This window comes from Oncorhynchus clarkii, unplaced genomic scaffold (assembly GCF_045791955.1).
Source record: "Oncorhynchus clarkii lewisi isolate Uvic-CL-2024 unplaced genomic scaffold, UVic_Ocla_1.0 unplaced_contig_12719_pilon_pilon, whole genome shotgun sequence".
NCBI classification, from domain to species: domain Eukaryota; kingdom Metazoa; phylum Chordata; class Actinopteri; order Salmoniformes; family Salmonidae; genus Oncorhynchus; species Oncorhynchus clarkii.
Window position 1 is genome coordinate 397634 of NW_027261034.1, and position 72089 is coordinate 469722.

At 41.8% G+C, this 72089-nt stretch overlaps 2 protein-coding genes across 7 annotated transcripts; both read right to left on the bottom strand.

Annotated features, from left to right (window-relative positions):
* Positions 1-6852: 6852 nt before the first annotated feature.
* On the bottom strand, positions 6853-33016 carry LOC139403881 (inactive serine protease PAMR1-like). Of its 5 annotated transcripts, none has more exons than XM_071147065.1 (13): positions 32998-33016; positions 32608-32744; positions 19807-19986; positions 18920-19045; positions 15001-15115; positions 14524-14741; positions 14201-14308; positions 13440-13640; positions 12663-12890; positions 12126-12192; positions 10094-10356; positions 9198-9514; positions 6853-7745 (listed from the first exon to the last, which is right to left on the bottom strand). In XM_071147065.1, the coding sequence occupies exons 2-13, from the start codon at positions 32738-32740 to the stop codon at positions 7173-7175; spliced, it is 2529 nt and encodes an 842-aa protein (XP_071003166.1). In that variant the 5' UTR covers positions 32741-32744; positions 32998-33016; the 3' UTR covers positions 6853-7172. The 5 variants fall into 5 exon arrangements, with proteins under 5 accessions (XP_071003166.1, XP_071003164.1, XP_071003165.1 ...); XM_071147063.1 differs by having other exon boundaries at positions 12663-12950; positions 32998-33014; XM_071147064.1 differs by having other exon boundaries at positions 12663-12950; positions 32608-33000.
* A 24585-nt stretch (positions 33017-57601) lies between these two features.
* Positions 57602-61112, bottom strand: LOC139403882 (GDP-fucose transporter 1-like). 2 transcript variants are annotated; one of them, XM_071147068.1, is made up of 3 exons: positions 60992-61112; positions 60003-60511; positions 57602-59722 (listed from the first exon to the last, which is right to left on the bottom strand). In XM_071147068.1, the coding sequence occupies exons 2-3, from the start codon at positions 60478-60480 to the stop codon at positions 59151-59153; spliced, it is 1050 nt and encodes a 349-aa protein (XP_071003169.1). In that variant the 5' UTR covers positions 60481-60511; positions 60992-61112; the 3' UTR covers positions 57602-59150. The 2 variants fall into 2 exon arrangements, with proteins under 2 accessions (XP_071003169.1, XP_071003171.1); XM_071147070.1 differs by lacking the exon at positions 60992-61112 and having other exon boundaries at positions 60003-60623.
* Between the last annotated feature and the right edge of the window lie 10977 nt (positions 61113-72089).

Here is a 72089-nt window from a genome sequence, read left to right on the forward strand (position 1 = left end):
CTACACCCACAATAACATCTGCTAAACACGTGTATGTGACCAATACATTTTGAGTTGGAAACTGTACGTTAGCATCACCACTAGCATATGCTACCGCTGGTTGGCATTGGAGCTAGTCTGAACAAGCTGCGAAGCTAAGGTTTAAAAAGGCTTCTGAAGTTTGTAATTTCCACTTAGAAATGTCAGTCTTGATTTACCCAGACAAAAAATGCCTCAACGCCTACATAAATGCCCATTCATTAAAATCATCATAATAATTTACATTTCCTGTGGCTGCAGGATTATTTTCCTGCTGTAACACACTGGCTCAAGTTAAGATCCTGCATCTGTACTAACTAGCCTCTGTTACAGGGAAACTATAGTAGCTACTAGCCTAATAGATTGCTCCACTAGTTAGCTACTTTGGTGTGAGGCTTAGTGTGAAGTGTGGTTGGTAATCAGTATTTGAACTAGTTTGCAAAATGTTGTTTTTTTGTTTCAAGAATAAAACTACTTCAAGAGCAAAACCTTGTCTCACAGTAACTTCAAAATGAATTGATGAATCATCTTAACTGTATCCATGTTCTTCTGCACTAATGTCTCCTTTACTGTAGGAGCCAGACTAAAGTGTTCCCTAAACCAGAGCCCCTTCCTCCCAACCTGCTCAACCCACCACCCACTTCACTCCTTCTACATCAATGCATCAATAAAACACATATCCATCAATAGTTCTGTAACGGCAATGACAAACAAATGAGTTGCAATGATCACAATTGTATGTTATTATTGTTGTTACTACTTTTAGCTACTATTATCATTATCATAAGTCACAGCTGTAGTAGTAGTAGTAGTAGTAGTAGTAGTAGTAGTAGTATTAGTATTAGTATTAGTAGTAGTAGTAGTGGTGGTAGTGGTAGTAGTAGTAGTAGTAGTGGTAGTAGTGGTAGAAGTAGTATTAGAAGTAGTAGTAGTAGTATTGGAAGTAGTAGTAGAACTTTTATTATTATTACTATTAGTAGTACTAGTGGTAGTAGTAGCATAAGTATTATTATTATTATTAGTAGTAGTAGTAGTGGTAGTAGTAGTAGTAGTGGTAGAATAAGTATTAGTAGAAGTAGTATTAGTAGTAGAAGTAGTAGTATTAGTAGTGCTAGTAGTAGTAGTAGCAATAGTAGTGGTGGAAGTATTAGTAGTAGTGGTAGAAGTAGTAGTAGCGCTGGTGGTAGTAGTAGTAGTTTTAGTAGTAGTAGTGGAAGTATTATTACTAGTAGTAGTAGTAGAAGTAGTATTAGAATAATAATAATTATTATTAGTAGTAGTGGTAGTAGTAGCAGAAGTAGTATGATTAGAAGTAGTAGTAGTAGTATTAGTATAAGTAGTAGTAGTAGTAGTATTAGTGGTAGTAGTAGAAATAGTATTAGTAGTAGTGGTTGTAGTATTATTATTATTATTACTATTGTTATTAGTAGTATTACCAATAGTAGTAGAAGTAGTAATATTTTTTATTTATCCGTTATTTTACCAGGTAAGTTGACTGAGAACACGTTCTCATTTGCAGCAACAACCTGGGGAATAGTTACAGGGGAGAGGAGGGGGATGATTGAGCCAATTGTAAACTGGGGATGGGCCAGATTGGGAATTTAGCCAGGACACCGGGGTTAACACCCCTACTCTTACAATAAGTGCCATGGGGTCTTTAATGACCTCAGAGAGTCAGGACACCCGTTTAACGTCCCATCCGAAAGACGGCACCCTACACAGGGCAATGTCCCCAATCACTGCCCTGGGAAATTGGGATATTTTTAGACCAGAGGAAAGAGTGCCTCCTACTAGCCCTCCAACACCACTTCCAGCAGCATCTGGTCTCCCATCCAGGGACTGACAAGGACAAACCCTGCTTGTGGAAGTATTAGTGGTAGTGATGGTGGTAGTAGTAGTGGTAGTGGTAGTATTTGTAGCAGTGGTAGTAGTAGTGGTTGTGGTAGTATTAGTAGTAGTGGTAGTAGTAGTAGTGGTAGTAGTACTGGTAGTGGTGGTAGTGGTAGTAGTAGTAGAAGTATTGTTATTGTTAGTAGTAGTAGTAGTAGTGGTAGTAGTAGTATAAGTATTATTATTATTATTATTGTTAGTAGTAGTAGTAGTAGTGGTAGAAGTAGTATTAGTAGTAGTAGTAGTAGTAGTAGTAGTAGTAGTAGTGGTAGAAGTAGTATTAGTCTAAATATTAGTCTAAATAGTAGTAGTAGTAGTAGTGGTGGTAGTAGTAGTAGTAGTGGTAGTAGCGGTAGAAGTAGTATTAGCAGCAGTAGTAGTAGTAGTAGTAGTATTAGAAGTATTAGAAGTATTATTATTATTATTAGTAGTAGTAGTGGTAGTAGTAGTAGTAGTAGTAGTGGTAGTAGTAGTAGTAGTAGTAGTGGTAGTAGTGGTAGAAGTAGTATTAGCAGCAGTAGTATTAGTAGTAGTATTAGAAGTATTATTAGTATTATTAGTAGTAGTATTAGAAGTATTATTAGTATTATTAGTAGTAGTAGTAGTAGTAGTGGTAGTAGTAGTAGTAGTAGTAGCATAAGTATTATTATTATTATTAGTAGTGGTAGTAGTGGTAGAAGTAGTATTAGTAGAAGTAGTAGTATTAGTATTAGTAGTAGAAGTAGTAGTAATAGTAGTAATAGTAGTGATGGTAGTAGTAGTAGTAGTAGAAATAGTATTACTATTAGTAGTAGTAGTAGTAGTAGTGGAGGTGGTGGTAGAAGTAGTATTAGTAGAATAAGTATTATTAGTATTAGTAGAGGTGGTAGTAGTAGTAGTAGAAGTAGTAATTGTAGTAGTTGTAGTTGTAGTAGTAGAAATATAAATAGTATTACTATTAGTAGTAGTAGTAATGGTGGTAGTAATGGTGGTAGTAGTAGTAGTGGTAGTAGTAGTATTAGAAGTAGTAATTGTAGTAGTAGTAGTAGTAGTAGTAGTAGTACTAGTAGTGATGGTAGTAGTAGTAGTAGTAGTAGAAATAGTATTGCTAGTAGTAGTAGTAGTAGTAGTGGTGGTGGTGGTAGTGGTAGAAGTAGTATTAGTAGAAGAAGTAGTATTATTATTAGTAGAGGTGGTAGTAGTAGTAGTAGAAGTAGTAATTGTAGTAGTTGTAGTTGTAGTAGTAGTATAAATAGTATTACTAGTAGTAGTAGTAGTAATGGTGGTAGTAGTAGTAGTAGTAGTACTAGCAGAAGTATTATTACAAGTAGTAATAGTAGAAGTAGTATTAGTAGAAGTAGTGGTGGTAGTAGTAATGGTAGTAGTACTGGTAGTGGTGGTGGTGGTAGTGGTGGTGGTAGCAGTAGTGGTGGTGGTAGTATTAGTAGTTGTGGTGTTGGTAGTAGTAGTAGTGGTAGTATTAGTGGTAGTGGTAGTATTAGTAGTAGTGGTGGTGGTAGTTGTAGTGGTAATGGTAGTATTGGCAGTGGTAGTAGTGATATTGGCAGTGGTAGTAGTGGTTGGGGTGGTAGTGGTGGTATTAGTAGTAGTGGTTGTAGTAGTGGTAGTAGTACTGGTAGTGGTGGTGGTGGTGGTGGTAGTGGTAGTATTCGTAGTAGTGGTAGTAGTGGTAGTGGTGGTGGTGGTGGTAGTATTTGTAGCGGTTGTGGTAGTGGTAAAAATAAAAGCTATGCATGAAGCCTCTTTAGTCATAAGAGTCCCACCTAGTCGACAGCTATTTAGTACACCTCATGAGCTGTCCGAATCACTTAAGAGTTACCAGCAAGTGTCTTGATCATAGAAAAATGCAGCAAGTCAGTGGTTCCTGCCCCACATGCAACTGCTCTGGAGTTGTTAAAATAATGTTTTGATATTTCTATATGATCAACCCATAAATGATCTGGACCTACATTAAACAGAATCTATCAATAATCTAGACCTACATGAAACAGTATCTATAAATAATCTAGACCTACATGAAACAGTACCTATAAATAATCTAGAACTACATGTAACAGCATCTATAAATAATCTAGACCTACATGAAACAGTATCTATAAATAATCTAGACCTACATGAAACAGTATCTATAAATAATCTAGACCTACATGCAACAGTATCTATAAATAATCTAGACCTACATGTAACAGTATCTATTTTAACATAATCCTAAAACCTACTCTGAGGTGGGAGTTTTATAGTCTTAAAAAGGGTTTAACAGGATTCCAAGGACCTTTTGTGAGATGCTTTGTAGATACTGTTCCAGGTATTGAAACTTTCACTCCGACATTGGCCATGAATTCTCTGAAATTGAAATCCTCTCAAATCTGTGTTCAATGATGCAAGTGAGTAGTTTCATTCAAGTGCAGCATCAGGTCTTTCCCCACAGTTTCTACTCTTACTATTCTGTTAGTACAGGAAAGCCTTGCACCTCCCTCTATCCTGCTCAGACAAACACACAGACAAACCCTTCAGGTGTTAGTATGCAGGTGTGTATGTGTGATAGAATGGGGGGGGAGGGAGGTTGTACTCCAAGCTAAGAAGCAATGGATAACCAGGCTTCCATCCCCATCACATTTACAGACAACCTGGATCCTCCAAGTGAACGTCTAGATTCGATCACCTGACATCCCATTATTCTCTGTTAAAGATACACTTAGTTGTCATTATAACGAGAGCGTTACTTAACCGCGAGGCCACTAAACTGGTATGGTGTCTTCTTGAGTATCACAATTCAATCACAATTGTTCATTAGTGTAACTGCCTTCTCCACTTGAACAGGATGTTGTATAGTTACGATGCGAGTCATTGATTTAGAGAACAGTAACAGAAGCTTCAGGATGCCATTCCAACCACTTCTCAAATACATTCCGTTTTATGGCAAACCATCATTTGGGTTCCACACTAACCGTGGTAGTGACTGTTGCTATGGTAGCATGCATGGGAAGAATCTCAATTGCTATTCCTTGACTCCTCGCGTCCTCTCTCTTCGCCTCCTTCTCAAAACGCCTCTGACCTTCTCCTCCAACGGTTCTTGAGAAGGAGGCGAGGAGAGAGGACGCGAGGAGTCAAGGAAATCCAACTGAGAATCTGCCATTGTGTAATTCCATTGGCTCTAAGGGTGTCGTCTTGTTCTGAGGAGCTGGGGGAAAGCTGAGGTGTCTGTCTGTCTGACAAACAGAGGATAAGGACGACAAATCCTCTAAGTGATTCTCAATGACTGACAGAACATGTTTGACTGTCTACAGTGAGGCTCACACACGCCAACACAGACACGCAGGTACACACAACACACAATCACCTTCGCAGTCATTTTAATGTACACAGTACAGTATAGTACAGTACAGTATAGTACAGTACAGTACAGTACAGCATAGTATAGTGCGTAGACCTACTGTACTGTACATAGGGAGTGACATACGGACAGACAAAACAGAACAGTACAGTACATGCATACAACTATACATACAACTATGCATACAACTATACATACAACTATACATACAACTATACATACACACATACGTTCAACAAAAAAGTATTTATTATTCTATTATTTAAATTATCCAAAATGTACAAAAAGCTTGTATTTATTAACCCCGGATGAAACAAGGCTATGATATGGTTATGATATGGTTATGATATGGATATGATATGATTATGATATGGTTATGATATGATTATGATATGGTTATGATATGATTATGATATGATTATGATATGGTTATGATATGATGATATGGATATGATATAATTATGATATGATTATGATATGGTTATTTTATGTTTCTGATATAATTATGATATGACAATGATATGATTATGATATGGTTGTTATATGGTTATGATATAATTATAATATTGGTTATTTTATTGTGATTTTATGGTTATTATATAATTATGATATGGTTATTTTATGATTATATGATTATGATATGCTTATGTTATGGTTATTATATTGTGATTTTATGGTTATGATATTATTTTATGGTGATTTTTTGGTTATATGGTTAGGATATGGTAATTTTATGGTTATGATATGGTTAAGATATGGTTATGATATGGTTATGTTATGGTTATTATATGGTGATTTTATGGAAGAACTGGGACATTTTCAGATTGCAGAAATTGTGTACATATCCTTGCGACATGGGGCTGTGCATTATCATGCTGAAACATGAGGTGATGGCGGCGGATGAATGGCACGACAATGGGCCTCAGGATCTCATCACAGTATATTTTGTTAATATGTTGTGAATGTATTATAATGTTCTAAAAAATGTTTAGCTGCCTTAATTTTGCTGGATCCCAGGAAGAGTAGCTGCTGTCTTGTTGGTATCTAATGGGGATCCATAATAAATACAAATACGGAATCTCTATGTACTCAAATTGCCATCGATACAATGCAATTGTGTTCATTGTCTGTAGTTTATGCCTGACCATACCATAACCCCACTGCCACCATGGGGCACTTTGTTCACAATGTTGACATCAGCAAACCGTTCACACGACAACATACATGTGGTCTGCGGTTGGGAGGCCGGTTGGATGTACAACCAAATTCTCTAAAACAACGTCCTAGGCAGTTTATGGTAGAGAAATTAACATTAAATTATCAGGCAACAGCTATTGTGGACATTCCTGCAGTCAGCATACCAATTGCACTCTCCCTCAAAACTTGAGACATTTGTGGCACTGTAACCAAACTGCACATTTTAAAGTGACCTTTTATTTTCCCCAACATAAGGTGCACCTGTGTAATGATCATGCTGTTTAATCAGCTTCTTGATATGCCACACCTGTCAGGTGGATGGATTATCTTGGCAAAGGAGAAATGCTCACTAACAGGGATGTAAACACATTTGTGGACAACATTTGAGAGAAATAAGCTTTTTGGAACATATGGAACATTTCTGGGATCTTTTATTTCAGCTCATGAAACATGGAACCAACACTTTACATGTTGCGTTTATATTTTTGTTCAGTGTACATAACAGTAATTAGTGGTAAATATACATCATAGTAAATAGTGCCAGGGATGACTGTCCTCCCCACATCTCGTCTTAGGAAGTTTCCAATTGGCTCAGCCGAATACACTGCCAAGCACTTAGCCCTGTTATCTGTTTCAGGGAACTGGCAACAGTGAGTAAGTGAGTTGTTAGAAAAATAACACAGGCTGTCAATGATGGTGACAGAGTGGCTGAGACTGGAGTCAAATCAGAGATCTACTTCATGTTTTTCTGTATCCAGTCTTTGAAGTTGTTTATCCGGGTATGGACTGTGTAAAGCCCTGGGCCACAGTTCCATTTCTCATAACCAAAACTTTCTAATGCCAGAAGCTCCCAGACAACACTATCATCCCCCTGTCCCCCCGAAGGACCCGATGATGGCTTAGTGGCAGGAGATGGTATGATTGTAATGCCTGCACTGACAGTGGGACAAGGCTTGGTGGGATTGAGAGGGTGGCGCATTGCACACAGCATATTGTCAGTGATGGTGACAGGGGCCCCGCTCTGAGCAAACTGCCTCTCGCACTGAACGACATCCCCCAGCTCGACTACTCCAGTCTGGGCTGTCTCGGCGTCTAGGCTGTGTTTGGAACTGGACCTTGAGTCAGATGCAAGGAGCCAGCCTGTGGCATAGCCCTGTGTGGCGGTCACCTCCCCGCCTTGCATTTTGGGGAGACACACGGGCAGCACACGCTCACTGATCTTGGCCTTGTCCCGTAGCTTCAGAACGGCCAGGTCCGAGTCCAGTGTCACAGGATCAAAGCTGGGATGGACCAGGACAGAGGAAACCTGTTGGATCAGAGGAGACATGAGACAGATGGACCAAAATGAATGCCGTGCGGAGAGTTTGAGCAGTGGCAGCTTGCTTGGCTCAGTCTAAACACATAAGTGTCCCAGCATGCAACTTGGCCGGACCTAAGCACAGCTTACTGACTTGCCATGTGCATTGAGATTTGGTCGGTGAGGTTGGCAACAATAGTCTTACAATCTGTTCTCCGGAGGGAAGTGTTTGTGCATAACGCAAGGTGGTCTAATTGTTTAGGACAAACCCCCAACCTTAGTTTCCTACATCTCCCATTGACATGACAATATATGATTTATACCAGTGTGTCATACAGATGTAGGAGCTTAATTGGATCATCCTGTTTCAGAAGAACAGTGCTGGAAATGTAAAACCTGTAGTGTATTTGAGGTTTAGAAAGGCTTCTGAAGTTTGTAATTTACACTTTGAAACGACAGACTTGATTAGCCTTATGCAAAATGTATCAACCCCAACAAACATGTCCATTAATTATAATCCATATAATAATTCACATTTCCTGGTGCTGCAAGATTATTTTCCTGCTGTAGCAAACTGGCTCAAATTAAGATCCTACACCTGTAGGTGTTTCTCAGTTCAGGATTTGAAGTGACTATATTGCCCCACATTTTAGCACCTTATGGGCCTACTTGAGGCTCCATTTACCTAATGATTTTACAATGCTGACAGAAATGTGTTTCAGTGAAATCTGATGATATCCAAATATTACATATGATATGTAATATCATATGTATTTACTGATGATATCCAAATACTATAATTTGTTGGAAATGATTATGTGGAGGACACAGGATCTTTTAATGTTTTTTTTACAGTTATACCACAACAAGATTTAGAGGAATAATCTGATATGATATGGAAATCAAGACAATTAGACTGCACCTTTAAAATGGGCCTGTCATAAATCACCTTGGCATGTTTTGGTAGGCATTAAAGGAGCAATCTACAGTTCCTTCATCCACGTATTAATTAATGATAAATACCCATTGGTACCCATTCTTATATACATTATTTTAGAATATAACTTAGTTCAATTGTCGTACCCCGTCTGAACTCAACATATACGTTTATTTTGCTCCACTGTTTGTAAACAACGTAAATGTAAACAAACACTGTATAGCCTCAAAATACGGCTACAATATAATGTTCTATATCATTATGGATGGTCAGTCCTTGCAATCCGTAGCTCTGTCTAAGACTTTGAGAGTGGTGACATTTCTCCAGCCACATTCCACTGCTTTTTACCAAAAACAGTGGTGGTGTGTCTGCTTTGTTATTGTTTCAACTGCAGATTGGACCTTGTAGACGTTGTCAAGACCGTATTATAACGGCTTCACAACTGTATTCACAGACTTCAAGAGAGACTTTTACCCCCCTGTGTAGATAGAGCATCCCCCTAGCTTAGCATCACTCACACCCACCTGCAGTTGTTTCAGTGTCCTCATCTGGCCCGGGCTGTGTATTCCCATCACCACTTTAATGTTGGCTGGATCTACCCACTGCGGCTTGCCCACTCCTGCCACCACCAGGCAGTGAGCTGCCACCAGCACACTGAGCTGGGTGACTAGTGCTCCACTGCACGCCAGCTGCCAGGGAGAGGAGGCCTCCTCTGGTGCCGTCTGTAGGCCAGAGCCAGCTCTGCGGATGATGTGGGAGCGGAGGTAGATGGCTGCATGCCAGGGCCATCCAATCTCAGTGAGGTTCTGAGGGCTGAAGGCTGCTGGGAGTTGACCACACACTGTTACAGAAAGAGAGAGGAGTAGGTGTCAGAGATGGGAGCGGAAATAGGTTGTTTCTGACTATGTTTCTAACACCATGTACACCTATGGAGGCAGGTAGCCTAGCGGTTAAGAGTGTTTGGTCAGTAACCGAAAGGTCGCTGGTTCGAATCCCCGAGCCAACTAGGTAAAATATCTGTCAAATGTGCCCTTGAGCAAAGCACTTAACCGGAGCATCTGCAAACCGACGTAAATGCATTAGGGACACTTGAACAGTGATTTAAAATGTTTCATTAATGTGTACTGAATTGTATTGGGGTAGCCTAGTGGTTAGAGCGTTGGGCTAGTAACCGAAAGGTTGCAAGTTCATATCCCCGAGCTGACAAGGTGGGGGTTGCTGTCGTTCTGCCCCTGAACAGGCAGTTAACCCACTGTTCCTAGGCCGTCATTGTAAATTAGAATTTGTTCTTAACTGACTTGCCTAGTTAAATAAAGGTCAAATAAAGTGGGACCATATTTGTAAAACCAAATCTGTTCATTCCCTCAAGACATTGGCTGACTTTCTTTGCATCTGTTCTTTAAGTCGGCGCTGCCCTCACCTGGCGAGCAGGAGACATGATGCCCGCTCCACCTGCCAGTCTTCAGACAGGTGCGCCGGGGGCTACCGTAGTGTTGGTAGAGAGAGGAGGCACACTCATACTCTATGCTAGTGTACAGCTGGTGGAAACCACGGGGGATTTCCCTCAGGACAGGGTCTTGGGTGCTGGGGAGGTTCCCTGAGGAGGGTGGGTCCATGCCAGGGGGGTGACTGTCATAGACCGTATGCCTGGATGAGGTGTGAAGCCTGTGGACTGGACTTTTCCTGTAGTAGGGGACAAAGAAGGTGTCTGAGTACAAGGAGAAAAGCTTAACAATGGGCATGTTTAAAAGAGATGTAGAATAAATGTTTAAAGTTATTGTCTGTAAAACACGTGTCAAACTCATTCCAAGGAGGGCAGAGTGTCTGTGGGTTTTCGCTCCACCCTTGTACTTGATTGATGAATTAAGGTCACTAATTAATAAGGATCTCCCCTCACCAGGATGTCTAGATCTTAATTGAAAGGAAAAAAACTAAAACCTGTAGACATTTGGCCCTCTGCGGAATGAGTTTGAAACCACTGCTGTAAGATAAAACCTAATCCACTCAAAAACTAGAAGTGTATAAATTCAGTCAAGGTGCCGGTTTTGTACAGATTGACATACAAACAGTCAGAATGAGACGTATGGAAGTGTTAGTACGGCTCATACCTGGGTGTACGGGTCATACCTGGATGTACTGGGTCATACCTGGGTGTACGGGTCATACCTGGGTGTACGGGTCATACCTGGGTGTACGGGTCATACCTGGGTGTACGGGTCATACCTGGGTGTAAGGGTCATACCTGGGTGTACGGGTCATACCTGGGTGTACGGGTCATACCTGGGTGTAAGGGTCATACCTGGGTGTACGGGTCATACCTGGGTGTACGGGTCATACCTGGATGTAAGGGTCATACCTGGGTGTACGGGTCATACCTGGGTGTACGGGTCATACCTGGGTGTACGGGTCATACCTGGGTGTAAGGGTCATACCTGGATGTACGGGTCATACCTGGGTGTACGGGTCATACCTGGGTGTACGGGTCATACCTGGGTGTACGGGTCATACCTGGGTGTACGGGTTCATACCTGGGTGTACGGGGTCATACCTGGGTGTACGGCTCATACCTGGATTTACGGGTCATACCTGGGTGTACAGGGTCATACCTGGGTGTACGGGTCATACCTGGATGTACTGGGTCATACCTGGGTGTACGGGTCATACCTGGGTGTACGGGTCATACCTGGGTGTACGGGTCATACCTGGATGTACGGGTCATACCTGGGTGTACGGGTCATACCTGGGTGTACGGGTCATACCTGGGTGTAAGGGTCATACCTGGGTGTACGGGTCATACCTAGGTGTACGGGTCATACCTGGGTGTAAGGGTCATACCTGGGTGTACGGGTCATACCTGGGTGTACGGGTCATACCTGGATGTAAGGGTCATACCTGGGTGTACGGGTCATACCTGGGTGTACGGGTCATACATGGGTGTAAGGGTCATACCTGGATGTACGGGTCATACCTGGGTGTACGGGTCATACCTGGGTGTACGGGTTATACCTGGGTGTACGGGTCATACCTGGGTGTACGGGTTCATACCTGGGTGTACGGGGTCATACCTGGGTGTACGGCTCATACCTGGATTTACGGGTCATACCTGGGTGTACAGGGTCATACCTGGGTGTACGGGGTCATACCTGGGTGTACGGGGTCATACCTGGGTGTACGGGGTCATACCTGGATGTGCGGGGTCATACCTGGGTGTACGGCTCATACCTGGGTGTACGGGTCATACCTGGGTGTACGGGTCATACCTGGATGTACGGGTCATACCTGGATGTACGGGTCATACCTGGGTGTACGGGTCATACCTGGATGTACGGGTCATACCTGGATGTACGGGGTCATACCTGGATGTACGGGTCATACCTGGATGTACGGGGTCATACCTGGATGTACGGGTCATACCCGGATGTACGGGTCATACCCGGATGTACGGGTCATACCTGGATGGGGCCTTTGGCTTCACAACTTTGTGTCTCACCAGCTCAGATACCTTAGGCTCTCGACAGGCTGTGGACACAGAGGAAGAGCCCTTAACCACGTAATCAACAGTATTGTCCAGTAACCTAAACAGCAGCACTAAAGCACTATACAGTCTGATGTTATTTAAGCAATAAGGCCCAAGGGGGTGTGATATATCGCCAATATACCACGCTTAAGGGCTGTTCTTATGCACAACGCAACAAAGAGTGCCTGGACACAGCCCTTAGCCGTGATATATTGGCCATATATCACAAACCCCAGAGGTGCCTTATTGCTATTATAAACTGGTTACCAACGTAATTAGAGCAGTAAAAATGTATGTTTTGTTATACCCGTGGTACACTGTCTGATATACCACGGCTTTCAGACAATTAGCATTCAGGGCTGGAACCACGACTGTCAACCAATCAGCATTCAGGGCTGGAACAAGTCAGTTTATAAATGTGGATAAACATGTGCAGGTGTTTTATCTAAATGGCTGTTTGCTGTCAGTATACCTCTCACACACAGTGGTTGCCGGCCACTCCACGAGCCATCTGGGAGACAGGTGCTCCGGGAGCCGCCACTCAGGATGTAGGAGGGGTTACAGAAGTAGTCCACTGTGTCAGGACCTCCTCCAGAGCCCCGGACCAGCTGGAGGTAGCCATGGTGCAGCCTGGCTGGAGGAGGACACACCCCGAGCCCTCTGACTGGGTCTGCACCCCTCTGACTGGGTTGAACGGGCTCTGACTGGGTCTGCACCCCTCTGACTGGGTCTGCACCCCTCTGACTGGGTCGAATGGGCTCTGAGAGACACAAAGAGATGGAGGAGAGTCATGTTTTGAGAAATGGGCTGGTCATTCAATGGTCTACCATGACTATGGTGTGTATGTTCATTCCTTGTGTACTGTCTTCTTGTTTTTCTTGTGTACTCTCTTCTTGTTTTTCTTGTGTACTCTCTTCTTGTTTTCCTTGTGTACTCTCTTCTTGTTTCCCTTGAGTACTCTCTTCTTGTTTTCCTTGTGTACTCTCTTCTTGTTTCCCTTGTGTACTCTCTTCTTGTTTCCCTTGTGTACTCTCTTCTTGTTTTCCTTGTGTACTCTCTTCTTGTTTCCCTTGTGTACTCTCTTCTTGTTTCCCTTGTGTACTCTCTTCTTGTTTTCCTTGTGTACTCTCTTCTTGTGCATCATCTAATGCAATGCACCTGTTCCATCAGTACTCAGGTCTGCAACATTCCTGTCTGTGGAGGGGATCAATAAAGTTGATCCATTCATTTACATGATCTTTAACTTTACCTTTATCTACCTTCCCACAGATGGGCACCGTGCCACTCCAGGTGGCGTTGGGCAGGCAGGTCCTCTGGGGGCTGCCAGTCAGTGTGTAGGGTAGGTGGCACAGGTACTGAACAGCCAGGAGCTCATCCTCCGGACCGTACACAGAGAGGAGCTCCCCGTTCACGGGCCTCGCTGGCAACACACACACCTGACTCCTAGCAACTGGAAGGCAGAGAGAGAGAGAGAGAGAGAGAGAGAGAGAGAGAGAGACTAAGTATTGTCTTTGTAGAAATATTATATCAACCATCCCCAGTTTGGTCTGGACTCGTGAAATGACCCGTAACCTTTTCCTGCAGTCAGTGACCAATAGCGCCCCCTTTTGGCCTCATGGGTGGAATGTTATATTTTAAATAAAAGATTTACAAAAAATGTAACTGATGAAAATCTAGTGTTTCTATGTCAAACAGTTTTGTTATATGTCAGTCTCCTGTGCATATAAAGTGTAATATTGTGATGCAAACTCAGAATTTAACTCCATATCTGACATTGTCTTCTTTTTCTAAGCCCATAACCATGTGTGTGAGGTGAATACTTCTGTTTCAATGTAGATTTGTTTAAGACTACCAAGAAACACTCTGTGTGACCCTGATATAACCCACCGCAGTAAAACGTTTTCCTCCCAGGAAGCAGTAGAGCTAGGTTTTATAATACCTGAATGATAATGAATAACTCACTTTGTTTGGGGAGGAAATTAGGTTATGGCTACCAGACGGATCACTAACCATTCTCACACAGTTGACCTGTGTAGCCTGGCAGACATGCACAGTGAAAAGACTGTACTGGGTTCAGCAAACAGGTTCCATGGTGCTGACAAGGGGAGGGGCTGCACGCTGCAAGGGAGCCGCAAATACAAAACAAACAGACAATTAGACAAATATTTCATGAATAATAGGCTGAGCAACAGACAGGCTGACTGACAGACCTGCCTGGCTGATAGATTGAAATAATTTTAAATCATCTTGGCCAAAATGTAACCATATGCACCACATGCAACATCTATGCTAAAGTCTTGTTGATAATGGCAATAAAACCTGCCTGTAGCTACCTGAGCTCTGCTGAAAAGCGGCAAAGAAGCCATCAAAGTTGTTGTAGCCATCTGAGACAAACAGGACGTGCAGCCTGCTTCCAGAGGTTCTGATTGGTGGAGGCAGCTCATTCCCACAAAACCGGCCAATGACGGGGGAGCTCAGGCTGTCACCATCTCGCAGCTCCACGTAGTCATAGTGACAGTTGTGGTCAGGCTCCAGACTAAGCATGGAGAACCTGGGCGGAACCAAACAAGGTCTTTGTTATCATCATGTTTGGCTGTTAAGTAGGGTAAGATATTAATCTATATAGTGTCCATATTAGGATATCATCTTACTACCCTTAAAAAAAAAAAAAATCAGTACGGATCCATGAAAGGTGCGACTGGATTGTGACAGACAACTTCCTCATAGAATACCATTCAACTTCATGAAAGCCAATGAGAGATTCAAAGAATTTGACAGTATAGTACAGTACAATCAATTCAGGGACCCACCTGAGCTCCACGTTCTCCCCTTTCTCTACCTGCACCCTCCACTCACAGTGCGCATTGATGGGGTAACTCTCCAGCATGATGTGGCCCTGGGCTCTACGAATCACCCCTCCACATGCTAGGGACAAGAACACATACTCTGAGCTCCCATAATGCAACACAAAACAACTATAGATTAGAACATAGATGTTTGTAGCAAGTCATTCAAGTCGATGTGTAATGAACAGTGTTGGGGGGAAGCTCCTCTGAAAATATAGTTTACCAAGCAACCAATTACATCACATCGGCAGAAGTTGAGCTACACTGAAGTTATAAACACAGCTTTCTTAACTGAAGTTATAAACACAGCTTTCTTAACTGAAGTTATAAACACAGCTTTCTTAACTGAAGTCATAAACACAGCTTTCTTAACTGAAGTTATAAACACAGCTTTCTTAACTGAAGTTATAAACACAGCTTTCTTAAATGAAGTCATAAACACAGTGTTCTTAACTGAAGTCATAAACACAGCTTTCTTAACTGAAGTCATAAACACAGCTTTCTTAACTGAAGTCATAAACACAGCTTTCTTAACTGAAGTTATAAACACAGCTTTTTTAACTGAAGTTATAAACACAGCTTTCTTAACTGAAGTCATAAACACAGCTTTCTTAACTGAAGTCATAAACACAGCTTTCTTAACTGAAGTCATAAACACAGCTTTCTTAACTGAAGTTATAAACACAGCTTTCTTAACTGAAGTTATAAACACAGCTTTCTTAACTGAAGTCATAAACACAGCTTTCTTAACTGAAGTTATAAACACAGCTTTCTTAACTGAAGTCATAAACACAGCTTTCTTAACTGAAGTTATAAACACAGCTTTCTTAACTGAAGTCATAAACACAGCTTTCTTAACTGAAGTTATAAACACAGCTTTCTTAACTGAAGTTATAAACACAGCTTTCTTAACTGAAGCTACTTTTGATTTGATTTGATATATAAATATAAAATGTCATAGAATACATATTGCAAGAACAGATCACACTAGAGTCAGAAGATAACATAGTTTTTAATTTAGCCTATTAACAATACAAACTATGTTTCAAGTGAGAATTAGACAGGTCTGGTGAATTAGACAGGTCTGATGGATTAGACAGAGCTGATGGATTAGACAGGTCTGGTGAATTAGACAGGTCTGGTGAATTAGACAGGTCTGGTGAATTAGACAGGTCTGATGGATTAGACAGAGCTGATGGATTAGACAGGTCTGATGAATTAGACAGGTCTGGTGAATTAGACAGGTCTGGTGAATTAGACAGGTCTGATGGATTAGACAGAGCTGATGGATTAGACAGAGCTGATGGATTAGACAGGTCTGATGAATTAGACAGGTCTGATGAACTACACAGGTCTGATGAATTAGACAGGTCTGATGAATTAGACAGGTCTGATGAACTAGACATGTCTGATGGATTAGAGAGGTCTGATGGACTAGACAGGTCTGATGAATTAAACAGGTCTGATGAATTAGATAGGTCTGATGAATTAGACAGGTCTGATGAACTACACAGGTCTGATGAATTAAACAGGTCTGATGAATTAGACAGGTCTGATGAACTAGACAGGTCTGATGAATTAGACAGGTCTGATGAATTAAACAGGTCTGATGAATTAGATAGGTCTGATGAATTAGACAGGTCTGATGAACTACACAGGTCTGATGAATTAAACAGGTCTGATGGATTAGAGAGGTCTGATGAATTAAACAGGTCTGATGAATTAGACAGGTCTGATGGATTAAACAGGTCTGATGGATTAGACAGGTCTGATGAATTAGACAGGTCTGATGAATAAAACAGGTCTGGTGAATTAGACAGGTCTGATGGATTAGACAGAGCTGATGGATTAGACAGAGCTGATGGATTAGACAGGTCTGGTGAATTAGACAGGTCTGGTGAATTAGACAGGTCTGGTGAATTAGACAGGTCTGATGGATTAGACAGGTCTGATGGATTAGACAGGTCTGATGAATTAGACAATTCTGATGAATTAAACAGGTCTGATGAATTAGACAGGTCTGATGGATTAGACAGGTCTGATGAATTAGACAGGTCTGATGGATTAGACAGGTCTGATGGATTAGACAGGTCTGATGAATAAAACAGGTCTGGTGAATTAGACAGGTCTGATGTATTAGACAGAGTTGATGGATTAGACAGAGTTGATGGATTAGACAGAGCTGATGGATTAGACAAAGTTGATGGATTAGACAGAGTTGATGGATTAGACAGAGCTGATGGATTAGACAGGTCTGGTGAATTAGACAGGTCTGGTGAATTAGACAGGTCTGATGAATTAGACAGGTCTGATGGATTAGACAGAGTTGATGGATTAGACAGAGTTGATGGATTAGACAGAGTTGATGGATTAGACAGGTCTGATGGATTAGACAGAGTTGATGGATTAGACAGAGCTGATGGATTAGACAAAGTTGATGGATTAGACAGAGCTGATGGATTAGACAGAGCTGATGGATTAGACAGGTCTGATGAACTAGACATGTCTGATGGATTAGAGAGGTCTGATGAACTAGACATGTCTGATGGATTAGAGAGGTCTGATGAATTAAACAGGTCTGATGAATTAGACAGGTCTGATGAATTAGACAGGTCTGATGAACTAGACATGTCTGATGGATTAGAGAGGTCTGATGAATTAACACACAGGTCTGATGAATTAGACAGGTCTGATGGATTAGACAGGTCTGATGAATTAGACAGGTCTGATGGACTAGACAGGTCTGATGGATTAGACAGGTCTGATGGATTAGACAGGTCTGATGAATAAAACAGGTCTGGTGAATTAGACAGGTCTGATGGATTAGACAGAGCTGATGGATTAGACAGAGTTGATGGATTAGACAGGTCTGGTGAATTAGGCAGGTCTGGTGAATTAGACAGGTCTGGTGAATTAGACAGGTCTGATGGATTAGACAGGTCTGATGGATTAGACAGGTCTGATGAATTAGACAGTTCTGATGAATTAAACAGGTCTGATGAATTAGACAGGTCTGATGGATTAGACAGGTCTGATGAATTAGACAGGTCTGATGGATTAGACAGGTCTGATGGATTAGACAGGTCTGATGAATTAGACAGGTCTGATGAATAAAACAGGTCTGATGAATAAAACAGGTCTGGTGAATTAGACAGGTCTGATGGATTAGACAGAGTTGATGGATTAGACAGAGTTGATGGATTAGACAAAGTTGATGGATTAGACAGGTCTGGTGAATTAGACAGGTCTGGTGAATTAGACAGGTCTGGTGAATTAGACAGGTCTGGTGAATTAGACAGGTCTGATGGATTAGACAGGTCTGGTGAATTAGACAGGTCTGGTGAATTAGACAGGTCTGGTGAATTAGACAGGTCTGATGAATTAGACAGGTCTGATGGATTAGACAGAGTTGATGGATTAGACAGAGTTGATGGATTAGACAGAGTTGATGGATTAGACAGAGCTGATGGATTAGACAGGTCTGGTGAATTAGACAGGTCTGATGAATTAGACAGGTCTGGTGAATTAGACAGGTCTGGTGAATTAGACAGGTCTGGTGAATTAGACAGGTCTCGTGAATTAGACAGGTAGGATGCCAAAAAAAACAAGGAAATGATTGCCTAGTTCACATATTTTATTTTAGCAAAAAAAGTAGTGTGTAGTTCCAGTAGTTAGATACACCACTATATGACTAAAAAGTAGTGTGTCGTTCCAGTAGTTAGATACACCACTAACGTTAAATGGCTAAAAAGTAATTAACAACTGAAATGTTACCAACATTTCAATGTAGTTCACTACTCCCCAACACTGGCAATGAAACAAGTGAAAAACTCCCAAGGACTGTAATTTAGAAAATGCTCTACCCCTGAAACAGCTGACTCACTCTTGCAGTCTCCACCTGCCCAGCCCTGACGACAGTCCGTACAGAATCTCCCTCGGATGAAGAAATCATCCTTGGCCTCCCACGTCCCATTGTGACAGGTTTTACAGTTCTCAAACAGACTGCAGCCTGAGGGAAGAGGATAAACAGGGGAGCCAGGAGATCAGGTCAGTGTTCTGCAAGCAGCTAAATGACATGTAATTTCAACCAATGTTTTATCACGTTCAATGTTTTGGTTAATTTAAACGTTTATAAATCTGTAAGAAAAAGTGAATCCTTGTAATTACATCTTAACGTTAAAGCGTTATCAACATGTGAAGAATAAGAAGACAAAAGTCAGTGTACAAACAGTTGTATTGGGTAAGAAAGCTGGAAGGGAGTAAGAGGGAAGCAGTATAGGGCACAGATTAAATAGAAGGAGACAGATGTCTCACAGGATGTAGAAATCTGAAGCGTCCGTTTAGAGCTTCTTCTCACCACCAAATTTGGTGATGGGAGGAAGTCCAGGCGCGGAACGTGGGAGAAAATTGAGTTAAATTAAACTTGGTGTCAATACAGTTCTCTTCCCAAATTACAATCTGTTATGAACAGAGTGGACTAAGTTTTATATACTTGACCCTTTACCAAAGTTCCCAAAAATGGTTTTGTTTACAAGGAATGCAACGGCGAATTGAATTATTGCACGTGAACACTTCACAAAGAAGGTGTTACCTAGCAGAAATATGCAAATATATGCTAAAACAGGATCTCGCTAGGTCGTGCTTGGTTCTGCCCACCTCCATGCCTGTTCTGCCCAATATGCTTAATTTGCTCCCACTGGAAATGACAACAATGAGATGTTTTGGGGTTAGTTATCAGTATCTTTGGTAGAGGTCTGATAGGTTGTTTACCAGGGTGGATGATGCAGGGGTCACACTGGTCCAGTTGGTTGCGGCAGCAGGGGACGGAGTAGCCCACCCGTGCCCCCTGGGAAGGACATCTACACTGGATCAGCTGGTACTCACAACAGTCCCTACACATGTGGTTCCACTCTGAGCTGGGACACTTGTCATCCACCACACCTCTGGAATCTAAAATCAATCAATCAGTCAATCAAATGTATTTCCTAAAGCCCATTTTAGCGTGGCAAGTAGCCTAACGGTTAGAGCATTGAGTCAGTAACCGAAAGGTTGCTAGATCGAATCCCCGAGCTCAGCAAGTTGAAGAATGTGCCCTTGAGCAAGGCACTGAACCCTAATTGCTCCAGGGTCACTGTTGACAATGGCTGACCCTGGTCGTGACCCCATTCCCTGAGGGTGTCTCGGGGAGAGTTGGGATATGCAAAAAGAAACACATTTCCAATTCACACCTGTATTAACACATACCTGCACAACACATGATACCCAGACTAAACTCAAAACAACAAGCTATGTCGTATCAAGGGAGTTTCACATAAAGAGACTGGCATGTTGTGAATCAAGGTATCCTAGTGGTCAGAGCGTTGGACTTGTAACCGAAAGGTTGCAAGATCGAATCCCCGAGCTGACAAGGTAAAAATCTGTCGTTCTGTCCCTGAACAAGGCAGTTACCCCAGTGTTCTCCGGTAGGCCGTCATTGAAAATAAGAATTTGTTATTAACTGACTTGCCAAGTTAAATAAAAAAAACATGTCACGAGGCATGGCATTAATTTGTCTATGATTACTGCTTCTGTAAAATAACATGCTCTATTGTCTACATGAATGCACGTCTGGATTCATGACATATACTTGCCAAAATAATATTTAGCTACAGTTTGAAAGCAACACAAAACAAGGACTCCTCGTCTGTACATACATTTTAATGTTTCCTCTCTGTACTGGAAGAATGTTTTTTTGAGGGATAAAGTCATTTGTATGAAGCTTACTTCTGCTATCTCAGAGATCTGGTTATCATATTCGTTTGACTAGGGCTCTATAACGCTGCGTTTAACCTGGCAGACCAATTATAATATATATTTTTCACTAATTGGTCTTTTGACCAATTAGATCAGCTCTTTTGCCAATGATTTGGACAAAATATCAGAATTGTGCTCCCTGTGTAAACGCAGCCATAGCTACATTAGTAGTTTGGGTCCTGGATGCTGAAACAGCCTTCTAGCAGTGTGTATAACAGACAATATGCCACGGGTATGATGCTAAACTAATTTTCAGTCGTATTTATGTTGGTAAACAGTTTATAATGGCAATATGAGGGGTTTGTGGTATATAGCCAATGTATCACTGCTAAGGGCTGTGTCGTAAGAACAGACTTTAGGTGTGGTATATTGGCCAAGATATAACAACTCCTCGGGCCTTATTGCTTAAGTATAGCATGTGTACACTGGAGGAGGGTTTAGGGTAGCAATCCTCTGTGAGACTATAATTGGTTAGATACCTCTCATCAACTTCCAGGTGCCTTGTGGCAAGTTCTATGTGATTCTATGCTGTGATTCTACAGTTCTCTGGTGACTAACTCTGCTGAGTGGGTTAATCCTATTGGAACAAGGCTAATGTGCTTGAATCGTAAATTCATGGTTCACAGTTCACATCGTGCTCCCCCAGGGGTCATTACAATAGCAAGAAACCCCCCAAACCCAATCTGACCCTGTCTCGTGATGGTTCCAAAGACATGTCTTTAAGCCTCTAGGGACTAAACCCTGTCTAATCTGGGGTTCTACTATCTATATGGAATTGTTTTAAGAAGGTCACACCAAGGGTCAGTTATCTATTTGATATGACATTTTAAGACTCCTTGAAGTATAAAATACAATATAAAAACAAACAGTTGATGAAAAAATGTATTTGGCCAAACTGCTCATACAAACACATCGAATAACAGATTCACTACATGGAACAACAGATGGTCCACCCCCCCAAAAAAATATAAAGAAAGTTTGTTCTGAAGTGTCTGTCCTATATCTGAGAGAAACATTTGTTGTTGTTTTAGCATTAAGTCTCCATATATACCGCCATTCATTTTTCAACTGTTACCGGGGACCTTCAGGCAGGTCTTGTGAGGCCTGTGGGTGTCCTAGAGCATAACAACCACATGTACGTGTTCATGAGAGTCTCACATCCTATTAGTGTGTTGCCCAAACTGTTGGGACGCTACAGACAGAAGTCGGCAGATCGGCTGTACCGACTTCAGACGAGTTCTGATACGTTTTGTGGGGGTTGTAGAGCAAAACGGAGAACACCACCGTGTTCGTTATAGCCTCATCTTTCCATAGAGAGGTCAGGCCAAACTCTTCGGATGCTACAGAGAAGACCAATTTTCGAGATGTCTCATGGTCTGACAAATATCTAGCTCTGTCACCTTTCACCGCAGATTCGGAAGTGCAACATTGGCGGATTGAAATATATCTAGGCGAACAGATATCTCTAGTTTAAACTGACGTCTTTTTACAGGGATTATTTTATTATACTAATTCGATTTCTAGGGGGTTTAATAGAGTCCTACAGTCATACATATTCTCATTACAGTCTGGTCAAAATGAGTGTGGCAATACATAGACAATGTCCCCAGCTTTCTAACAGCATGAAACTTAGAATCCAGACTTGACTAGGTCAGTGACTATAGAAGTTAACTCAGACATGACTAGGTATGTGACTAGAGAAGTTAACTCAGACTTGACTAGGTCAGTGACTAGAGAAGTTAACTCAGACATGACTAGGTATGTGACTAGAGAAGTTAACTCAGACATGACTAGGTATGTGACTAGAGAAGTTAACTCAGACATGACTAGGTCAGTGACTAGAGAAGTTAACTCAGACATGACTAGGTATGTGACTATAGAAGTTAACTCAGACATGACTAGGTATGTGACTATAGAAGTTAACTCAGACTTGACTAGGTCAGTGACTATAGAAGTTAACTCAGACATGACTAGGTATGTAACTATAGAAGTTAACTCAGACTTGACTAGGTATGTGACTATAGAAGTTAACTCAGACTTGACTAGGTATGTGACTATAGAAGTTAACTCAGACATAACTAGGTATGTGACTAGAGAAGTTAACTCAGACATGACTAGGTATGTAACTATAGAAGTTAACTCAGACATGACTAGGTATGTGACTATAGAAGTTAACTCAGACATGACTAGGTCAGTGACTATAGAAGTTAACTCAGACATGACTAGGTATGTGACTATAGAAGTTAACTCAGACTTGACTAGGTCAGTGACTATAGAAGTTAACTCAGACTTGACTAGGTCAGTGACTATAGAAGTTAACTCAGACATGACTAGGTATGTAACTATAGAAGTTAACTCAGACTTGACTAGGTATGTGACTATAGAAGTTAACTCAGACATGACTAGGTATGTAACTATAGAAGTTAACTCAGACATGACTAGGTATGTGACTATAGAAGTTAACTCAGACTTGACTAGGTCAGTGACTATAGAAGTTAACTCAGACATGACTAGGTCAGTGACTATAGAAGTTAACTCAGACATGACTAGGTATGTAACTATAGAAGTTAACTCAGACATGACTAGGTCAGTGACTATAGAAGTTAACACAGACATGACTAGGTATGTAACTATAGAAGTTAACTCAGACATGACTAGGTCAGTGACTATAGAAGTTAACTCAGACATGACTAGGTATGTAACTATAGAAGTTAACTCAGACATGACTAGGTATGTGACTAGAGAAGTTAACTCAGACATGACTAGGTCAGTGACTATAGAAGTTAACTCAGACATGACTAGGTCAGTGACTAGAGAAGTTAACTCAGACATGACTAGGTATGTGACTATAGAAGTTAACTCGGCCATGACTAGGTATGTGACTATAGAAGTTAACTCAGACATAACTAGGTATGTGACTATAGAAGTTAACTCAGACATGACTAGGTATGTGACTATAGAAGTTAACTCAGACATGACTAGGTATGTGACTAGAGAAGTTAACTCAGACATGACTAGGTCAGTGACTAGAGAAGTTAACTCAGACATGACTAGGTATGTGACTAGAGAAGTTAACTCAGACATGACTAGATATGTGACTAGAGAAGTTAACTCAGACATGACTAGGTCAGTGACTATAGAAGTTAACTCAGACATGACTAGGTATGTGACTAGAGAAGTTAACTCAGACATGACTAGGTATGTGACTATAGAAGTTAACTCAGACATGACTAGGTATGTAACTATAGAAGTTAACTCAGACATGACTAGGTATGTGACTAGAGAAGTTAACTCAGACATAACTAGGTATGTGACTAGAGAAGTTATAACCCAGACTTGACTAGGTATGTGACTATAGAAGTTAACTCAGACATGACTAGGTCAGTGACTAGAGAAGTTAACTCAGACATGACTAGGTCAGTGACTAGAGAAGTTAACTCAGACATGACTAGGTATGTGACTATAGAAGTTAACTCAGACATGACTAGGTCAGTGACTAGAGAAGTTAACTCAGACATGACTAGGTATGTGACTATAGAAGTTAACTCAGACATGACTAGGTATGTGACTATAGAAGTTAACTCAGACATGACTAGGTATGTGACTATAGAAGTTAACTCAGACATGACTAGGTATGTGACTAGAGAAGTTAACTCAGACATGACTAGGTATGTGACTATAGAAGTTAACTCAGACATGACTAGGTATGTAACTATAGAAGTTAACTCAGACATGACTAGGTATGTGACTATAGAAGTTAACTCAGACATGACTAGGTCAGTGACTATAGAAGTTAACTCAGACATGACTAGGTATGTGACTATAGAAGTTAAATCAGACATGACTAGGTCAGTGACTAGAGAAGTTAACTCAGACATGACTAGGTATGTGACTAGAGAAGTTAACTCAGACATAACTAGGTATGTGACTAGAGAAGTTATAACCCAGACTTGACTAGGTATGTGACTATAGAAGTTAACTCAGACATGACTAGGTATGTGACTATAGAAGTTAACTCAGACATGACTAGGTATGTAACTATAGAAGTTAACTCAGACATGACTAGGTATGTAACTATAGAAGTTATAACTCAGACATGACTAGGTATGTGACTAGAGAAGTTAACTCAGACATGACTAGGTATGTGACTATAGAAGTTAACTCAGACTTGACTAGGTATGTGACTAGAGAAGTTAACTCAGACATGACTAGGTATGTGACTAGAGAAGTTAACTCAGACATGACTAGGTATGTGACTAGAGAAGTTAACTCAGACATGACTAGGTATGTGACTATAGAAGTTAACTCAGACATGACTAGGTATGTGACTAGAGAAGTTAACTCAGACTTGACTAGGTATGTGACTAGAGAAGTTAACTCAGACATGACTAGGTATGTGACTAGAGAAGTTAACTCAGACATGACTAGGTATGTGACTAGAGAAGTTAACTCAGACATGACTAGGTATGTGACTAGAGAAGTTAACTCAGACATGACTAGGTCAGTGACTATAGAAGTTAACTCAGACATGACTAGGTATGTGACTAGAGAAGTTAACTCAGACATGACTAGGTATGTGACTAGAGAAGTTAACTCAGACATGACTAGGTATGTGACTAGAGAAGTTAACTCAGACATGACTAGGTCAGTGACTAGAGAAGTTAACTCAGACATGACTAGGTATGTGACTATAGAAGTTAACTCAGACATGACTAGGTATGTGACTAGAGAAGTTAACTCAGACATGACTAGGTATGTGACTAGAGAAGTTAACTCAGACATGACTAGGTATGTGACTATAGAAGTTAACTCAGACATGACTAGGTATGTGACTATAGAAGTTAACTCAGACATGACTAGGTATGTGACTATAGAAGTTAACTCAGACATGACTAGGTCAGTGACTAGAGAAGTTAACTCAGACATGACTAGGTATGTGACTAGAGAAGTTAACTCAGACATGACTAGGTCAGTGACTAGAGAAGTTAACTCAGACATGACTAGGTATGTGACTATAGAAGTTAACTCAGACATGACTAGGTATGTGACTATAGAAGTTAACTCAGACTTGACTAGGTCAGTGACTATAGAAGTTAACTCAGACATGACTAGGTATGTAACTATAGAAGTTAACTCAGACTTGACTAGGTATGTGACTATAGAAGTTAACTCAGACTTGACTAGGTATGTGACTATAGAAGTTAACTCAGACATAACTAGGTATGTGACTAGAGAAGTTAACTCAGACATGACTAGGTATGTAACTATAGAAGTTAACTCAGACATGACTAGGTATGTGACTATAGAAGTTAACTCAGACATGACTAGGTCAGTGACTATAGAAGTTAACTCAGACATGACTAGGTATGTGACTATAGAAGTTAACTCAGACTTTACTAGGTCAGTGACTATAGAAGTTAACTCAGACTTGACTAGGTCAGTGACTATAGAAGTTAACTCAGACATGACTAGGTATGTAACTATAGAAGTTAACTCAGACTTGACTAGGTATGTGACTATAGAAGTTAACTCAGACATGACTAGGTATGTAACTATAGAAGTTAACTCAGACATGACTAGGTATGTGACTATAGAAGTTAACTCAGACTTGACTAGGTCAGTGACTATAGAAGTTAACTCAGACATGACAGAAGACTAGACATGTCAGTGACTATAGAAGTTAACTCAGACATGACTAGGTATGTAACTATAGAAGTTAACTCAGACATGACTAGGTCAGTGACTATAGAAGTTAACACAGACATGACTAGGTATGTAACTATAGAAGTTAACTCAGACATGACTAGGTCAGTGACTATAGAAGTTAACTCAGACATGACTAGGTATGTAACTATAGAAGTTAACTCAGACATGACTAGGTATGTGACTAGAGAAGTTAACTCAGACATGACTAGGTCAGTGACTATAGAAGTTAACTCAGACATGACTAGGTCAGTGACTAGAGAAGTTAACTCAGACATGACTAGGTATGTGACTATAGAAGTTAACTCGGCCATGACTAGGTATGTGACTATAGAAGTTAACTCAGACATGACTAGGTATGTGACTATAGAAGTTAACTCAGACATGACTAGGTATGTGACTATAGAAGTTAACTCAGACATGACTAGGTATGTGACTAGAGAAGTTAACTCAGACATGACTAGGTCAGTGACTAGAGAAGTTAACTCAGACATGACTAGGTATGTGACTAGAGAAGTTAACTCAGACATGACTAGATATGTGACTAGAGAAGTTAACTCAGACATGACTAGGTCAGTGACTATAGAAGTTAACTCAGACATGACTAGGTATGTGACTAGAGAAGTTAACTCAGACATGACTAGGTATGTGACTATAGAAGTTAACTCAGACATGACTAGGTATGTGACTAGAGAAGTTAACTCAGACATAACTAGGTATGTGACTAGAGAAGTTATAACCCAGACTTGACTAGGTATGTGACTATAGAAGTTAACTCAGACATGACTAGGTCAGTGACTAGAGAAGTTAACTCAGACATGACTAGGTCAGTGACTAGAGAAGTTAACTCAGACATGACTAGGTATGTGACTATAGAAGTTAACTCAGACATGACTAGGTCAGTGACTAGAGAAGTTAACTCAGACATGACTAGGTATGTGACTATAGAAGTTAACTCAGACATGACTAGGTATGTGACTATAGAAGTTAACTCAGACATGACTAGGTATGTGACTATAGAAGTTAACTCAGACATGACTAGGTATGTGACTAGAGAAGTTAACTCAGACATGACTAGGTATGTGACTATAGAAGTTAACTCAGACATGACTAGGTATGTAACTATAGAAGTTAACTCAGACATGACTAGGTATGTGACTATAGAAGTTAACTCAGACATGACTAGGTCAGTGACTATAGAAGTTAACTCAGACATGACTAGGTATGTGACTATAGAAGTTAAATCAGACATGACTAGGTCAGTGACTAGAGAAGTTAACTCAGACATGACTAGGTATGTGACTAGAGAAGTTAACTCAGACATAACTAGGTATGTGACTAGAGAAGTTATAACCCAGACTTGACTAGGTATGTGACTATAGAAGTTAACTCAGACATGACTAGGTATGTGACTATAGAAGTTAACTCAGACATGACTAGGTATGTAACTATAGAAGTTAACTCAGACATGACTAGGTATGTAACTATAGAAGTTATAACTCAGACATGACTAGGTATGTGACTAGAGAAGTTAACTCAGACATGACTAGGTATGTGACTATAGAAGTTAACTCAGACTTGACTAGGTATGTGACTAGAGAAGTTAACTCAGACATGACTAGGTATGTGACTAGAGAAGTTAACTCAGACATGACTAGGTATGTGACTAGAGAAGTTAACTCAGACATGACTAGGTATGTGACTATAGAAGTTAACTCAGACATGACTAGGTATGTGACTAGAGAAGTTAACTCAGACTTGACTAGGTATGTGACTAGAGAAGTTAACTCAGACATGACTAGGTATGTGACTAGAGAAGTTAACTCAGACATGACTAGGTATGTGACTAGAGAAGTTAACTCAGACATGACTAGGTATGTGACTAGAGAAGTTAACTCAGACATGACTAGGTCAGTGACTATAGAAGTTAACTCAGACATGACTAGGTATGTGACTAGAGAAGTTAACTCAGACATGACTAGGTATGTGACTAGAGAAGTTAACTCAGACATGACTAGGTATGTGACTAGAGAAGTTAACTCAGACATGACTAGGTCAGTGACTAGAGAAGTTAACTCAGACATGACTAGGTATGTGACTATAGAAGTTAACTCAGACATGACTAGGTATGTGACTAGAGAAGTTAACTCAGACATGACTAGGTATGTGACTAGAGAAGTTAACTCAGACATGACTAGGTATGTGACTATAGAAGTTAACTCAGACATGACTAGGTATGTGACTATAGAAGTTAACTCAGACATGACTAGGTATGTGACTATAGAAGTTAACTCAGACATGACTAGGTCAGTGACTAGAGAAGTTAACTCAGACATGACTAGGTATGTGACTAGAGAAGTTAAAACCCAGACATGACTAGGTCAGTGACTAGAGAAGTTAACTCAGACATGACTAGGTCAGTGACTAGAGAAGTTAACTCAGACATGACTAGGTATGTGACTATAGAAGTTAACTCAGACATGACTAGGTATGTGACTATAGAAGTTAACTCAGACATGACTAGGTATGTGACTAGAGAAGTTAAAACCCAGACATGACTAGGTATGTGACTAGAGAAGTTAACTCAGACATGACTAGGTATGTGACTAGAGAAGTTAACTCAGACATAACTAGGTATGTGACTATAGAAGTTAACTCAGACATAACTAGGTATGTGACTAGAGAAGTTAAAACCCAGACTTGACTAGGTCAGTGACTAGAGAAGTTAACTCAGACATGACTAGGTCAGTGACTATAGAAGTTAACTCAGACATGACTAGGTATGTGACTAGAGAAGTTAACTCAGACATGACTAGGTATGTGACTAGAGAAGTTAACTCAGACTTGACTAGGTCAGTGACTAGAGAAGTTAACTCAGACATGACTAGGTCAGTGACTAGAGAAGTTAACTCAGACATGACTAGGTATGTGACTATAGAAGTTAACTCAGACATGACTAGGTAAGTGACTAGAGAAGTTAACTCAGACATGACTAGGTCAGTGACTAGAGAAGTTAACTCAGACATGACTAGGTATGTGACTATAGAAGTTAACTCAGACATGACTAGGTATGTGACTATAGAAGTTAACTCAGACATGACTATGTATGTAACTATAGAAGTTAACTCAGACATGACTAGGTATGTGACTATAGAAGTTAACTCAGACATGACTAGGTCAGTGACTAGAGAAGTTAACTCAGACATGACTAGGTATGTGACTATAGAAGTTAACTCAGACATGACTAGGTATGTGACTAGAGAAGTTAACTCAGACATGACTAGGTATGTGACTAGAGAAGTTAACTCAGACATGACTAGGTATGTGACTATAGAAGTTAACTCAGACATGACTAGGTATGTGACTATAGAAGTTAACTCAGACATGACTAGGTATGTGACTATAGAAGTTAACTCAGACATGACTAGGTCAGTGACTAGAGAAGTTAACTCAGACATGACTAGGTATGTGACTAGAGAAGTTAAAACCCAGACATGACTAGGTCAGTGACTAGAGAAGTTAACTCAGACATGACTAGGTCAGTGACTAGAGAAGTTAACTCAGACATGACTAGGTATGTGACTATAGAAGTTAACTCAGACATGACTAGGTATGTGACTATAGAAGTTAACTCAGACATGACTAGGTATGTGACTAGAGAAGTTAAAACCCAGACATGACTAGGTATGTGACTAGAGAAGTTAACTCAGACATGACTAGGTATGTGACTAGAGAAGTTAACTCAGACATAACTAGGTATGTGACTATAGAAGTTAACTCAGACATAACTAGGTATGTGACTAGAGAAGTTAACTCAGACTTGACTAGGTCAGTGACTAGAGAAGTTAACTCAGACATGACTAGGTCAGTGACTAGAGAAGTTAACTCAGACATGACTAGGTATGTGACTATAGAAGTTAACTCAGACATGACTAGGTAAGTGACTAGAGAAGTTAACTCAGACATGACTAGGTCAGTGACTAGAGAAGTTAACTCAGACATGACTAGGTATGTGACTATAGAAGTTAACTCAGACATGACTAGGTATGTGACTATAGAAGTTAACTCAGACATGACTAGGTATGTAACTATAGAAGTTAACTCAGACATGACTAGGTATGTGACTATAGAAGTTAACTCAGACATGACTAGGTCAGTGACTAGAGAAGTTAACTCAGACATGACTAGGTATGTGACTATAGAAGTTAACTCAGACATGACTAGGTATGTGACTAGAGAAGTTAACTCAGACATGACTAGGTATGTGACTAGAGAAGTTAACTCAGACATGACTAGGTATGTGACTATAGAAGTTAACTCAGACATGACTAGGTATGTGACTATAGAAGTTAACTCAGACATGACTAGGTATGTGACTATAGAAGTTAACTCAGACATGACTAGGTCAGTGACTAGAGAAGTTAACTCAGACATGACTAGGTATGTGACTAGAGAAGTTAAAACCCAGACATGACTAGGTCAGTGACTAGAGAAGTTAACTCAGACATGACTAGGTCAGTGACTAGAGAAGTTAACTCAGACATGACTAGGTATGTGACTATAGAAGTTAACTCAGACATGACTAGGTATGTGACTATAGAAGTTAACTCAGACATGACTAGGTATGTGACTAGAGAAGTTAAAACCCAGACATGACTAGGTATGTGACTAGAGAAGTTAACTCAGACATGACTAGGTATGTGACTATAGAAGTTAACTCAGACATGACTAGGTATGTGACTAGAGAAGTTAACTCAGACTTGACTAGGTCAGTGACTAGAGAAGTTAACTCAGACATGACTAGGTCAGTGACTAGAGAAGTTAACTCAGACATGACTAGGTATGTGACTATAGAAGTTAACTCAGACATGACTAGGTAAGTGACTAGAGAAGTTAACTCAGACATGACTAGGTCAGTGACTAGAGAAGTTAACTCAGACATGACTAGGTATGTGACTATAGAAGTTAACTCAGACATGACTAGGTATGTGACTATAGAAGTTAACTCAGACATGACTAGGTATGTAACTATAGAAGTTAACTCAGACATGACTAGGTATGTGACTATAGAAGTTAACTCAGACATGACTAGGTATGTGACTAGAGAAGTTAACTCAGACATGACTAGGTATGTGACTATAGAAGTTAACTCAGACATGACTAGGTATGTGACTATAGAAGTTAACTCAGACATGACTAGGTATGTAACTATAGAAGTTAACTCAGACATGACTAGGTATGTGACTATAGAAGTTAACTCAGACATGACTAGGTATGTGACTATAGAAGTTAACTCAGACATGACTAGGTATGTAACTATAGAAGTTAACTCAGACATGACTAGGTCAGTGACTAGAGAAGTTAACTCAGACATGACTAGGTATGTAACTATAGAAGTTAACTCAGACATGACTAGGTATGTGACTATAGAAGTTAACTCAGACATGACTAGGTATGTGACTATAGAAGTTAACTCAGACATGACTAGGTATGTGACTAGAGAAGTTAACCCAGACATGACTAGGTATGTGACTAGAGAAGTTAACCCAGACATGACTAGGTATGTGACTAGAGAAGTTAACTCAGACATGACTAGGTCAGTGACTAGAGAAGTTAACCCAGACATGACTAGGTATGTGACTAGAGAAGTTAACCCAGACATGACTAGGTATGTGACTAGAGAAGTTAACTCAGACATGACTAGGTATGTGACTATAGAAGTTAACTCAGACATGACTAGGTATGTGACTAGAGAAGTTAACTCAGACATGACTAGGTATGTGACTAGAGAAGTTAACCCAGACATGACTAGGTATGTGACTAGAGAAGTTAACTCAGACATGACTAGGTATGTGACTATAGAAGTTAACTCAGACATGACTAGGTATGCCCATATGACTCAGAGAGGAAATAAATTACTCAGCAAGTGTAAAAGAAAAACTCTAACAATGGAAGTTGTGTGAACAGTTCAGAATAGGGAGGCTAATACAAGTTACAGCAGGCTTCGTAGAGTCATACATCTGAATGAAATGTGTTATCATCAGTATATGATGAAATCATCGCTCTAGCTCTTACCGTGGGGCCAGGCAGTTGCATGAAGGCAGAGTAGAATGACATGGAGAAGAAGAGGCAGGAGGTGTCTGGGTTGCAGATGAGGGGGCATTGTCGTCCTCCCAGTGGGCTGCACCCTCTGGCACACAAGGACCATAGAGCTAGGAACCAGAACACACATGATGTCACTGAGGAGTGACAGGAGTCCGGAATCTAAAGTGTTCCTGTTCAGAACGCTCCACATCAATCCCACTATCCTCTCTTTCTCTGGGCTCTAGATGCAAAGCAGCTGTTGAGAACACACACTCACCACACTAAAAGAGAGATTTAACCCTTTCTTTTCACCAGGAGTGGCACTGGCATTCTGCACTCTCTCTCTCTCTGTGATGACGGACAAGCTCCATGCATACTCACCATGCATCTGAACTCTCCAGCTTCTGTTTTTACAGACGTGCCATGTGGAGTTCTGGAAGTCCAAAGGAAAAGGGGAGTGGCTGCATATTGGCATGTCGCGAGTGTTGCAGGGAAAAACACTGTCACTTTTAATGGAGAGAACAGAGATGGCGAGTTGATGATACTCCAGGGAAAGATGTTTTCTGTCTGTGTATGGCGGGGGAATTCAGGGAAGCCTGAATCAGGACGTCATTGTACTGGCTCTGGCCTGCGAGATCTGCGGGGAGGCCATGCCAACAAACAGTGATAAGCAGAAATAATGTCATTCCTGTTCCTGTTCATAGTTGTCTATAGGAGCGAACCTGGGCAAAGCTTCTATACAGGATGACAGTGTATTCTCTACAAAAGGGCCCCAGGCAATGGGGCGGACAGGCACTGTACAGCTCATTGCAAATCACTGTTTGTTTTTCATTACCTGGCTTGAATACAGTTTCCATGTAAAAATAAAAACTATTTTTCCAGGCATTGCATCCAGATGGGACTCGGAGTTAAGATTTTAACTGACCATAGGGACCAGAACCATTAGGTTTAATGGACATTTGCCTCCTAGTTCCAGTGAAGGTTGAAAAGAAACCAAAGAAAACCCCCCTATACTTTATGTACTATAACTTACAAACCCTAGCCAGTAACTCTTCCACCCTTGTGTACATCTGAGGAATACAGACTTTTCAAATGCCTTATCCAAAAACAGTCTTCGGGAATCGACTACAGCCGAGGTAAATGGAAAAATCACGTATATTTTATTTTGAGTGGACCATCCCTTTAAGCAATATGGTAATAGCTTAACATACTCGGCACAATCCCTTGTGCTATTTGACAGATCAATAAACAAATAATTTGACATCAGAACTTATTGATAGAACTTGTAGATCAATTTAACTGCGTAGTTAGTAAAACACAGATTAATATGGTTTATATTTGACCTTTTCCTTCATTTATACTGCAGGCACAATAGCAGATCACCTCTATATGGGACTGGGAACAACAGCACTGTTACAGGCTTTTCACACTACTGACCCGAACTGGGCCGAGACCAACCAAGCTGTACTGAGCTGGCCTGGTCATGAACACACCAGATTTGATGGCACCATGCTGAAAAGGACAATGTGCTCAGAGCCAGCAGTTTGGGTCGGTATGATAGTGTTAAAAAGGTGTTTGTTACTGGTTCACACTGCTTCATGGTGAACAGAAAACTCTGTGCTGACTCAGCACAGATACTCACACCCTGCCACAGATACTCACACCCTGCCACAGATACTCACACCCTGCCACAGATACTCACACCCTGCCACAGATACTCACACCCTGCCACAGATACTCACACCCTGCCACAGATACTCACACCCTGCCACAGATACTCACACCCTGCCACAGATACTCACACCAACAAGTCTGTTTTCAACAAGTAGTGGTGATGGAACATGTAATAAAGTGCTTTATTCAGACTGAAAGTGACAGTTCACCGCCAAAATATAACTTTGTGAGATGTTATTTTGACAAACAAGGAAGTGAGTCAAATATTCTAAGTGCAAACTGAGGCACGCGACAGGGGTGTCACATATTACCCATTAGGATTCCCTTCATATGCTTTGTCAAAGATACACAGCTGCAGGGTGAGGCTTCCCCTAGCCCCAAACCACACCAGTACAGAATATACACACACACACACACACACACACACACACACACACACACACACACACACACACACACACACACACACACACACACACACACACACACACACACACACACACACACACACACACACCTTGGAGACTGAACTGATCACACTTTTCAATATAAAAATGGTTACTGATTGTCTAAATAAAGCACAGCAGGAAAATGTCAGCAGTACTGAGGGAAACAGCTTGATCAACAGCCTATATAGCACTGAAGCCTTGTTGACAGGTTCATATGGTATTGGTGGTGGGCATCGTTCTACCATTACTGCAGATCTAACTACCAACTGAGGTTTATTTCGCTGCCTGGGTTGTTTCTGCAGGTTTTGATGGCGGCTACTGACAGTCGATGGACCCGCGGATGAGGTGAAACGGGGAATGACGCAGGGCTGTGTGTGGAGGGCTCTCCCTCCAATCAGCGTTGAGTCCAGGTGCATCAACAGTCTGGGGAAAAAAAGATGTGTAGGTGAATACAAAACAGGTTTCCTGATGCAATTCACGGTCAACACTTCAATCTTATGCCTCCCATTTTCTAAACTGCATCCCTTTTCAACAGAGTATCTGGTAAATCTCTGGTTTCTTCTACCAACCTGCAATCACTTTAGCACTAGATCAAATGACCCCCCTTGGAATCGTAACATTAAGTTCTAATGGGCATTCTGTCAGGTCCGGTTTAAATAAATCACACTTTACCCACAGGCTCTCTGCTGGGTTAGCTGGCTAGGATGTAGCATGCAACACACTCAGCCAGGTCAGTTACAGTTTAGTGGCCTGGGTTCAGAAATGAAATGACTGCAGGTTAGTTACAGTTTAGTGGCCTGGGTTCAGATATGAAATGACTGCAGGTCAGTTACAGTTTAGTGGCCTGGGTTCAGATATGAAATGACTGCAGGTTAGTTACAGTTTAGTGGCCTGGGTTCAGATATGAAATGACTGCATGTCAGTTACAGTTTAGTGGCCTGGGTTCAGAAATGAAATGACTGCAGGTTAGTTACAGTTCAGTGGCCTGGGTTCAGAAATGAAATTGACTGCAGGTTAGTTACAGTTTAGTGGGCTGGGTTCATATGTGAAATGACTGCAGGTTAGTTACAGTTTAGTGGGCTGGGTTCATATGTGAAATGACTGCAGGTCAGTTACAGTTTAGTGGGCTGGGTTCAGATATGAAATGAGTTACTTTTAGAATAGATCCTTGGTAATAACATAAAACAATGTTACTGCCAGAGTTACTTTTAGATAGATCCTTGGTAATAACATAAAACAATGTTACTGCCAGAGTTACGTATAGAATAGTCCTTGGTAATAACATAAAATAATGTTACTGCCAGAGTTACATTTAGAATAGATCCTTGGTAATAACATAAAATAATGTTACTGCCAGAGTTACATTTAGAATAGATCCTTGGTAATAACATAAAATAATGTTACTGCCAGAGTTATGTTTAGAATAGATCCTTGGTAATAACATAAAACATGGCTGAATCAGAGAAGTGGGTCTTGACACACACACACATTGATGTTAGATGTTGCATGAGGGATAAGGCTGACTGTTACGCTACCAGCCATGTAATTGCATGACGTTACACAACCATAAACTAGCTCAAGGGGAGAGCAATGCAACACAGAGCAATTCATATCAATCTGTCAGTCGACCGATAGAAAAACATCTAGCCGTCAAAGAGTTTCCCAACCAGGTGAATCTGACTGACGTCCTGGCAGCTCTGCTCGGGTGTTCAACGAGAGAATCTGTCAAGTACACTACTGTAGAGGGGCCTGTGGGGATTGGACAGCCTGTGTGTGCGCTCTGTGTGTACCTAATGTAGTCTCCGCTGGGGTCAGTCCTCCGGCCGAAGCCTACAGGACAGTAGCAGTGGAAGAACTGCTGGGAGAAGGAGCTGCAGGAGAGCCCACATCCAGCTGCCTGCGTTCACACTCCAGTCTGCATCCAGGAGCAGCTCCTCAAACACCTGCAACACAGAAAATAACGCTAATAAACCAGTCACCTGCTTGTCCAGAAGGGATGCAGCTTTTGTCAAAATGGACTCTTCCTAGCAGGTAAGGAGAATTAGGTTAAGGTTAGGAGAATTAGGTTAAGGTTAGGAGAATTAGGTTAAGGTTAGGGGAATTAGGTTAAGGTTAGGAGAATTAGGTTAAGGTTAGGAAAAGGGTAAGGGTTAGGGGAATTAGGTTAAGGTTAGGAGAATTAGGTTAAGGTTAGGAGAATTAGGTTAAGGTTAGGAGAATTAGGTTAAGGTTAGGAGAATTAGGTTAAGGTTAGGAGAATTAGGTTAAGGTTAGGAGAATTAGGTTAAGGTTAGGAGAATTAGGTTAAGGTTAGGAGAATTAGGTTAAGGTTAGGAGAATTAGGTTAAGGTTAGGGGAATTAGGTTAAGGTTAGGGGAATTAGGTTAAGGTTAGGAAAAGGGTAAGGGTTAGCTAAAATACAAAACATTTAAACTTTTGACGTCAATTTGACAAAAGCTGTACCCCCATCTAGATATGACCCAGTCACCTAGGACTAAACCAATGCTCAAACACAAAAAAAGCGCACACACATACACACACACACACACACAGATACAACATTATTAAAAAGTTAGAGTACTTAACTGAAACAATAACAAAGTGGTCACCAATCCTCTTTTTTAGTAAAAAATAATAGAAAATGAGAACTAGTTTGTATTGGACAAATTCAGGTAGGTCCCTCCCCGTTTGGTTCTGTTTGGTTCCTACTGAAGATACCCCAGTAATGAGCAGATAGAGAGAGATAGACCCTCATCTGAGAGTCTGGTTAGATGGTGAAAACTAAGCCTACTCTGGGAGTTTTTGGGTGTGCAGGTCTTTGCTGCAGCCCTGCTCTAACACACAGCTAATCATCATCATCAAGGTCACCATGAGAAGCTGATTAGTAGAATCAGGTGTTAGATTGGACCAAGAGCAGAAAACACACCTCTCCAGGAGAAGGTTTCTACCTTGTCTCTATGTGTGTCTACAAAAACATACTGTAGGTTGATCAGAAGGAAAAATACATGAAGTAGCATCCACACCAACTTTATCTTCAGTGTTTGTGATCGAGGTGGCCAGGGAACCTTGGCCGGCTTATTTGAGCTGTTCTTGCCATAATATGGACTTGGTCTTTTACCAAATAGGGACATCTTCTGTATACCACCCCTACCTTGTCACAACACAACTGATAGGCTCACATGCATTAAAGGAGGAAAGAATTTCCACAAATGAACTTTTAACAAGTTAATTGAAATGCATTCCACTACCTGGTTGAGCTGGTTGGGAGGATTCCAAGAGTGTGCAAAGCTGTCATCAAGGCAAAGGGTGGTTACTTGGAAGAATCTCAAATCAAAAATGAATTTGAATGTGTTTAACACTTTTATGGTTACTACATGATTCCATGTGTTATTTCATAGCTTGGATGTCTACACAATTATTCTACAATGTAGAAAATAGTAAAAATAAAGAAAAACCCTGGAATGAGTAGGTGTGCCCAGACTTTTGACTGGTACAGTAGATAGTCATTTTAAGAGTATTTCCTGGCATCTGGCATCTCAGCCCCTGGAAATGTCTTCATTCCTTCACAGAGCCACAATGGCAGCCAAGGGTTATAATGAAACACAGAGGGATCCTTTTGTAAACAGACAGTCCTGTTCTGAGGACAGGAAGTTTGGGGGAGGGAATCAAGCGTGCACACAGACACACACACACAGGAGAGGGAAACGTTTTGAACCAATTTGTTGTTTACCTCAGTACAACAGATGCAGCATGTGCTGTGCCAGCGTGTAATCACAGTTAATACCCAAGTCTGCATCACTGAAAGTCACAGTTTTTTAATTAGCCCAGCGGCACGGCTGCAGTAGCAGACTAGCATTTACAAGTCAACATAATTCAGGACATTCAGATTACTAATAGCTGTGCCTGGGACATCTACAAAGCTTTCCAAGGAAATGTAATCCTGGTAAACTATTGTAGGTGTTTTGGGGGGACTCGGATGGCTTGTAGGCTTTCTGCAAGGTACGTGATGAATGACTGATGTTCTGGGACGCGAACAGGAAAAAAACACTTTTGAGAAACGACAGTTTGAGCAGTGTGTATTTATGAGAGCCTTTGCATGGTCAATCAGACGTCTTCAATGGCTGTGCAGCATTTACTGTGATATGGCCTCTGCAGAAGTCAGGGCATGTATACTTCTTGGGCATTGCTGAGCAGCGCAGAGCTGTCGTGAAGGATGTTGTCAAGGAAGTGAGTTTGTGTTAAAACAGGACCTGCCACCCTCGCCTACCGTCAACCAATCATGTCAATGCGGAGCTATACAGGAGCTCTCTACATTGTTACAACATTTGGGAGGTGTACGGCATGTGGTATGGAACTAGATTGGGCCTTTTCATGCCTCCGGAGGCTCCGTCATTGCGTCAAACGATCCATAGTACGGCGCCTCTGACCACATTTTCAGATCGAGCATAAATTGGCTCTTAAGAACTCCAAACCTTGTTCTTTATAACGGTTATAAACTGTGTTTAATATAATGGAGGAGGGAGGGTCAACCTTTACTGCCTCAGCCCTTATACAACAGTATCAGTAATGCAGACTGGCTCTACCCCTCCCTTCTCCATTATATTAAACACAGTCTATAAATGAGAAGCTTTGGAGTTCTTAAGAGACAATTTATGCTGGATCTGAAGAAAGAGAGAGCGAAAGAGAATGAGAAAGACAGAGAGCAAAGGAAGTCATCAGATATACAGAGCAGAGAATAGCTCAGACTAAACCAATCTTTTTCAGAAGTCCTACTGCAGTAAGAAAAACAGACTGAAAGATATTGTGCTGTAGACAGATAGAGTGGTGCCCAGTGTTCCTGCTCTAACAGGACAGAGACGCCTTGTCTGGCGCTAGGCAGGCACATGCTGTCCACCATGGCTGACTGCTGCAGAGCTCCCCTCAGCACATGCTGTCCACCATGGCTGACTGCTGCAGAGCTCCCCTCAGCACATGTTGTCCACCATGGCTGACTGCTGCAGAGCTCCCCTCAGCACATGTTGTCCACCATGGCTGACTGCTGCAGAGCTCCCCTCAGCACATGCTGTCCACCATGGCTGACTGCTGCAGAGCTCCCCTCAGCACATGTTGTCCACCATGGCTGACTGCTGCAGAGCTCCCCTCAGCACATGTTGTCCACCATGGCTGACTGCTGCAGAGCTCCCCTCAGCACATGTTGTCCACCATGGCTGACTGCTGCAGAGCTCCCCTCAGCACATGTTGTCCACCATGGTTGACTGCTGCAGAGCTCCCCTCAGCACACGTTGTATAGTGTGTCATCCTCTCTCACAACCAGTAAGGGGAGATTATCAGGCTGGGTATGAGACTGTGTAATTGACAGTGTGTGTGTGCCCTTGTTCTGGATCAACAGGGGAAGACAAAAGAGCGAGGGTTGACTTTGTTGTTGTTGTTGTTGCAGTGGGCAGGGTCTCCCTTCACGTCAACAAGAGAAGTACAACTTCCCCTCTCCCTACATCTTCTCTCATCTAACCTAGCCTTTCCCATTAGGACTGGGAATTTCCATGGATCTCACAATATTATCACGATACTATCACGATATTTAAGTGCTGTTATGATATGTATTGCTATTCTCACGATTCTATATGTATTACGATTCGAATACTAAGATTTTATGTTCCAAACATATTGCTCACTATATGTCTGCTGCAGAGAGACGAGAGAGAGCATGATAAAACAAAACTGGCTTACCAATTAAGATGGAAAACAAGCGGTAGGATTAAAAATACCAGAGTTTTGGCACAGGTACCGCTGACCAACGCTAGCTAATGCTACCTACAGTAGCAAAGAAAACATGGTTTAATATATTCAGCTCCAGTCAACAGTTTGGACAGCTACTCATTCCAGGGTTTTTCTTTATTGTTTCTACATTGTAGAATAATAGTGAAGATATCACAACTATGAAATAACACATATGGACTCATGTAGTAACCAATTTTCTTTTTTAAACAAATCCAAATATATTTTATAGTTCAGATTCTTCAAAGTAGCCATTTGCCTTGATGACAGCTTTGCACACTCTTGGCTTTCTCTCAGCCATGCAAGGGTGGCTACTTTGAAGAATCGGAAATCTACAATATATTTTGATTTGTTTAAAACAAAAATGGTTACTACATGATTCCATATGTGTTATTTCATAGTTTGGATTTCTTCACTATTATTCTACAATGTAGAAAATAGTATTTTTTTTTAAATAAAGAAACACCCTGGAATGAGTAGATATGTCCAAACTGTTGACTGGTACTGTAGGTAGCATTAGCTAGCACTCGTTACATTATAGCTAGTTACTTTCAAATGTATTATATTAAAACAAATCCTCTACATACAACACCCCATAATGAAAGTGAAAACAAATCACTAGACATTTTTGAAAATTTATAAAATTGTAAATACAGAAATACCTTATTGACATAAGTATTCAGACCCTTTGCAATGAGACTCAAAATTGAGCCAGGTGCATTCTGTTTCCATTGATCATCCTTGGAGATGTTTCTACAACTTGATTGGAGTTCACCTGTGGTAAATTCAATTGATTGGACATGATTTGGAAAGGCACATACCTGTCTATACAAGGTCATACAGTTGACAGTGCATGTCAGAGCAAAAACCACACCATGAGGTCGAAGGAATTATCCGTCGAGCTCCAAGACAGGATTGTGTCGAGGCACAGATCTGAAACATGTCTGCAGCATTGAAGGTCAGCAAGAACACAGTAGCCTCCATTATTCTTAAATGGAAGAAATTTGGAACCACGAAGACTCTTCCTAGAGCTGGCCGCCCGGCCCTACTGAGCAATTGGAGGAGAAGGGCCTTGGTCAGGGAGGTGACCAAGAACCCGATGGTCACTCGGACAGAGCTCTAGAGTTCCTCTGTGGAGATAGGAAACCTTCCAGAAGGACAACCATCTATGCAGCACTGCACCAATCAAAGGCACATGACGGCCCGCTTGGAGTTTGCCAAAAGGTACCTAAAGACTCTCAGACCATGAGAAACAAGATTCTCTGGTCTGATGAAACCAAGATTGAACTATTTGGCCTGAATCATAACGTCTGGAGGAAACTTGGCACCGTCCCTACAGTGAAGCATGGTGGTGGTAGCACCATGCTGTGGGGAGACGAGTCAGTATCGAGTCAAAGATGAATGGAGAAAAGTACAGAGAGCTCCTTAACGAAAACCTGCTCTAGACTGCTCAGAACCTTAGACTGGGGCGAAGGTTCACCTTCCAACAGGACAACTACCCTAAGCACACATCCAAGACAACCCAGGAGTGGCTTTGGGACAAGTCTCTGAATGTCCTTGAGTGGCCAAGTCAGAGCCCGGACTTGAAGCCTATCTAACATCTCGAGAGACCTGAAAATAGCTGTGCAGGAACGCTCCCCATCCAATCTGACAGAGATTGAGAGGATCTGCAGAGAAGAATGGGAGAAACTCCCAGAATACAGGTCTGCCAAGCTTGTAGTATCATACCCAAGAAGACTCAATGCTGTAATCACTGCCAAAGGTGCTTCAACAAAGTACTGAGTAAAGGGTCTGAATACTTATGTCAATGTGATATTTCCGTTTCTAAAACCTGTTTTTGCTTTGTCATTATGGGGTATTGTCTGTAGATTGATGAGGGAAAAAAAAGACGTGATCTATTTTAGAATAAGACTGTAACACAACAAAATGTGGAAAAAGTCAAGGGGTCTGAATGCTTTCCCAATGCACTGTAACTATCGATTTCTTCCCCATCACCATTTCCTATAGTACTCTTCCTCCTCGCACTTCCTTCTCTCCCTCGCACTTCCTTCTCTCCACCAGACCCACTATCAGCCTGAATCTCCCCTCATCACCAGACCCACTATCAGCCTGAATCTCCCCTCATCACCAGACACACTATCAGCCTGAATCTCCTCTCATCACCAGCCCCACCAATACAGGTGTGCAAAGCTCCACTACAGACAAACAGTCAACTAATATCAGATGAGAGCAGCCCCTCAGACAGCACGGGTGGATTAAGTTGCTCCTAAACACTGATCTGAGGTCAGTCTAGCATTCCCCTCCAAATGGTTACAGTTAAGTTGTGGGGATGGTAAGCTGATCCTAGATCTGTGTCTAATTGGGAACTTCAAACCAGAGCTTTGCCACTAAGCTGGTGGTGCGGTGCTAAGTGGTGGCATGAGGAGATAAAATTAACTCTGACCTGGCCAGTTTGTAGAGTGTGTGGGAATTTCTGACGTGGGTCTCCACACCAAACTCCTGTGCCATCTTCAGGATGGTGGCGTCGCGCTCCGTCCCATAGGGCTCTGAGTCGTACTCGAAGGTCAGCCGGGTGACATTCCACTCCTGGAGGGGGAAATTGGGGGTCATTTTGGTGGTGGGGTAGAGAGTGTTCTTAGATCAGGTGTTTTCTGTAATGACCTTTGTGATCACTGTTTTACAGCCTGTGTTCGTAATGGCTGCTCAGTGAAAAGACCTGTCCTGATTTGTCATAGACGCTTGCTAAAAAACTAATGAGCAAGCCTTCCTTCATGAACTGGCCTCTGTCAACTGGTATAGAATCAGCTGGATACCCTTTGTTGAAGACGCTTGGACCTTCTTTTTTGATATTTTCAGTGGTGTTGATAACAGACACGCCCCCATGAAGAAAATGAGTTAAAAACAGGTTTCAGCTTCTGGTTCGACCGTGATCTTGCAGAGTTACTACACCTCAAGAATTGCATTTTGCAAAAGGCTCGGCACACCCATACTCAGGCTGACTGGCTATCATTCAGGCAAACTAGAAATTAGTGCATTCAAGCTATCCAGAAGGCCAAGTTAGTTACTTTAAGGAGCAGTTCTCTCTCTGTGGTTAAACCCCAAGAAGTTCTGGAAAACGGTTAAAGACCTGGAGAATAAACCCTCCTCATCACAGCTGCCCAAGTCCCTTAATGTTGATGATGTGGTTGTTACTGACAAGAAGCACATGGCTGAGCTCTTTAATCACTTCTTCATTAAGTCAGGATTCCTATTTGACTCAGCCATGCCTCCTTGCCCGTCTAACATTTCCTAATCTCCCACACCTTCTAATGCGACTATCACCGATGCTTTCCCCTCTTTTTCCCTGCCCTGCTACAAACTTTCCCCCTGCAGGCAGTCACTGAGTCTGAGGTGCAAAAGGAGCTCCTTAATAAACTTGACCCCCAAAAAACATCTGGGTCAGATGGTTTAGACCCTTTCTTCTTTAGGGTTGCTGCCCCTATCATCACCAAGCCCGTCTCTCCTTTCTGGGGAGGTTCCCATTGCTTGGAAGGCAGCCACAGTTCGTCCTTTATGTATTTATTTTAAGCTGATCCTAACTGTTATAGGCCTATTTCCATTTTGCACTGTTCAACAAAAGTGTTGGAAAAACTTGTCAATAATCAACTGACTGGCTTTCTTGATGTCTATAGTATTCTCTCAGGTATGCAATCTGGTTTTGACTCAGGTTATGGATGTGTCACTGCAAACTTAAAGGTCCTCAATGGTATCAACATTGCCCTTGATTCTAAGCAATATTGTGCTGCTATTTTTATTGACTTGGATAAAGCTTTTGATATGGTAGACCATCCCATTCTTGTGGGCCGGCTAAGGAGTATTGGTGTCTATGATGGGTCTTTGGCCTGGTTTTCTAACTACCTCTCTCAAAGAGTGCAGTGTATAAAGTCAGAAAATCTGCTGTCTCAGCCACTGCCTGTCATCAAGGGAGTACCACAAGGCTCAATCCTAGGCCCCACGCTCTTCTCAATTTACATCAACAACATAGCTCAGGCAGTAGGAAGCTCTCTCATCCATTTATATGCAGATGATACAGTCTTATACTCAGCTGGCCCCTCTCCGGATGTTGTGCTAAATGCTCTACAACAAAGCTTTCTTAGTGTCCAACAAGCTTTCTCTTCCCTTAACCTTGTTCCGAACACCTCCAAAACAAAGGTAATGTGGTTTGGTAAGAAAATGCCCCTCTTCCCACAGGTGTTATTACTACCTCTGAGGATTTAGAGCAGGTAGTCACCTCATACAAGTACTTTCAGAGTATGGCTTGACGGTGCACTGTCCTTCTCTCAGCACATATCAATGCAGAAGGCTAAAGTTAAATATATACTTTTTTTCCTCTATCGAATTCACTCCCCTTTCACCCCAGCTGCCAAACTAACCCTGATTCAGATGACCATCCTACCCATGCTAGATTACGGAGACATCATTTATAGATCAGCAGGTATGGGTGCTCTCGAGCGTCTAGATGTTCTTTAACATTCGGCCATCAGATTTGCTAGAACAGTAACTAAGACTAGTGGTGACTGTTTTAAGAGTTTGATGGCCTGGAGCTAGAAGCTGTTAAACAGTCTCTCAGTCCCAGCTTTGATGTACCCGCACACAACTGTAATGAAGTGTAGTGTGTGTGTGTGTGTGTGTGTGTGTGTGTGTTTGTGCGCTCTGTACACGACCGAGGCACCCAGTTACTGCTCTTGCATAATTCATGCCCTTTCAAAAACAGGTCAATGACCGTACCGGAATATTTTATGCAAATATGCGTCTGAATAAAATGCTGAAAAAACCCCACCTAGACTAGGAGGAGCATCACCAACATTTATCCATTAACTATTGAGTCAGAACCCCGATCCGGACTACTGCAACAGTGGTGTCTGTCTGGGTGTTACCAGGTAGCGGTTCACAGAAGACATGCACAAACACAACTGCCTTGTAATTCAACTAGTTTGGACTGACATGGTTGTGTATCATATGAACACTAATGGCGTTGCCTAGGTGCACAGTGAGGGCTAGAAAGTGTACATGACTTACAGCAGGCAGCCTGTGCATTTTATTTAGAGTTTAATACCATTGCATCTGGGTATCATAAGCAATCTGACATATTGAAGTGGTGTGTGAACTCATTGCCAAAGCAGTTAGAGAGGCTATAGCTCAGCGAGCAAGTGCAGCGCTGCGAATGAGACAAAAGGGCGATGTGGAGATCTGTGTATGTGTCTGTCTGAGTGCTTTTCAGCCTATCTACACATACCAAATGTGTCATCCTAGCTGATTTGGTCATTCATTTGACCTTTCCTCACCTTAAAAAGTATTGGAAAGACATCTGTGTGCTGGCCTCGTACTACGAATAGCCTCAAATTTAGTGTCCGCAGGCTTGTGTCGAGGTCCTTCTTAGGCTACCAGTAGAAATCTGCATGAGAAGGATAAGGTGACAGATGTGACCTTAACAGAAGTGTAGTTCTTATCAGTATGAGAGTTTGTTTCCTCCTTACCAACTGACATGTTTATGTTATGTTCTTCTGTACAGTTAGAATGTTAAGCAACATGTAGAAGAAGGACCTAACATGACATGGGCTAACTCTGCTAACTCGTGTCTATTTTCAAAGGATAAAGCTGTGAACATGATCAACTTCTTAGTTAAGAACACTATAATAATATAGAAGAGAAGGAAACATATTCTACGTGAACCAGTATCACTTCCTAAAAACACAACCATATGGAACAACTCTTGGAGAGCTTTTCAGAATTCACTGATACATTGGTCCACATGGAAAACTAAAGGCATAGAAAACATAACTTGGTAAAAGGAAATGCATTTATTTCCATGAGGGAATTCAAAAGTAATTTTGGACTGACCAATGCAGATAGTTTCAAATACATGCAACTTACATATCACGAAATGTTGATTCGATCCGAGCAAGCTTGGGGAAATCTTATTTGAGTCAGAATAGGATGTTCATATTATAGGTAAGCCTTACAGAGAGCATATCCAACTGACTATCTCTTAGAAAAAAATATAAACTATTGGAACCAAGATTTAAACACAACTGATGTTGGCACGAGATGGAGGGAAAGTTGAAGCATAACTAGTTAAACAAAATGGAACAAAAATGTACGCTTCATCCAGTATAAACAAAGGCAGTGTCATGCCTTAAAACTAACAGTGATTCAATAATCCATGCGTTCTGGGAATGCTATAGTCCAAGAATTATGGGCGGAGCTACAACATTGTCTGTCAGAATTATTACAATGTAAAGTGATGATTTATCCACCTGTCTGCATATTTAAAGACATGTGGGAGTGTAGTGAGATAATCATCCAGCCAGTTGGGTCTCTTCTCATCTTGACATGTGGGAGTGTAGTGAGATAATCATCCAGCCAGTTGGGTCTCTTCTCATCTTGACATGTGGGAGTGTAGTGAGATAATCATCCAGCCAGTTGGGTCTCTTCTCATCTTGACATGTGGGAGTGTAGTGAGATAATCATCCAGCCAGTTGGGTCTCTTCTCATCTTGACATGTGGGAGTGTAGTGAGATAATCATCCAGCCAGTTGGGTCTCTTCTCATCTTGACATGTGGGAGTGTAGTGAGATAATCATCCAGCCAGTTGGGTCTCTTCTCATCTTGACATGTGGGAGTGTAGTGAGATAATCATCCAGCCAGTTGGGTCTCTTCTCATCTTGACATGTGGGAGTGTAGTGAGATAATCATCCAGCCAGTTGGGTCTCTTCTCATCTTGACATGTGGGAGTGTAGTGAGATAATCATCCAGCCAGTTGGGCATCTTCTCATCTTGACATGTGGGAGTGTAGTGAGATAATCATCCAGCCAGTTGGGTCTCTTCTCATCTTGACATGTGGGAGTGTAGTGAGATAATCATCCAGCCAGTTGGGTCTCTTCTCATCTTGACATGTGGGAGTGTAGTGAGATAATCATCCAGCCAGTTGGGTCTCTTCTCATCTTGACATGTGGGAGTGTAGTGAGATAATCATCCAGCCAGTTGGGTCTCTTCTCATCTTGACATGTGGGAGTGTAGTGAGATAATCATCCAGCCAGTTGGGTCTCTTCTCATCTTGACATGTGGGAGTGTAGTGAGATAATCATCCAGCCAGTTGGGTCTCTTCTCATCTTGACATGTGGGAGTGTAGTGAGATAATCATCCAGCCAGTTGGGTCTCTTCTCATCTTGACATGTGGGAGTGTAGTGAGATAATCATCCAGCCAGTTGGGTCTCTTCTCATCTTAACATGTGGGAGTGTAGTGAGATAATCATCCAGCCAGTTGGGTCTCTTCTCATCTTGACATGTGGGAGTGTAGTGAGATAATCATCCAGCCAGTTGGGTCTCTTCTCATCTTGACATGTGGGAGTGTAGTGAGATAATCATCCAGCCAGTTGGGTCTCTTCTCATCTTGAAAGAAACATATATTAAAAACTTGGAAATTAATTAATCCGCCACCATTAACAGAATGGAAAAAAAATGTAATGATTTATTATTAAAATAGCGTGGACGACCGAGAAAAACAAACCGGTACAATTTAACATGGCAAACAATAACGCAGGCACTAGGGACGGGGGCGTGAGCAGAGGTGTAGTCGTTGTTTGGGTGCGTCTGTAAATTCTTGTTCCTATGTTTGTATTTGGTGTGAAAAATGTAAATGAAAAGTAGTACTGGTTCTCGTTTAACTTGCTTTAATGATAACGGATAATCAGACAGGCCTGATAGTTCACAGCCGTTCTAGTTCACAGCCGTTCTAGTAATGACTTCATTCTTATGAACAAGTAGGGAATCTCACAATATAATTTAGTCTAATCAACTACAGTGCTCAAATCATTAACCATTACTGGCTTGGAGAGAATGGATATTTCCCAAGGGCACAACTTTCACCCCCCCCCCCCCCCAGCACAGTTGTATAATTGGAATGTGAACCAATTAAGGCCAACAGAGTGCTTTAGGACCATGCTGACGTCTCTGAGTGGTCGGGTGGGCTGTTTGGAAAGACTGGACTCCACAGAGCGGCTGACAGGCTGTGTGAAGGAAAAGCTTCTGGAAGGCTGGCTGAGACAGCACCGTAGAGATGAGCATAGTGCAGTGTACGCGTTGTGCTCTTTCACCGAGTTTTAAAATGAATAGAAACTGTCTACTTTAGTTGTGTGATATAGCTGACATGGTAACTGCTTTTTAACTTAAACAGAAAATAACCTAAACTAGTGTTTATTCACAGTGCTGAGCTAGTATTGTAACTGACATGTCACGTTAGCTAATATTTCATCCCATCTCGACTGAAGTGAATGAATAAACTACGCTAGGTCACAGCCAGGTTAGCGCCAGCCTCTAGTTATCTGTCTGTTAGCGATATGAGGTGGCTATTATTACTACTATCTGACAGCAGTAGTTTGTATGGCCATATTTTGTAGCCTTTGTTTTGTCACGTTTCAGAAGTAAATGAACTTGGCAAGCTTTCACCAGGTTGCTGTACCGCTAGAGAGAGCTGGCCAAAAGTTGGCTTACATGATCTATTATTTTTTGCCTCAATCAAACTAGATCTGAATCAAACGATGAAACCATCGGCCAATCGATTGAAGATTGATATTCTGACGTTGATATTTTCAGTGCAATGTGAGTTGTATTAGTCAGTATGTCAAAGTAACGTTATTGATCTGTCAGTTTACCTAGCTAATTCCCTACTTTTCCAACACGGACACAGTAATAAAACAGCTTCTGACGTTACAGGCTTCACTGTCATGGTGCACAGTAGAGGTCTGAGCGAAATGAAGAATCCCGCTGGTTCTGTCCAACTCCCAGCCGCTACCGCTAGAACTGGTCCCAAACCAAACCGCAGTCCCATAATGTTATTTTAAGCGTATGTGACGCAGTTCACTTGCCAGTCACGGTCCCAGCAATTTTGCACCCTATATGGGTCATATCAAAATGCGCCAAAATAACTTAAGAAATAGGTTAAATTACCAGAGATTCTCACATGGCCCTTACATTGTATTACTGGGCTATTACAGCCAATATACTAGAAGTAGATTGAAGAGAGCAGAGACGCAGATACTTGCACTTTCTGTTGAGCTATTTTTATAGCCTACCTTTTAACAGTGGGAAGACGGAGAAATATGGGTGATCAATATTTAGGGCTATTTCTAGGCAACGTAGTAAACTATAACCTAATCATAGGCCTATTTAGGAAGTACATTTTCTTGTAAAGATAACTGTCCAGTGCTTCTCAGTCCAGCCTACTCTATTTAATTGAGACCACATGTGCACCTGATCTGGCAGGTATGGCTACTGAACTGGAGGTAGCAAGAATGAGGACAGCGACACCTGCTACGTTTTGCAGAGTCCTATAGGATACAGCCTACCCTTTAGGAGGACGATTTACAGGCAAATAAATGGGTAATCCATACGTATTGAAAATGAAAAGGCGCACTTGAACTCTTATGCCAAACTTGGAGAGGTAGGTTACTGAAGTTGAAGCATCGAATTCTGAGTGAAAAATGCGAATACTGTGATTTTAATACAATATGTAGGCTAACGCATACAAAGCAGAGAGGACCGTTTCAAAATAATCTGTGGCACAACAAAAACATTTTCATCCCAAAATCGTCTGTCTGACAGCCCGCTCCCGCCTGCAGCATGAAAAATGCTGACAGTGCCGCAATGATCTCTGTCGCGACCGCAGACATCCCGCAGGAATTCAGCCTTCTAGTGCACATCATGTTTTAGCAGGATCAGATGATGACAGGGGTCCCAGCAGGGTCAAACAGCCAGGGAAGAGCTCAGTGAATTTTGCAGTATATTCAGTGAATAATTCAAAGTTCCATATTGAATTGATGGGTAGACTTACAGTAGGTACAGGACAGCAGGTTAAGCTTAAAGCTACAGTCTGGGATCTGGGAAAAACAGTGTATTTCAATTATTGCACCATTGATTCTATTCTTGGATAATATAATGTATAAATGTACACCAAGGTAATTCTTTGTCATGCCTCGTTTTAGCAGGATCAGATGATGACAGGGATCTCAGCAGAGTCAGGCAGCCAGGGAAGACCAGTCTGACGGAGGTGAAGTGAATTTCTGCAGATACAACACTTGTTTATTTCTGTGCAGAAAACACTGGCAGATAATGCCAAGAGTGTGCAACGCTCTCATGGCAAATGGTGGCAACTTTGAAGAATCTCAAATATATTTTGATTTGTTTAACACTGTTTTGGTTACTACATGATTCCAACTATTTCATAGTTTCAAAATCCTCAAAGAAACCACTACTAAAGGACACCAATAATAAGAAGACTTGCCTGGTCCAAGAAACATGAGCAATGGTCATTAGACCGGTGGAAATCTGTCCTTGGTCTGATGAGTCCAAATTTGAGATTTTTGGTTCCAACCTCTGTGTCACAGAGCAGGTGATCTATCTCTGCACGTGTGGTTCCTACCGTGAAGCATGGAGGAGGAAGTGTGATGGTGCTTTGCTGGTGACATCGTCAGATTTATTTAGAATTCATGGCACACTTAGCCAGCATGGCTACCACAGCATTCTGCAGCAATACATCATCCCATCTGGGTTTTCAACAGGACAATGACTCAACACACTTCCAGCCTGTGTAAGGGCTATTTGACCAAGGAGAGAGATGGAGTGCTGCATCAGATAACCTGGCCTCCACAATCACCTGACCTCAACCCAATTGAGATCGTTAGGGATGAGTTGGACCGCAGAGTGAAGGAAAAGCAACCAACAAGTGCTCAGCATATGTGGGAACTCCTTCAAAACTTAAAAAAAAAGTATTCCAGGTGAAGCTGGTTGAGACAATGCCAAGTGTGCAAAGCTGTCATCAAGGCAAAGGGTGGCTACTTTGAAGAACCTCAAATATAAAATATATTTGGATTTGTTTACTACATGATTCCATAGTTTCGATGTCTCCACTATCATTCTACAATGTAGAAAATAGTAAAAAATAAAGAAAAACCCTTGAATGAGTAGGTGTGTCCAAACGTTTGACTGGTACTGTATATCTTTACAGAAAAATATATGGGGGATTGAAAATTATGCAGACAATTACATAGATGGAATATTATCGGCAGGTAGACTAGTGGTTAGAGCGTTGGACTAGTAACAGAAAGGTTGCCAGATCAAATCCTGAGCTAAAAATCTGTCATTCTGACCCTGAACAAGGCAGTTCAGAATCACATTCAAGAGATATATTCTATCACAGTGAGAGAAAATTAGCTTTCACTGACTCCTACTCAAGCCTGCAGTGCACTAAAGCCAATTTATAGATGCTGTATGGTCAATCCGATGTCTGCATTGGGTGCGGGAGGGCTCCTGTTTAGCTCCGCATTGTCATGATTGGTTGAGGGCAGGTGGGTGTGGGAGTTCCTGTATAAACACAAACTCACTTCTTTGACAACTTCCTTCACAACAGCTCTGCTCAGAGAAGCGCAATAAGTATAAATGGCCTGACTTCTGCAGAGGCCATATCACCGCTGCACGGCAGACATCTACAGTGCCTTGCGAAAGTATTCGGCCCCCTTGAACTTTGCGACCTTTTGCCACATTTCAGGCTTCAAACATAAAGATATAAAACTGTATTTTTTTGTGAAGAATCAACAACAAGTGGGACACAATCATGAAGTGGAACGACATTTATTGGATATTTCAAACTTTTTTAACAAATCAAAAACTGAAAAATTGGGCGTGCAAAATTATTCAGCCCCCTTAAGTTAATACTTTGTAGCGCCACCTTTTGCTGCGATTACAGCTGTAAGTCGCTTGGGGTATGTCTCTATCAGTTTTGCACATCGAGAGACATTCCTCCTTGCAAAACAGCTCGAGCTCAGTGAGGTTGGATGGAGAGCATTTGTGAACAGCAGTTTTCAGTTCTTTCCACAGATTCTCGATTGGATTCAGGTCTGGACTTTAACTTGGCCATTCTAACACCTGGATATGTTTATTTTTGAACCATTCCATTGAAGATTTTGCTTTATGTTTTGGATCATTGTCTTGTTGGAAGACAAATCTCCGTCCCAGTCTCAGGTATTTTGCAGACTCCATCAGGTTTTCTTCCAGAATGGTCCTGTATTTGGCTCCATCCATCTTCCCATCAATTTTAACCATCTTCCCTGTCCCTGCTGAAGAAAAGCAGGCCCAAAACATGATGCTGCCACCACCATGTTTGACAGTGGGGATGGTGTGTTCAGCTGTGTTGCTTTTACGCCAAACATAACGTTTTGCATTGTTGCCAAAAAGTTCAATTTTGGTTTCATCTGACCAGAGCACCTTCTTCCACATGTTTGGTGTCTTGTGGCAAACTTTAAACAACACTTTTTATGGATATCTTTAAGAAATGGCTTTCTTCTTGCCACTCTTCCATAAAGGCCAGATTTGTGCAATATACGACTGATTGTTGTCCTATGGACAGAGTCTCCCACCTCAGCTGTAGATCTCTGCAGTTCATCCAGAGTGATCATGGGCCTCTTGGCTGCATCTCTGATCAGTCTTCTCCTTGTATGAGCTGAAAGTTTAGAGGGACGGCCAGGTCTTGGTAGATTTGCAGTGGTCTGATACTCCTTCCATTTCAATATTATCGCTTGCACAGTGCTCCTTGGGATGTTTAAAGCTTGGGAAATCTTTTTGTATCCAAATCCGGCTTTAAACTTCTTCACAACAGTATCTCGGACCTGCCTGGTGTGTTCCTTGTTCTTCATGATGCTCTCTGCGCTTTTGACGGACCTCTGAGACTATCACAGTGCAGGTGCATTTATACGGAGACTTGATTACACACAGGTGGATTGTATTTATCATCATTAGTCATTTAGGTCAACATTGGATCATTCAGAGATCCTCACTGAACTTCTGGTGAGAGTTTGCTGCACTGAAAGTAAAGGGGCTGAATAATTTTGCACACCCAATTTTTCAGTTTTTGATTTGTTAAAAAAGTTTGAAATATCCAATAAATGTCGTTCCACTTCATGATTGTGTCCCACTTGTTGTTGATTCTTCACAAAAAAATACAGTTTTATATCTTTATGTTTGAAGCCTGAAATGTGGAAAAAGATCGCAAAGTTCAAGGGGGCCGAATACTTTCGCAAGGCACTGTATTGGCCATGCAGCGCCTACTGTAGGTAAAACATTTGAGAGGCACATGAATGTGTGTATGGAGCTCAATTTGGCCTCTGCATGCTTCCAGAGGCTCCGCAATTGATCACACCATCCATATGGTGACTCCGACCACATTTTCAGATCGAGCATAAATAGTCTCTTAGCCTGTTTTGTGCCGTGTGTATCACCCGCCACCGGAGATCTTTATTTAAGGTTGCAAACGCATCATTGTTTTATGTAAATTATTTACCATGTCGCACAAATCTGGAACAATGACTCAACGAGGGGTAAAACCAATTACCAACGATGAGTAAAACCAATTACCAACAAGGAGTAAAACCAATTAACAACGAGGGATAAAACCAATTACCAACAAGGGGAAAAACCAATTACCAACGAGGGGAAAAACCAATTACCAATGAGGGGTAAAACAAATGACCAACGAGAGGTAAAGCCAATTACCAATGAGGGGTAAAGCCAATTACCAACGAGAGGTAAAGCCAATTACCAACGAGGGGTAAAGCCAATTACCAACGAGAGGTAAAACCAATTACCAATGAGGGGTAAAACCAATTACCAACGAGGGGTAAAGCCAATTACCAACGAGGGGTAAAGCCAATTACCAACGAGGGGTAAAACCAATTACTGCTGAGGATAAATTACATTATGGATATTCTCCATAATAAAGAGTTAAGCTGACTCTGATATAGACCTAATAGTAATTATTCAATAGTAAAATCATTTCATTGTTTTTTAAAAATTGAACCTTTATTTAACTTGGCAAGTCAGTTAATAACAAATTCTTATGTACAATGATGGCCTACACGAGCCAAAACTGGATGACGCTGGGCCAATTAAGCACCGCCCTATGGGACTCTCAATCACAGGCTGGGTTGTGATACAGCCTGGATTTGAACCAGGTTGTCTGTAGTGACACCTCTAGCACTGAGATGCAGTGCCTTAGACCGCTGCGCCACTCAGGAGCCCCATCATTAAAGTGACTATGCATAGATATTATAACTCGAGAGTAGCAGCAGCGTAAAAGAGGGGGTGGTGGTGGACAATGCAACTCATCTGGGTTGCCATTTGATTAGCTGTTCAGGAGTCTTATGGCTTGGGGGTAAAAGATTGTACAATTGTAGCCCAAAAGATGGACATGAATAAAATTGTTGCAAGCTGTTCAATATAAATATATATATTAAACATAACTGTTGTATTTTAAGCCCATAATTTACCTGCTGGCTATATTTCCATATGTTTTTATTCAGAGCCCTATACTGCACAGGTATAATGCATTATGTTGCACAACACATTGTAAGAATGAATTGGTCAACTGAAATGTTGATAGAGAGACATCATATACTGTAGGTTATAAGCCTTACTACAACACATCATGAAGGCTCATGCTCACAAGAAGTTATAATATATCTGCAGGCTTTAGTGTTCAACTTTTACTGAACTGTATAGGAGGCATTGAGTACATGGTTGTCTCCTTTACACAATATATTGGAACTATTCATCAATCTTTCACAGAATTAGTTTTTGGAATGTCATCTCCTCTGCGTGGGTGCAGTCTACACTGTCCATTTTGTTATCACGAGTCATTTATTATCTGGTTACACACGAAGGGTAGAAGGGCAGAAAATACTACAAGTAAACATGATATGTTGAGAGACAGGCACTCCACAATAAACATTCCAAAATAACCACGGCTGTTGGGATTGAGAGACAGACTCACCACCATAAACATTCCAAAATAACCACGGCTGTTAGGATTGAGAGACAGACTCACCACCATAAACATTCCAGAATAACCACGGCTGTTAGGAATGAGAGACAGACTCACCACCATAAACATTCCAAAATAACCACGGCTGTTAGAATTGAGAGACAGACTCACCACCATAAACATTCCAGAATAACCACGGCTGTTGGGATTGAGAGACAGACTCACCACCATAAACATTCCAAAATAACCACGGCTGTTAGGATTGAGAGACAGACTCACCACCATAAACATTCCAGAATAACCACGGCTGTTGGGATTGAGAGACAGACTCACAACCATAAACATTCCAGAATAACCACGGCTGTTGGGATTGAGAGACCGGCACACCACCATAAACATTCCAGAATAACCACGGCTGTTAGGATGTTAATAGTACGGGTGGCCATTTGATATTGTTCAGCAGTCTTATGGCTTGGGGGTAGAAGCTGTTAAGGAGCTTTTTGGACCTAGACTTGGGGCTCCTGTACCGTTTGCCGTATGGTAGCAGAGAGAACAGTCTATGACTTGGGTGACTGGAGTTTCATTTCAACATTGACCACGGCTGTTGCGATTGAGAGACTACCACCATCAACATTCCAAAATAACCTTGGGTGTTGGGATTGAGAGACAGGTCTACCACCATAAACATTCCAAAATAACCTTGGGTGTTGGGATTGAGAGACAGGCACACCACCATCAACATTCCAAAATAACATTGGGTGTTGTGATTGAGAGACAGGTCTACCACCATCAACATTCCAAAATAACCTTGGGTGTTGGGATTGAGAGACAGCTCTACCACCATCAACATTCCAAAATAACATTGGGTGTTGGGATTGAGAGACAGATCTACCACCACCAACATTCCAAAATAACATTGGGTGTTGGGATTGAGAGACAGGTCTACCACCACCAACATTCCAAAATAACCTTGGGTGTTGTGATTGAGAGACAGGTCTACCACCACCAACATTCCAAAATAACCTTGGGTGTTGTGATTGAGAGACAGGTCTACCACCATCAACATTCCAAAATAACCTTGGGTGTTGTGATTGAGAGACAGGCACACCACCATCAACATTCCAAAATAACCTTGGGTGTTGGGATTGAGAGACAGGCACACCACCATCAACATTCCAAAATAACCTTGGGTGTTGGGATTGAGAGACAGGTCTACCACCATCAACATTCCAAAATAACCTTGGGTGTTGGGATTGAGAGACAGGTCTACCACCATCAACATTCCAAAATAACCTTGGGTGTTGGGATTGAGAGACAGGTCTACCACCATCAACATTCCAAAATAACCTTGGGTGTTGGGATTGAGAGACAGGTCTACCACCATCAACATTCCAAAATAACCTTGGGTGTTGGGATTGAGAGACAGGTCTACCACCATAAACATTCCAAAATAACATTGGGTGTTGGGATTGAGAGACAGGTCTACCACCATCAACATTCCAAAATAACCTTGGGTGTTGGGATTGAGAGACAGGTCTACCACCATAAACATTCCAAAATAACATTGGGTGTTGGGATTGAGAGACAGGTCTACCACCATCAACATTCCAAAATAACATTGGGTGTTGGGATTGAGAGACAGGTCTACCACCACCAACATTCCAAAATAACCTTGGGTGTTGGGATTGAGAGACAGGTCTACCACCATCAACATTCCAAAATAACATTGGGTGTTGGGATGACTGTGAGAAAGCAACTTCAGCCAGATGGTACTTGGACACTACCAGTGTGAGGGACTAATGCTGCTTAGGCAACTAACTACAGCCAGATGGCACCCTCTGACCATACCAGTGTGAGGGACTAATGCTGCTTAGGCAACTAACTACAGCCAGATGGCACCCTCTGACCATACCAGTGTGAGGGACTGACAGAGGTACTCATTCCTTCACACTGGTGCCATCTAGTGTTAGCTTTGTGTTTAGTAGCTTCTGGACCAAGTCTTCACTAACCGATTCCAATCGGTTTAACTGCGTAGGTCTGACACCATTAACTACCTCAGCTCTTCTCAGTTGACCAAACCCCTAGAAAAGGTGATTTCTGCTAAGGTTTCTGCTCAGGCATAAGCAAGTGAAGTATTGTTCTGTGTAAAAAATACATTTAAAAAAAAGGAAGATTTATGCTTGATCATGAATACAGATAAAATAACACATTTACAAGAGGCGAGTAACACGTTATGATTAACAGAATGTCCATTTATTTTTCTGAAGTACACATAAAAAAAGTCACATTCACTGAATAACTATATATTTTATAAAATAAATCTATCTTTTCTTAAAAACGCAATCTGGAGAATACCCGTCTATGTCGGCTAACCAGCTTTGAAATCCCACGTCCGGTATCTTCCAACGCACTACAAACCCTGAGCAACAAATATATAGAAGAAAAACAGACTTTGTATCAAGTGGACGCAGAAGCAAAACCTGAAATCTGAGAGACCCACATTTTAGGATCTCTCAGATCACCAGCCTTGAGTCTTTCTATGTAAATTCCTTTTCTCGTGTCCCATTTCCTTATTCTCATTGGTCTGAAATGATGACACTACAGAAGAGGACAAGCAGAGAGGACTTTAGGAAAGGAGGGTGTTTTAGAGTGCAGGGTCTCAACCCAGCACTGAGACAGGAAGGAGATATGACATCATAATGATGATGCTCCCGCAGGCCACCTGGCCGGTTACCCAACAGTCTTCCTTCATGATAGAAGTTTTATGACACAGACAATACATCAACACAGACATGATCTTTAACATTCCTTCTATAATCTGTTACTTTTCAAGACAAAACACACAAAATAAACAGCCATAGAAAATCTCCATCTCAGGACTGCATCCTTTGTCGTCAATTATTCAAAATGTAGTGCCCCTACTGAAGCCAGAGAGAATCAATCATCTCTTTGACGGTTTTCACTTTTATCACCTACAGTGTCACTGCTTCAAAGATATAACGTAAAGCGGTCCATAAAACCAGCACTGGCTTAATCACTTATTAACTAAGGTGAGCTATTAGTCTCAGAGCAAGTGACGTCATCGATTGAAACGCTATTTAGCGCGCACCACAGCTAACTAAGCTAGCCGTTTCACATCCGTTACACTCACCCCCCTTTTGACCTCCTCCTTTTCTGCCTTACAGTCGGTCTCCACCCTCCATATGCAAACTGTATACCCAACATAAGAGCCCCACTTGCCAGAAAACTGTCATATTGCAGTTTTGCATCACATTACTGATGACACATACAGGCTAACAGGAAAGTCACTTGATTTAGATACTATCCTACAGACATATGAATAATGTTCTGAAAGAAGTGACAGTAATGATTTAGGTTATAATTCATGACCCCCCCCCCCACACACTGAATAAATAACAGAATTGGACAAAATAACCTAAGTAAATGATAAAACAATAAGGTCCCACTGAGTAACAAAACTACCCCGTAGCCTTCCTACACCTCTGTTTGTGTTACTATAGTAACATTCATTCATATTGACAGCACACAGCCCAACTGTTCCAACAGAACATCGCTGTAGAAACAACTCCGTGGTTAGGCCTTAGTGTTTACATTGTCTTCTGTCACCAGCGGGTCACCGTCACCACCACCACCATGGCAGAAGGTCATCCTCATCCCGCTATACCCCCGGGTCACCACCACCACCACGGTGGAAGGTCATCCTCATCCCGCTATACCCCCGGGTCACCGTCACCACCACCATGGTGGAAGGTCATCCTAGTCCCACTATACCCCGGCATCACTCTTCCCCCCTAGCAGTTTCACTTTGGACTCCTCCTGGGGAATATGGACCTTCTTCATCTCCATGCCTTTGACCCAGGTGTAGGCAGAAGACCCACCAAGGACCATCAGGTTACTAGTCCACCACAGGAAACTTTTACTGGACTGGTTATAGACCACAGCGATGACCGTCTGAGCGCAGGCCTTGGCCGTCCCCGACACGTTGTGCGTCAGCGGGCTCGTGAACTTGATTTGGAGGCCCGTCACGTAGCCGATGGCGAAACCGAACACGCCGCCCAGCGTCATCATGCCCCAGAACGTAGGGTCACCCAGGCGGCTGAAATGGACGAGGTGGCCGACCTCACCGAAGACGAGGATGAGTGGGAGGAAGAGGATGCAGGCGTTGATGTTGTTGTAGAAGGAGAGCTTCCAGATGTTTCCGTCTACCGCCGGCATGACCCGCTTGGTGAAGATGGCGTTGAGGGAGACGCAGGCGCTGGCCAGCACACCGAAAAACACACCCGTCCACGACAGGGAGCCCGCCACACCTTCCTGGTCCACACCCAACCAGAATCCACCTGATGGGAGGGACAGACAAAGAAAGAAGCATTAACATGGTCCTTTAGCAGCAATACCTTATGTTCAATATATGGCCAATACAGGTGTGGCCCATGTAGGACTGTATTAACCTGTGGTGCAATAATAGAGAAGCGTGAGGTTACTTATTATAGGTTACCTGGTAGGAAGGACGTTGTCTAACCAGCCTGGCTTGGGTATATGCCTTAGACATGAGAACTTTCTAGAAAGTCAAAGTACTTGCATTAGGCCAGATATAGGTTAGTTATTATTACCACCTACCTAGAATAATTCCACAACACAGGATGGCGTAGAAGGACGTCGTTTGCTTGAGGATCACGTAGGAGAGTAGAACGTTGAAGACTGTGCTGAGTGACCTGCCGACAGTGTAGAAGGCCACCCCTACATGCTTCAGGCACAAGTTGTTGAAGGTTATCATTCCAATGAACACGATGGACAGGGGTAGAACCTCCCGGCATACCTTTAGGTCGAACTTGACGGAGGGGAAGTCGATGACACCCGGACATAAGTGGGATAGCAAGTGCATGCCATAGCACAGTCCGACAGTCACAAGGCACTGGTAAAATGTCACAAATAGCGGCGCGTCCAAATCTTTACTGTCTAGCAAGTAGTTATTTAAGAACACCATGGTTATTGAAATGAACCAATAAAGTACGACCACACCACCTATTTTGATGGCTTTAAGTAGAAACGTCTCGCCTTTTCCTTCTTCCATGGAGTCCGAGCCTGCTAGAGCCATTCTCAAGATATTCGAGCGTTTCAACTGCACCCTGTTCATGATTGAAATCATGGAGGAAGGATATAGAATAGGTTAAAGTAAGATAATTGCAACACTCTGCTACAAAGTAACAGTATACATATTATCTTCGACCTATCGGATACAAACATCGAACGCCGTCCTCCGATTACGTGACAACTTCCTGGACAATATGAGGTACATTTTTTTTTAAAGAGACAGTGCTACATTAATCCTGCAATGAGAAACAATTCAACTTGAAGCCCGAACGCAATATGCACATGTGAGTTCAATCAGACAGTGTAGCCTAATATCGACTGAACAATACTATCAGAATGACCGGATATGTTTATGCTACATGACACTCCTAGGACACATGTAGCAAGCAGCCCATCAATATCAATAGGCCCACATTCCTAGATCACATTCAGACACCTTTTAAATAATGATGAGTTACTGATTTCTCTATATTTGTCTCTACAATATTACGATTCCCATCTCAATAATGCCTTACCTTAGTTGCCGTCAATATCTTTAAAATGTTCACCAGCTGGAGACGTGACTTTTGCCACTATAGCACGAGGAACGAGGAAGTAAACGAATCATACAATATTTCTCGTCTAGTTTACTCCTCCCACAGGTCCGGGTTGAAACACCCCTTTCTTGCTTTTCCTGATTTTCCACCAGTGTGACAGAGACACCTGTGTCTCTATACTACAGCCTAGTCCAGGTATGGGGAGCTCACTCACCCAAATCTCTGTCATTCATGCCTCGCCCTATGGTCATTCACTTCATCCACACACATAAACCCAGTAGGCTATTGTTACGGGAATTCCAGGTTAACAGATAAAGTCGATCTAATGCAACAATTCAGGGAGACGCCTCCAGAATCAGAGAAAATGTCTATGCCTCTTCACAATAGCACCGAATGTTCTGTAATGTTCTGTAAAGGGAGCTTGAAGTCACAACATCAACTGCTACGGAATCACACAGTGTCACAGACTGACGGATACATTATCAGCGTGTCCTCGAATCCAGTCTGCTATCAACTTTAACCATAATATTCAACCCTGGGAGACGTGATAAGGGCAGTTGAACAGGTCAACGGTAGAACATCAGTAATTAGTTACAACAGATTATTATAGACTAACAAGTAAACAACTACTTCATTACTAAATATGGTATCAATCCATATCTCCAGTAAATCAAATACAGGAAAAAAATGTATCAAATGATTGCCCATTACAGCTATAAAACATATGTTGGTGCTTGCTTGACGAAAACGCTAAAACCACAATATTTCCAGATTTAAAAAAGCCTAATGAAATATTACCCGTTGATATTGAATAATGGTATTAATAAAACTGTCTCATCCTAATTATAACACAATGGGGTGTGGCCCCAACCCTCCGTCAGGAGATCCAAACCTCTAAGAGGTTGAATCAAATCAAATTGTATTGGTCACATTCACATGGTTAGTATGTGTTAATGCGAGTGTAGCGAAATGCTTGTGCTGCTAGTTCCGACAGTGCAGCAATATCTAACATGTAATCGAACAATTCCACAACAACTACCTTGGTGTTGGGTTAAGAAAGTCCTTACCCTACCCCCTTCCTTCGGGAGAACGAGCGTGTCCACTCGCTTCTCTATACCAAGTCTCTCATGTATCTCCGATCAACTCGTGGGCGCCATCCTACTTCTGAGACCGATGTGGAGAATTCAGGGGTAGTCCCAACAGAGCCTCAAACCAGGCTACTGCGACTGTCATCTCAACACCTTAGCCGCTATGCCAAGAGATCTGAACATCTTGATGAAGTCGCTAGGTATTGCTTTATGTACAGTACAGTATCACATAAATTATTACATAACCATTATTTAGCATGTGAAATATGTGATTATCGCGATCTGGCGAAGAGGTCTATTATCAGATGAACTAGTGGAGACCATTTTTATATATCTGCGTGTAGTTTTAAGGAAGTCGCTAACTAAACTAACATATGGTGAGATGCTGGAGGAAGCTTTCAATCGGTCAGTAGCAGAGTAATATGAGAAGAATACCATTTCTGATATATATTTTTTGATGTTCTAAACTAAGTGTTTTGATAACTTTTAAATGTAGTAACAGGTCCATGAGGAATAAACAACTCTTTACATAATACCATAGAAGCCGTGTTCTGCCAATAGAACAATGTGTGCCTTTCATCTTTCATCGTCTTTCCCATCTGATACAGATACTGTGTCTATCTGCATTTTGTCAGGTGGTAATGAGGCTACCTTGGTAAACATGTCAGAGTGGTCATACCTTCCTGTGTTGTTTCCTGTATACAACAGGAAGTCTCTGGTCCTGGTGCAGAATACACAGTGTTTCCCCCTCCCCATATTGACTGATACTATTACGTTTAATAATAACAAATACAATTAAAGATTTTACATCAGTATCAAGCCCGTCTGTCAGTCTGGACAACATCACATCATCGTGCAAGTCTCCATGTCCTGGCTCCATACATGTTTCTGTGAACACATACACACATAGTCACTGTTCTAATACCAATGGCAGTTAGAATAGGTGATATCTCACACACAAACAGACTCTATGTTGTAGGATGAACAGGTCAGATGAAACCTACCCAATTGAGGACTCCCCGTCAAACGACAGAGGCAGACAAAGCATCTCCAGTCCTTCTGTAGAAATAGGCAGAGTTTATAACGTTGTGGATGTGTTGAGTGTCAGGTCTCCTATCTAATTCTGTTCTTCCCATCAACAAATAATCTGTCTAACTCTTCCCACATGTGAACACACCCACATCAAACTACATCCCGAAACCAACTCACATTTGAATTCAGTCATAGCCGTTAGCATTTCTTAATGACCCAAATCTAAAACTAGGCCAAATCAGGAAGTGCAGTCGCTCTTTATGTAGTGTCTGTGTGGCAGCGCTATGTGCTTCTACACAATGGTAAACACTGTCAGTTCAATACAGAAACTTCATCCATAATGTGGCTTCATCCCTCTCCCCTCCCCTCATCCCTCATCCCTCTGCATCAGCCCCTCCGACAGTATGCAATACTCCTTTATGACCAGTAGATGAGGATATAGTCGTGAGCTGGTTTACAAAGTTGTTGTAGGATGACTGAAGCGATGGTTACATTTTGAATACATAGCAGGGCAAGAAAAGTATCCCTTTGACACACTTATCAAGAGAACATCCCTGGTCATCACTACTGCCTCTGGTCTGGCAGACTCACTAAACACAAATGCTTTGTTTGTAAACTATGTCTGAGTGTTGGAGTGTGCGTTAAATAGAAATAAAAACTAGAAAATCTTGCAATCTGGTTTGCTTATTACAAGGAATTTGAAATTATTTATACTTTTACTTTTGATACTTAAGTATATTTTAGGAATTACATTTACTTTGGATACTTAAGTATATTTAAAACCAAATATTTTTAGATTTTTACTCAAGTAGTATTTTAGTGGGTGACTTTCACTTGAGTCATTTTCCATTAAGGTATCCTTACTTTTACTCAAGTATGAAGATTGGGTAATTTTTCCACCACTGTCTTGAACCATGGTTACCAACCCATCCACTCTATCCCCAACTCCAGCACCATGGTTACCAACCCATCCACTCTATCCTCTACTCCAGCACCATGGTTACCAACCCATCCACTCTGTCCCCTACTCCAGCACCATGGTTACCAACCCATCCACTCTATCCTCTACTCCAGCACCATGGTTACCAACCCATCCACTCTATCCCCTACTCCAGCACCATGGTTACCAACCCATCCACTCTATCCTCTACTCCAGAACCATGGTTACCAACCCATACATTCTATCCCCTACTCCAGCACCATGGTTACCAACACACCACCACTTAATAATGAGGAGTGAAAGTCTCACTTGTGTTTTATTATGACCTGGAATGACATGGCGAGTCATAATGATGATGTCATAATCAAGCTCAAGATAAAATCTAATCAAATCAAACACCCATATTTAGCAGATGTTATTGCAGGTGTAGCGAAATGCTTGTAAATGTGGGGAAGCCTGGGTTGTAGTCGTTAGTCCAAACAGTTTCAAACAGTTGCATTTTGCTATGAAAACAAAAGTTTATATTTTACAAAATCAGGTAGGTCCCTCCCCGTTTTGTTCCTTTTGCTTCCGTTTGAGAAAGGTTTTGTAACGGTGTAATGAATACACCCCTGGACAAAACCCTCGCTCACAGCAGCTGAAATTCAGTTCAGTACAGCCTTGCTACAGTAATCACACCCTGTTGTTGAATTGGACATTTTCTTGTTGTGATGTTGTATTTGGCCACTGGGGGGCGCTGTGGTTATATATTTCAGCTGGTTTTAGATTCTATTGTAATTGTTTATATTTAGTGTTGTTGTTTATGTTCTTCCTATGATAGAGATAATCTTTACAACAACTAGTAGCACACCATAACCAGACCAATGTCAACCCGTATCTATGTGGCTGTAATAAACAGGAAATATAAGTTTCCTACATATTCCTGCCGGGGAGATGGCCAGCGTCTTCTGAATAGTTAACCTCTAAGGATTGGCCCCTTTTAAAAAAACGTTTTAGACTAAAATGACATACCAAAATATAACTGCCTGTAGCTCAGGCCCTGAAGCAAGGATATGCATTTTATTGGTACCATTTGAAAGGAAACACTTTAAAGTTTGTGGAAATGGGAAAGGAATGTAGGAGAATATAACACATTAGATCTGGTAAAAGATAATACGAAGAAAAAGAAAAACATTTTTTTTTGTATTTTTTTTGTACCATCATCTTTGAAAAGCAAGAGAAAGGCCATAGTGTATTATTCCAGCCCAGGTGCAATTTAGATATCAGCCAGCAGTGTATGTGCAAAGTTTTTATCTGATCCAATGAACCATTGCATTTTTATTCTAATGTTGTATCAAGACTGCCGAAATGTACCTAATATGTTTATTAATAACTTTTCATGTATCAAAACTGTGCACTCTTCTCAAACAATAGCATGGCATTCTTTCACTGTAATAGCTACTGTAAATTGAACAGTGCAGTTAAATTAACAAGAATGTAAGCTTTCTGCCAATATCAGATATGTCTATGTTCTGGGAAATGTTCTTGTTACTACAACCTCATGCTAATCACATTAGCCTACGTTAGCTCAACTACGTTAGCTCGACCCACCAATGCTGAAAAAGTTGTTGAAAGAACTTACTCTTAATAGCTCTGCCCTGCTATTTAATTCTGAAGGGATAGCTCATTCATCTTTTATGGTTTTTACTTCTGCAAGGGAGATGCTAAGAAGAAAGATTCACTTAGGTCTGAGTTTTTGTCACAGTGTAATAGGAAATTCAGTTCTGTCTCTACCTCTCCCCTGGAGCAGAGTGAGCACAGCCTGTCCTCTCTGGGCAGCCAGGTTTGCCTGTGACAACCGGTCTCTATAGCCAGACTGTGCTCACTGAGTCTGTACCTAGTCAGTGTTTTCCTCAGTTTCTATCAGTCACAGTGGTCAGATAGTCTACCACCATGTTACTGTCTGTTTAGAGCCAAATAGCATTGATGTTTACTTAGATTTTTGGTGGTGTCTTTCCAAAAGGTGATATATTTTTATTTTTGCTTTCTGATGATGGTTGGGTGCTGAGTGCTGTTTTGAGGCTCTATGGGGTTGGTTTGGGTTGGTGAACTGAGCCTCAGAACCAGCTGGCTGAGGGGACTCTTCTCTTGTTTCATCTCTTGACATTGAAGAGCTGTGTGATGGAATGTTTTGGGGTCACTTGTTTTTAGATGGTTGTAAAATGTGATGTCTCATTTTTCTATTTGGATGAGGAGGGGGTAATGGCCCAATTCTGCTCTACATTCCTAATTTAGAGGTTTTCTTTGCGCTTGCAACACAGTCTAGCAAAACTCTGCGTGCAGTATTTCTACTGGATGTTTGTCCCATTTGGTAAATTCATAATTAGAGAGGGACCCCTGAGCGGCAGGTAGCCTAGTGGTTAGAGTGTTAGACTTATAAACCAAAAGGTTGCAACATTGAATCCCTGAGCTGACAAGGTAAAAATCTGTCATTCTTCCCCTGAACAAGGCAGTTTTATATTTTATTTCACCTTTATTTAACCAGGTAGGCAAGTTGAGAACAAGTTCTCATTTGCAACTGCGACCTGGCCAAGATAAAGCAAAGCAGTTTGACACATACAACAACACAGAGTTACACATGGAACAAACATACATTCAATAATACAGTAAAAAAATCTATATACAGCATGTGCAAATGAGGTAGGATAAGAGAGGTAAGGCAATAAATAGACCATGGTGGCAAAGTAATTACAATATAGCAATTAAACACTGTAATGGTAGGGTGTGCAGAAGATGAATGTGCAAGTAGAGATACTGGGGTGCAAAGGAGCAAGATAAATAAATACACTATAGGGATGAGGAAGATTGGATGGGCTATTTACAGATGAGCTATGTACAAGTGCAGTGATCTGTGAGCTGCTCTGACAGCTGGTGCTTAAAGCTAGTGAGGGAGGTAAGAGTCTCCAGCTTCAGAGATTTTTGCAGTTAGTTCCAGTCATTGGCAGCAGAGAACTGGAAGGAGAGGCGGCCAAAGGAAGAATTGTCTTTGGGGGTGACCAGTGAGATATACCTGCTGGAGCGCGTGCTACGGTTGGGTGCTGCTATGGTGACCAGTGAGCTGAGATAAGGCAGGGCTTTACCTAGCAGAGACTTGTAGATGACCTGGAGCCAGTGGGTTTGGCGACGAGTATGAAGCGAGGGCCATCCAACGAGATCATACAGGTCGCAGTGGTGGGTATTATATGGCACTGTGATAGACGGCATCCAATTTGTTGGGTAGAGTGTTGGAGAATATTTTGTAAATGACATCGCCGAAGTCGAGGATCGGTAGGATGGTCAGTTTTACGAGGGTATGTTTGGCAGCATGAGAGAAGGATGCTTTGTTGCGAAATATGAAGCTGATTATAGATTTACTTTTGGATTGGAGATGTTGAATGTGAGTCTGGAAGAAGAGTTTACAGTCTAACCAGACACCTAGGTATTTGTAGTTGTCCACATATTCTAAGTCAGAACCATCCAGAGTAGTGATGCTGGACGTGCGGGCAGTTGCGGGCAGCGATCGGTTGAAGAGCATGCGTTTAGTTTTACTTGCATTTAAGAACAGTTGGAGGCCACGGAAGGAGAGTTGTATGGCATTGAAGCTCATCTGGAGGTTAGTTAACACAGAGTCCAATGAAGGGCCAGAGGTATACAGAATGGTGTCTTCTGCGTAGAGGTGGATCAAAGAATCACCAGCAGCAAGAGCGACATCATTGATGTATACAGAGAAGAGAGTCATCCCGAGAATTGAATCATGTGGCACCCACATAGAGACTGCCAGAGGTCCGGACAACAGGCCCTCCGATTTTACATACTGAAATCTATCGGAGTAGTTGGTGAACCAAGCGAGGCAATCATCAACCAAGGCTGTTGAGTCTGCCAATAAGAATGTTGTGATTGACAGAGTCGAAAGCCTTGGCCAGGTCGATGAATACGGCTGCACAGTAATGTCTTTTATCTATGGCGGTTAAGATATCGTTTAGGACCTTGAGCGTGGCTGAGGTGCACCCATGACCAGCTCTGAAACCAGATTGCATAGTGGAGAAGGTACGGTGAGATTAGAAATGGTCGGTAATCTGTTTGTTAACTTGGCTTTCAAACACCTTAAAAAGGCAGGGTAGAATAGATGTAGGCCTGTAGCAGTTTGGGTCTAGAGTGTCTCCCCCTTTGAAGAGGGGGATGACCGCGGCAGCTTTCCAATCTATGGGAATCTCAGATGATACGAAAGAGAGGTTGAACAGGCTAGTAATAGGGGTTGCAATAATTTTGGCAGATAACTTTAGAAAGCGAGGGTCCAGATTGTCTAGCCCGGCTGATTTGTAGTGGTCCAGATTTTGCAGCTCTTTCAGAACAGAAGGAGAAATGGGGGAGGCTTGGGCGGGTTGCTGTGGAGGGTGCCTGGCAGTTGACCGGGGTAGGGGTAGCCAGATGGAAAGCATGGCCAGCCGTAGAAAAATGCTTATTGAAATTCTCAATTATTGTGGATTTATCGGTAGTGATAGTGTTTCCTAGCCTCAGTGCAGTGGACAGCTGGGAGGAGGTGCTCTTATTCTCCATAGACTTTACAGTGTCCCAGAACTTTTTTCAGTTTGTACTACAGGATGCAAATTTCTGCTTGAAAAAGCTAGCCGTAGCTTTCCTAACTGCCTGTGTATGTTGGTTCCTAACTTCCCTAAAAAGTTGCATATCACAGGGGCTATTCGATGCTAATGCAGAACGCCACAGGATGTTTTTGTGCTGGTCAAGGGCAGACAGGTCTGGAGTGAACCAAGGCCTATATCTATCGTTTGACAGTGATGAGGAGTGGTCGTTTGACCGCAGACCCATTACGGATGCAGGCAATGAGGCAGTGATCGCTGAGATCTTGGTTGAAAACAGCAGAGGTGTATTTGGAGGGTGAGTTAGTTAGGATGATATCTATGAGGGTGCCCGTGTTTACGGATTTGGGGTTGTACCTGGTAGGTTCATTGATAATTTGTGTGAGATTGAGGGCATCAAGCTTAGATTGTAGGATGGCCGGGGTGTTAAGCATGTCCCAGTTTAGGGGGGGCAATCAATGCACATATGGTGTCCAGGGCACAGCTGGCGGCAGAGGGTGGTCTATAGCAAGCGGCAACGGTGAGAGACTTGCTTCTGGAAAGGTGAATTTTTAGAAGTAGAAGCTCAAATTGTTTTGGTATAGACCTGGATATTAAGATATAACTCTGCAGGCTATCTATCTATCTATCTATCTATCTATCTATCTATCTATCTATCTATCTATCTATCTATCTATCTCTCCCTTCTCTCTCTCTCTCGCTCTCTCTCTCACACACTCTCTCTCACTCTCTCCCTCATATATCTCTCTCTCTTTCTCTCTCACACTCTCTCTCACTCAATTCAATTCAATTCAAGGGGCTTCATTGGCATGCAGCCGTAACAAAGTAATAATAATAATATAATAATAATAATAATAATTTTGCACGCCCAATTTTTCAGTTTTTGATTTGTTAAAAAAGTTTGAAATATCCAATAAATGTCGTTCCACTTCATGATTGTGTCCCACTTGTTGTTGATTCTTCACAAAAAATACAGTTTTATATCTTTATGTTTGAAGCCTGAAATGTGGCAAAAGGTCGCAAAGTTCAAGGGGGCCGAATACTTTCGCAAGGCACTGTGTATACAGTGTTTTAACAATGTACAAATGGTTAAAGGACACAAGATAAAATAAATAAGCATAAATATGGGTTGTATTTACAATGGTGTTTGTTCTTCACTGGTTGCCCTTTTCTCGTGGCAACAGGTCACAAATCTTGCTGCTGTGATGGCACACTGTGGAATTTCACCCAGTAGATATGGGAGTTTATCAAAATTGGATTTGTTTTCGAATTCTTTGTGGATCTGTGTAATCTGAGGGAAATATGTCTCTCTAATATGGTCATACATTGGGCAGGAGGTTAGGAAGTGCAGCTCGGTTTCCACCTCATTTTATGGGCAGTGAGCACATAGCCTGTCTTCTCTTGAGAGCCATGTCTGTCTACGGCGGCCTTTCTCAATAGCAAGGCTATGCTCACTGAGTAGTCAAAGCTTAGTCAAAGCTTTCCTTAATTTTCGGTCAGTCGCAGTGGTCAGGTATTCTGCCGCTGTGTACTCTCTCTCTCTCTCTGTCTCTCTCTCTCTCTCTCAATTCAATTCAATTCAATTCAATTTAATTCAAATCAATTCAAGGGGCATAATTGGCATGGGAAACATGTGTTAACATTGCCAAAGCAAGTGAGGTAGATAATATACAAAAGTGATATCTCTCTCTCTCTCTCTCTCTCTCTCTCTCTCTCTCTCTCTCTCTCTCTCTCACACACACACACACACACTTTCTCTCTCTCTCTCTCTCTCTCTCTCTCTCTCTCTCTCACACACACACTCTCTCTCTCTCTCTCTCTTTCTCTCATCTATCTCTCCCTCTCTGAGGGGTTGAGTCTGAGGGGATGAGCCTCAAGACCAGGAATGGTCAACTCTGGTTCTCGGGGGCCTATATCCTGGGTTTTGTTTTTGACACACTAACATCAGTTACTGATTTAGATGGTGATTGTAGAGTTGGCTCTGCCTGCGCTAGTGCGGCCCGCTGGCCCATGAAACACAGGGGTCCAGTTAAACCAATCCTAATACAGCATACAATTACCTCCACAACAGGACGTTCCACTCTAAAATGTTCTAAAACATTCAGAACATTTCAGCGCTCCTACACGTAACCCCTCCAACTCCTTCCCTCTCTCCCCAGGAGATGACTGCACCCTTCCTGACTCACTGGTTGCCACTGTAGAGCTAATGAAGGAAAATGGTTGTGCTTCAGTTTCCACTGCTGTGCACCACCGCAGCCTGAGGCCTATTTAATGATGCTGGTTGTTTAAAAGCTTTATCACAAAGGTTGTGGAGGCGGGCCCAAGCCAGTGGATGGAGTGTTTGTGTGCTTGATCAATAACATGACTCCAGCCGAGAGACGTGCACGCTGTTTCTGTGTCCACGGCTCCCTCTCTTTTACTCTCTCTCTCTCTCTCTCTGATTGTCTCATTTCATCTCTCTCTCAATTCAGTTGATTCAAAGGGCTAACATTAAGCCTAAACATTACACTCACAAGCGTTTCAAAGGAATATAGACATTTCAAATGTCATGTTATGGCTATGTACAGATTTATAACAATGTGCAAATAGTTAAAGGACCAAAGGGAAAATAAATAAACATAAATATTGGTTGTATTTACAATGGTGTTTGTTCTTCACTGGTAGCCCTTTTCTTGTGGCAACAGGTCACAAATCTTGCTGCTGTGATGGCAGACTGTGTGGTATTTCACCTAATACAGTAGATATGGGAGTTTATCAAAATTAGATTTGTGGGTCTGTGTAATCTGAGGGAAATATGTGTCTCTAATATGGTCATACATTTGTCAGGAGATGAACATAGCATGTCTTCTCTTGAGAGTCAGATCTGCCTACGGGCTCCGTGGAGTTTGTGAACAGAGCCCCAGGACCAGCTTGTATAGGGGACTCTTCTCCCTCTTCCCACCTCATTTATCAATGTTGCATAGAAAAGCTTCTAAATGAACGCGTACGAAGAAAATGCATAATGTTCGCAAGTACAAACAGTTGGTATTTATCAATTGCTCGTACACTTGATTTACACACACCTGTAAGTAATGTGCCTTGATAAATCAGACACGTTCTAAAACACTGTGCTAGTGCACATGAAGCCTAATTTACATAAATAACCTCCCTAAATGACCATTTATGGTCACAAACCTTCCCTTTAAAGCTGCAAGAAATGTCACTATTTTCTGTCCGCCAACATGGAGAAATCAAAGAAGACAAAGAAAAAAACTTTTTGGACGCAGAAATATAACTTTAGGTCACCGAAGTGGAAGCAAAACAAGTCGTACTTTTTTTGGAGCCCTCAGCAATGTCTTGACAAAAAAGATACAAAATATTTATTTGGTTAGCAGGTTAGAGCTGTCTTAGATTCTGTCTCA

Excerpts from the sequence above, each read along its gene's own strand:
- LOC139403881 (XM_071147064.1), bottom strand. The coding sequence starts at position 32,827 with ATGTGGAGCGTTCTGAACAGGAACACTTTAGATTCCGGACTCCTGTCA. Across the intron at positions 14,742-15,000 it reads GGGGAGAACGTGGAGCTCAG|GTTCTCCATGCTTAGTCTGG; the intron begins GTGGGTCCCTGA and ends GGTTCCGCCCAG. Across the intron at positions 10,357-12,125 it reads AAGCCAAAGGCCCCATCCAG|GAAAAGTCCAGTCCACAGGC; the intron begins GTATGACCCGTA and ends CCCCTACTACAG.
- LOC139403882 (XM_071147070.1), bottom strand. The coding sequence starts at position 60,531 with ATGATTTCAATCATGAACAGGGTGCAGTTGAAACGCTCGAATATCTTG. Across the intron at positions 59,723-60,002 it reads GTGTTGTGGAATTATTCTAG|GTGGATTCTGGTTGGGTGTG; the intron begins GTAGGTGGTAAT and ends CCCTCCCATCAG.